The sequence below is a fragment of the Ciconia boyciana genome, chromosome 5 (genome assembly GCF_034638445.1).
Source record: "Ciconia boyciana chromosome 5, ASM3463844v1, whole genome shotgun sequence".
NCBI lineage: Eukaryota > Metazoa > Chordata > Aves > Ciconiiformes > Ciconiidae > Ciconia > Ciconia boyciana.
In genome coordinates this window covers 57871978-57932925 of record NC_132938.1, presented here as the reverse complement: position 1 = coordinate 57932925, position 60948 = coordinate 57871978, and the positions used below count along the sequence as shown (strand labels likewise).

Here is a 60948-nt window from a genome sequence, read left to right as displayed (position 1 = left end):
CACCACACCAGTTCTGATGTTGCATAGTGTCAGATTCGTATTAATCCTAAGACCTGTGGCAAGCTCCCTGCTTGGGTTTCAGGTTGGCTAGCCTGCCAACAGTGTCTGAAGGCACAAGGGCCAGGGTCTGGAACTTGGGAGACCAGGTATTAGGATCCATGTAACCCGGAATGGAGATCCTAATATATCACTCTGCCTCCCATAGCATTCACGGGACAAAGGGTTTATTTGATTTGGGCAGGGGGCAGAGGTATTCAGAAACCCTCTTCCTTTCTCCTCAACTCACATACTTCCTTTTTTCCCCTCTACTAGTTCCTTTGTGGATTTGCAAGTATCTGAAATAGTGATACAAGGTATGTTAGCTGTTAAAATAGCTGTAAAAATATTTGTAATAGCATAAATTTTCAAATAGAAAAGGTTGCTCAGAGATCTGAATATATAGCCCTTTAGCCCTCTGTGAAAAGGAGGGTTCCTATTTTGCTTTCATAAAGAATAACGAAAAAAATTGGGTTTTTAACCTTGCGTAGGAAAAGTTTCCTTGTTATACTGAGCGATGTATTCCACACAGCTTTTATGGGAACTGTCATATTTGTGTTTACATATCCGTATTTCATTGTTATTTAGCGTCTCAGTTCCAGGAGCAAATGAAGCAAATGCCACGGGATTAGTGCAAGAGAGAAGCTATGCCAGGGCAGAGTTGCATCCAGACATCAGCCGTGTCCAAGGTGACTTGTATCCTGGCAGCATCTTGGGTCCTCTGCCTAGGTGCTACTACTACTGTGAACTTGAAGGGGAGTGGGGGGAGAGGAAGAGAAATTGGTCTGTATGTGGGTATTGTTCAAGCTGAATATGCTAAATTCCCACTTCCAGGGCCTTGGGTGGGGTCAGCTTTGTCTCTCTTCATTTTGCAGAACATAAGCCCCCTCCACCCCCCAGCCCCAGCACAGTCTTGCACTTAGCCCAGCTGCTGTTACAAAGGAGGTTTGTAGGCACTGTGGCTGCCTCTCGGGAGCTTCCTGTGGAAGCATTCGTGGCTTTTTCCTGACTAGACCTAGCTCTTACACCCACAAGCCTCCCTTCAGCTATTTCTGCATATCCTGCCAGATTCTGTTACACTCCTTCAAACCTGTCCCAGCCGTGTGGGGGTTACAGTTAATGCTTTACCACCACGACTAAGAGAGGTAGTTGAGAAAACATCAGGTCTTCCAGCTCTCCCCTCATACCCCTGAGCTGTTCTTCACAGCCTGTGCTCCCTCTCTTTGCCCCAGCTGCTCCAGGTTTTGTTCCGCTCTCAAGAACTGGCTCAGGCTGAGCCCTGGAAAAGGATCTCGAGTCTTACTGTCTGTGACCAGCACTCAGCAATCCTCTCTCCATTCCTTCTGTCATGAGGGGAGCATCTCTAAACATGAAAACATCTCAGACATTCATAGGTAGGTGAAAGCTACAGCTTTTCTTATCCATCCTGTATTTTAAGTATGTGTAAAGCTGATACATGCAGCTATTTCCCATACCTCTTTTCTCTTCTCCACAATTAAGATTTAGGCTAAGGTTCCTTAAATATCCAAAGGAATAGTTTCATTTCCTCAGGATTGCCTTAGCTACCTGGAGAGTTTGCATACTTCTTCAACTATTATTTCCTGTGGAAGAAAAAAAGAAAGGCTTTGTCTTTCTAGTGCCGGTGGCTTCGAGGGTGATTTAAAAATAATGGCTGGAGTGCTCCTATGTAAAGTGTTCACTCTAGTAGTAAAACCTGCTCCCACAGGAAAGTTCAAGGTGCTAGCTGCCACTGTCTTGCCTCTGAATATATACATAGTTTTGCTTGCAAGAGTTCAGGAGCTTACATCTGAACTGTTCAGATTACTTTAGGTACCACATATGGGGTGAACAAAGGCAGAAAAAATTGATCTTTGTTTTTAAATTCTGGTAGCTAGTGCCATTTAAAATATCTCTGAGACCTGATTCCAGTGTATCCTGATGCACTGGATACATATACCTGATGTATAACTCTGGCATGGGTTGACTGTAGGTTATCTCCTATTCATTTAGAATAAAACAACTTACGCTATACCTTTTATGCATGCCTGTCTTTTCTCTCTAATAAGGCCAAGTCTAGCTGGACTTGCTGATATCACTGTATTAGCAAAATCTGCAATAGAGCTGCAATTTGTATCGGCAAAAGACTTTCTTCCACTGTAACTTTCCCGGCTTCCTAAATGAATTACAAAGTCTCCTTCTGTTGGTATAAAAATGTCAGTTAGGATTGTGATTCTTTGAAGTATTATATCAGGAAGGATTTATAGCATAGACCTGGTCTTTTAAATCAAGTGTTTAGCTTGAATATGTAAGATATGCACTGCTGAAAAACAGAGTAGATTGAAGGGAACAGTTGCTTTCTGCTTTGAAGTTACAGTTAGGATGGAATTAACAACTGTATTTTCAGGAAAGGAGTCTGTTCTACAGGATTGTTTGACTGAATTTGCACGTCAGGTTGAGGAATCTAGTGTAGGGCAGAAAGAAGGAAGGCCCTTCTGAATTTTGAGAAACATACCTCATCTTTAGAAAAAATAACTGGAAAATAGTCCTGTGACTTTTCTATCCCCAAACCAAATTGCTCTGTGATTTACTATAAATATAGCTACCTGACTTTCCTTATCCATTTTTTAAACTGGTATGGTAATATTTTACTTCCACTTAAGTACGATGTTTTTTCACAGATGCCCAAATTCTGATACCCCTAGTAATGTGAAACAATAGGTTACTTTGGTTCTATGAGTGCTCCTTCTGGCTGGACTAGGGGATGCTAGTGATATCTGGGTCTAAGAGGAAGATCTGACACAAAGTTCTGTAATCTATTTCAGTAACACAAGCTTTTATCTATTATAACTCATGACAGACCTCTGGCTGGACACAGCAGTAAATAATGGTCACAACCTCAGGAGCAGCTAGAAAAGAACAGAACTAAGCTGACATTTGGAAACTTGAAGTGTATTTTGAAACTTGCTCAATATTTTCATAGTGTTTGACGAGTTCTAATGTATTGATTGATAAGCTAGGATGCATACTAGAAATGCAGCATTTTATCTGAGGCAACTGTCTATTTCTCTGCTAACTTTGCAGTGATGCTTTTTATAGTTCACAACAGAAAGCAGATCTTGGATAGAATATAAAGTTCTTTGCTTCTGGAAAAAGTCTTGTTTAAAAAAAAAAAAAGAAACAGTTTTACAAAAATAGATTTTTATTATTATAATTATTTAAAAGAAGATTTTTTTTTTCACCATTTCTGAACAAACAATATTGTAAGAGGAATTATCAGTAATAGATCTACAGGTACAAGGATTGTTATGGCTGTGTTTCCTATTGCAGGTGTTAGGTCCGCTTCACGTATCTGCATTTTTACAAGCTATCGTAAAATGACAGCAAAAGTATACTTCAGTGTTTGAAGGAGATAATTACTCAGTGAAGCTTCCTAAGATGAAAAGTCAGAAGGAATAATTCTTCAATCTGTGTTTGCATTGAAAAGGTGAATCCTTACTTAAGGTTCACAAGCACCGTCCAAGCAGAGGGAAGATGGTGAAGCACACAGGTGCCAGAGGTCAGAGCCAGAGACTCTGTGCTGTTCATTGGCTTGGACATTTTCTGGGTTCCAGGTTATCAATGCCAACACTTAAAAATATTCTCTGAATGGAGAAACACTTCAGTTTGAGTGGACCCAATCTTGGAAGTACTTGTACACGCCTATTATCACAACGGTTCAAGTAAGTAAAACACACATTTGAATAAATGCAAGATCGGTCCATTAAACTGCAGCCTGTCCCTGCTTCAATCAAAATAAATTAGTTTTGTCATTAATCAGAATAAGAAAACTCTTAGAATACTGTAACCTTCTCTACGTTAAAGAAACAGCTGCAAAAACATTGCATATTCTTAGGAATTTCTGGAGCCCTGACATACCTCAGTTTCTAGTATTTAAAGCCCTAGCTTAAAAAAAAAGTGTCTGCACAAGTCCAATATGAATTGTTGTAAATCTCCTGAATGTAGGAAGGCTTTAGATTCAAAGAGCATCTCTTAATTTTTTGCAATTGTAGTTTGCATTCATCTGTTTTAAACAAAAATTAAAGTTTGCAGTATATCTGTAATATCAAATGATAACGGCTAAAACTTTGAATTTCTGAAATGAAGTAAACCAATCCACCTGGATACCTAATAAAGTACTTTTTCTGGATCCCAAGTTACAAGGCTCTAATAGTCATAAATTATCCCATGATATAAAAATTATTAGGGGTCCTAACCATACACTGGGATACATTTCATATGGCTTACTAGGAGTTCCAAAGTCCCACAGAAGTTCAATGAAATTCAGGTGACCAGCTCCAGTATATTTCATCCTTCATTCCTTGTTACTTCAGGATACCTAGTGAATATTTTGGAGAGCAGCATTTGAGTACGCTTTGAGACACCTTCACAGAGCCTGATTTTTCATGGGTAACGTACCTAACACTCAAAATCAGAGCTCTCCCTATGACTCAAGCTGAGTTCTCAGAGCTAAGACTTCAGAAATCTTTTTTTCCTGACTCATGCCCTTAATTAATTTCACTGTCTGAAATATAAAACTTCATCATTGTGCTTACATGACTGCATTAAGCCTATTAAGTACAATTCAGTCATTTCAAAAACTGTTTCAACTACTGCAAAGTATAGATCATCTCCAAATAAAATATTTTAAATTTTAAGACATACTGAAAAGCTTCTTGTGTGCATCTTCCCCTTAATCTTAAAATATAAAAGCCAAAGCAGTGCAAGCTTAGTAGGTGAGAGTCTTTCAGTCCATTCTTCCAAGCTGATACTCCCTCTCCAAAGCTTTATTTTTGTCATTTAACTAAAGGCAAAGTTTTCCATCAAAACAGCTACATCCGTTAATAAAATGAATGAGAACCTTTTTTGCTTGCTATGGAAACAGCAAGATTTAAGTGCATGAGGTGATATACAGTTAGGCAAAATAATGCATTATCTATTATTACTGCTCATTGGATTGCAGTAGCTCACAGTTTCACATACCAGTTTCTGGATGTCTTTCTCAGAGAACTCAAAAAGTTTCTCCATCGTATGATTTAATCCAGCCCAAATTTCAGGTTCTTATCTCTGTGATCCACTGCATTCATCTTCCAAGCAAGACTGAGAACTTTCTTTACCTTTTTAGGAAAATCATATGAAAATTTGGGACACTAAAGAAAATGAAACTAGGTTCATTAGTGTAGCAAAAACTATTGTTTGCATTGACTGCCCTAACTTTTCTCATCCTTTCTTTGCTGACAGGTTATTTCCTATTACATCTCGGTAAGGGTTTTGAATCATTTCATCTTCATACCCCACACTTCAACTACAGGAAGTAGAAACTTACACAAAAGCTTTAGAACAATTTCTGTGTACCCTTAATCAGGAACACCTACCCTCCTCCTTTTAATTTTACTGGTGTTGTCTTTTTAATGGTCAGTCAGTAATAAGTAATTATGCATCAATTAAGAAAATACCTGACAGGAGTTTACCTTCAATTACACTATCTGCTGCAGGCATAGGCACTTTTTTTGTTTTCTTTTTGCAATGCTTAGCACAAGAAGGTCCTCGCTTATCACTAGAGGACTTAGGCATTACTGTATTGAAATAAATTGCGATGAACACTCAGTTATTGATGGTAATAGCAACGAGATGTTGTTATATCACTATTCAGTCTAGCTCAAGTGTAGGGTACCAGCCTGACCTAAGGATCACTGTAGTCAGTGAACCTAAAAAAGTACTGCTTGACATTCAGATCCTTCCTTGGGATTTTTTTTGTATGCTCATTGAGGATGCAATGTGAACTATATTAACTTGTTAAAATAGCCTGCACTTTTTTGAAGATATGTTAGCAAAATACAGGGCTTTTGACTCTGAATTCTGCAAACAGTGAATCAGCCTATCGATATATTCTTCACTGTTCAATCTAATATCAGACATTTCGAGAATGATTCTTCTTTTTTTTTTTTTTCTGGAAGATAAATTTTGATGCATCTTAAGTCCTAGCTTATTCACTAGACATTACAATCACTGTATCTGTCCTAAGGAAACAGATAGGCCATAAATATTCATTGAAAGGCATTGCTTGACTTTTTTTTTTTTTTTTTGTAATCTTAATAAATTTCCCAAGTCTAATAACACAGGTTTCATTTCACTACATAGATCTTGCACTATAAAGCAGTTAGTGTGGAGACATATGTGGAATTTCAAACCTGGGGTGCTTTCATATTGCTACAAACTGTTTCCTGCTATAAGAAGTAGTTGTGTAATTCTTTTGAAAATTATAACTTCTTTATTTCACAGTACCTGTTTCTTGTGCCCCCTCTTTCCCTCCCCCCATTTCCATATTTAACTAAACATACCTTCTTCCCTGGAACCAGCCACTGGTACCACCACATTTGGTATGTTTTAAGTTGCAATGTTTCCTACAAAAATGAAACCCTTTTTCTTTTCCCACTCCACTGAGAAAAAGGTTCATTACAGAAGTGGCTGAGGATAAAAAACAGGCAACCAAAAAGCTCAAGTCTTAAGACGTGCTTATATTCATTGAGATAGTGGTTCAGGAACAATTCAGCCTGAACTGCAGCATCCCTGAAGACTGAATTTGTCCTTTTTCAAGGCTAATTCTCTTCATCTTGAATATTATTTGCTAAATATCATGGAAGAAAAACATAATTTCAGCTGTGCTTTGTAGTTGTAGGTTGACTTTTGATGTAGGACGCTTTGACAAAAGAGAAAATTATGGGATAATAGAAAAGCAAGCTCTTCAGGATGTTAATCAGAATCAGTCTTCCTGTTAAATGTTTCCTCCCTCAGGTCCTGACAAGGTGATGGCTTTTGGACGATGGAGGTTCTCAATATCATCTGTGTGCTGTACCAGATACCATGACTTCTGTCAATCACTTGTGAGTTTGCCTTGCTTGCTGCAAACTGTAGTAGATGATTATTCTGTCTACTTCAGAGAAATTGGCTCAATGGGCCTTTCTGTTCCTAAGCATATGTCATCTTCCCGAGATAATTAGATGGTACGTATCCTTTCTGACCTTTTGCTTCTGCTAGCCACCATTCTTTATTGCCACTCAGGTCAGAAAACCGAAGTATCCTAACCTTCTGGTACTCCTGAAGACTGAGTTCCTGATCATTTCTTGCTTGAAATGCATAAACAGCATAGAAGGTCTGAAAAAGGAAAGCCACAGAAACCAAAATCTGAATTCAGAAATGTAGCCACATTTTACCCTGTCATTGTTGTATTAGTATGAATTCTGTATACAGAAAATGTATAATAACATACATGAACCAGTACGCAACTACGTGGTCTGCAATTGCTAGACAGACTACAATGAACAGGGGGGCCAAAATGAAAAGTAAAATTGAAGGATCTGGGAAATTCTGCATGGGGAGGAACAAACCAAGCTCCAAGACCTCATCACCTTACTACACTAGTAAGGTTTTCAGCTCGTACCAAGTGCCTGTTTCTGTCACACCAGGCAGCCTTGGATTGTACAGAGAATTCTCCAGCAAGGTTTTCTCAGAGAGAATCACCTTTCCTAAAGCTCCTGTACTCAAACGTGGCACACGAGTCACATCTGTGCCTTGCTGATCAGCATTGCCACAGCTTTCTTGTCAATGGTAAGTGGAAAAATCCCCCAAACTGAGCTATTTTGCAGGTTCCTGCTCCACAGGAGAACCTTGAGGTGTTGTACATGGGGTGGGGTAATGCAACAGTGTGTTTTCTATGGGACAGGACTGTGATTCATGGTTTAACTGATTATCTTTTCCTACCTCGTAGCTATTTAAGAAAGGCAAAGAACAGAGGATAACGAATTCCCATGTCATACTGACAGATTAGTGCCAGTCTTTTCTGGTGTAAAAGGAAACTATTTAAATTATAAGCAGTACAATTCTAGATTTGAAATAGGAACAAGAAGACAGGCACAGTGTGTATCATACTTACATGCTGATCATCCATATCCTGAAAAGCATCAGTCCCTGTGCCATTAATTGTGGGATTTTCGCAGAAGTGAAGAGATGAGCTGCTGTCACTCTTTTTGTGCCCCAGGCTTCTCGTGCTGCTGTCAGTAGAGGGCCGTGAAGAGACAAAGAGGCTGATATTATCAAAATCGTCATCACCGAAGCTGTTTTCTGCTATGTCCTTCTGCGCTTTGGCTGGATTGTAAGGCCTCAGGAAGGAGGAATACACAAACCCTTTAAGGACTAGACACCAGAATAAAAAGAGAAAAAATAAACAAACAGCAAAATACTGCTAAAACGATTTCAAAGCCAACCATTTTATGCAGCCGTCAGTATGACAGAGGCAAACAGATAGGGCCAGAATGAAAAGAAATCAATATCCCAAAGGGAAGCTGTTATTGGGATGTTTGTGCAGAGAACTAACTTACTTCCTGTGTCAACAAGCCATCTGCTCGTACTTCCAAAGGGGTCCTTTTGCTCCACAACAGCCACCAGTTCTCCTTCATGTAAATCAATATCAAATTCCTGCGTGGCATTGCACTTGCGCTTAGCTTGGTATAGCAATTCTGTGCTGTACGTAGACAACAGCTTGGACCTGTGGCCTTCTGTTTGACGTGGGGATTCAGGCTGAAAAGCAAAAAAATTACTCACTGGGAATAATGCTGAGGCCATTTCTAGAGCAACACAGATGCATAAAAACCAGTGTATGCTGCATGTGGCAACTGACCCTACATTTTTACACACAGATCAAGGAGTTAGTTACACAGCTATACGTAACCAAATCTCCTTTGCGTATGCAGCAAGGACCTGTCCAACTGCTATATTAATAGGTGTGCAGTAAAGGGCAGATTTTAAAGAAATGTAGGAATTTCACTAATTAAAGACCTCTTCGTCTGTTCTCAAAGAGCTGGTGTTCTGTATGTGAACTGTCACTTGCTTAATTGTTTTTCCATAGCAATGATCTTTGAATTCCTATGTAGTATCACAAAAAAAGCATAATCCAAAAATTGGCTGAGGTGTGCTAAGGTCACATAACAACTTGCATGATAAGGCATTAGGCAAAAAAATCAGTGGTAGCCAAACGGTCTGCTTTTTGTGTGAAATTACCTCACTAAATAAGGGCAAGGTGCTGTTAACTGCTGGAAGCATATTCACTCAGAGTTTGGTTGGAGGGCAGGGAGGGAGGTGCTGCACATCAATGTGATCTTAACATACCACAGAAGCAAGAGCACATGTGCCTTACTGATGCTAAAAGGAGTCCTACAGCTTCCTCAGCTTCTCCTGTAAATCTGCGCTTGAGTTTTTATTTTACTGTAAACTAGACTCCTAAAAGCTCTGGAAATGTCTGATAAGATTGGGAACCAGGGGGACAAATATTTCCTGGTGGATTTTCTGAATCTTCTGCTGTGGGGGTGTGTGTGTGTGCATATGTGTGTAAACACCAGTACACATAACCACAACTGAGGATGAGGAAAACAAACGTTCTGAATTAGAAGACTAAAACACACTGTACGAGTATTTAACAAAAGAAGTAATCAAAGTTTACATATACAACCTTAGACTTAACAAGTGCTTAAAGACCTAAGGGTAATCAGAGAGAATTTCAAGTGGATTTTCAAGGTAATAACATGAAAACAGAGTGAAAAATCTTCAGAAGTTACTGGTCAATGGAACAGCTTCATTCTAACAACCTGATTCAGTCCCAGTGAAGAGACCAAGCCCAAACCTCTAGGTGGCATAAAAATGGATTTGTTTCAAAAGCGATCAAAAGAGGATGCTTCATACACAATTCGGATATATGGTACTCACCGGAGAAGGGACAGGTTTCTTTTTTTCCAAGCTCAATTTTCTCTCAATAAAGGTTACACTGCTGTTTTCTTTTACAAAATTCAGCTTGTGAACCTGCTCCATCAACTGATTCTGCACTTCACAGATGCTTGAGGAAGACAGCTGCAAACACAAAGGTGGGTTATATCTCATGAACAAAATGGTAAGGAGATTTGAGAGAGCAGATTTGGTTTAATGGGCTGAACGCTAGGAGTCAAGAGATCTGACAAGTTACTCCTATTTTCTGCAGAGCCCATAGTGTGCTAGGTACGAGATGAAAGAAAAGAAAGGTCCTTCCTTAAAGTTTCTAATGATTGCCATTAGATTTAAAAGACGCACTAATTTAAGTTAAATCATTAAAAAATATTCTAAACAGTGATGAAAATGAACAGCCTTGCACTTATGCTACTGAGCCACCTGCTTTCAGATGCAAATGTGCATCTCAGCAGCTATCAGAGTGGCCAATGTGCTGTAAGGCTTGGAGTAGTTTACCCTACAGCTGTGTGTTTGTGCAACTGGGTGCTGCCACCAGGTTAAAAATCGTTGGGTAAGCTGAAGCTCTGTCTGTGGCACTGGATAAGTGCTTTTGGTCTATGCCTAACCCCAAATGTATTTGCTGATGTAAACAGAAAAAAGAAAAGAAGGTAATTTTGTAGGCAGAGCCTCACAGAAAACAATGCTCGATACAACAGCTTTCAAAACATGAAATGGTCAAATTACAGGGACGCAATTTCTTCATGCGGGAAAAGCCTTCATTTTCCCATTAAACAGCGCAGCACTGTGTTTTGATCCTGACCTTGCTTTCTTAATTTTTCATCTGCCCATGACTATAAAGTGCTCAAGCTTTGATAGAAGAGAATACTCCAGAATTGCCTCACTACAATGTGTTTCCTATCTAGAGTCTTGCTCCGGTTCAGGTGAATGGATTCGGATGTGTGGAAAGCATTGTTGCAGCTGTGTTTCTCAGTGGGTTCAAGTCCTCTAGGCAAAAGTACAACAAAACTGAAACACTGTAGGATTTTCACACAAATTAAGAATAATTTCTCAACTTCGATCTTCAGGTAATGATCATAGTGCCCAGAAAGAGTAGAGTGGGCTGGAGGAACTGATGCCTTTCTGTGTAGCTCAGACAGGCATCTTTGGCACTTTAGGCTAGATACGTGAAATGATTTGAACTTTCTAAAAATGCCAATGTAGACAAAGCTATTCTTCACTGCCTAGAGATGTCTGCAGGAGCTTCTGCAGCATATTTGGGTTTAAAAGCAACTTGCTTTTCACGGAAATTATTTCATCAGATCTCCTAAGCTGCTTGTCTTCTGCAGTCATCTGTGACTCTGCAGGTCTAGCAGCAACAGGAGCATTCATGTACTTTCTTAGAATTTCTCTTCCTGTGTTTTCTGGGCTACTCAGGGTAGATGCTAAGAAACAAAGATTAAAATGATAGCAGCTGCCTCCTTCTTGCCTTACTGTAATGTTCTTGCCATTGCTATCACTGTAGCAGCTGGAACAGCTGCATTAGGATCATTCTCAATGAAAAGTCCAGGCCTGACAAAACTTGAGCTCAGAACTTAACCTCTGCTGAGCTTGCAAGGAAAAAAAAAACCACCAAACCTGACTGTGCTTAGCAGAACAAACAAAATCAGTGTAGTTTGTCGGTATGTGTCATACATAACTCTAGCCAAATCACACAGAAAGAAGAAAGACAAATAAAGGCAGAGCTACACCTGTTTCTAATGTACTTACTGGAATAGGCACCACCACAGCAGAACTTGATTGAAGTGCTGCAGACATAGTATTTCTGAGGAGGGTGATGAAGCAATGAAGGCAGTTCAACACAATCTTTTTGGCTGCTCTGTTGAATACCTGCAGTTCTTCCACTAACTGTGCATTTAGAGCCTCATAGTCTTTCTTTGCCAGGTCCAGCTCTTCTCCTGTTGACCTCTGAAGGTAGCTGTTGTAGTCCAACAACTTGTCATAGCGCTTCTGGATGAGCTTCTGTGGGCCTGAAAACAAGGCTTGTAGTGCTGAGAGAGGAGTCAAAACAAGCTTGTCTAGCTGAGCCATCTGGAAAGGTATAAAACAGACCTACTTACTACCTTATTCATACAGTTCTTCAGACCCAGTAACAGGTTAAGCCTGATGGCAGCCTATCAAGCAATCTGGTAATTACTCTTCACAAAGCATTGCTGTCAGAGGCAGCTTCAAGCAGGGTCTAGCGTGAGTTAGAATCTCCTTCATAACATCGCAAAGGAGAGGTAACAGTTTTGCAGCTTAAAGTGTCTGGTAACGGTAATGGTCCCTTGGAGCATGCAGCCTGCAGTACTGCCCCTAGTGTGTTACCACTGAGGAAAAACTGGGCAAGGATCGGTGAAGTGGTCTAATAAAACTGGGATTTCCATAACTGGAAGGCCCATGCCAATATACAGTCTAGAGGCAGTGAGGTCTTGTTAAATGGCAGTCTTGCAGTCTTGAATGCTATCAAAGCTTCCCTCCCCCCCACCCCCCTCCTGGAAACAGCTGTAACTCAATTCCTGTTTAAGCAAACACAAACAATCACTTGATTTGATTAAATTATGTTATGCTTGTTGGTTTTATCTCTAGTAATCAAGAAAATTAGACACCTGGTTAAAAAACAAAGTCTTTCTCAGACTTTTCCATTAGTGTCTAATTGTCTCAAGGGATTAATATTGCATGAAATAAAATTTATTTTTGCGAGTCACTTGTTCAAATACAGCACAGGCTTGTAGTGAGTGAAATTCATCATCATATTAAAGCTTTTGGACGTTCTATGTGAATTAAGTTGTTGGGTTGAATGTGAGAATAAAACAGCAGCTGTCCCTCTACCCTCTGTAACACACCACAGTTGAGGACAGATCCATTTCAGCACCAGAATTGCCCTCCCAAGGCCAAGATGATGTACACTGGCTAGATAGTTCCTACTTTATTTCCACCTGAAAAACTGGGCTGTGTTTAGCAAACCAATTTTTGATGCGTTTAGAAAACAATTTTTCCAAACCACTGGACCTGATTTCTGGAAGAGAAGAAGATATTGTGGATTTCTGTCCTAAAATTTTCCCTAAAATATAATGAGAGAAGAAGGTATTCATTATTGACAAGTGCACAAAGGAAAAAAAAATTAACCTGAGCCCATTGCTGAGATCTCCATTGATAATACCCTTTCAGGAAAACATCTGAAGAACACTATGGGTTGTTCAGTGAGAACATTTACTCATCATGCAATGTCAGGACAAAAGTTTTGGGGAAAAAAAAACCTTATAGGATAGAGAATCCTTGGAATCTTGTAAATCCAAGACACAGAAATAAATAGATAATAAGTAGAAATTAACATGGTTAATAACAATGTCCACAGTTAAAACAAATAAGATTAAGTTTGTGGGGTTTTTTTTAAATTACATAGACCTTCAGAATAGCTGCATCATGAGCCAATAGGACTTACAAAATTTTTTCCGAAAAAAAAGTTTTCTGTTTCATCTATTGCGGAATGGCTTTTGCTTTTCTTTGATGTTTCTGAATATGGGGGTATCTTCCATACTGGACACACTCATCACTGCAAGGATAGAGGGGTACTCTTCTGCACTTTATGCACTCATTCATTGTAAAGTCATTGAAAATATCTTTCTGATTATTAATTTTTGAGATTCTTTTCCAATGTGAGAACTTCAAAGGAAAGGAAATACAACATCTTATGTCCCTGTCATTATCTGGGAGGATGTGGTCTGTCAAAGATCCTTCTGTTTCTTGGCAGACTCTGTTTTCAGTGTTTTGGAAAGGATTGAATGGCTATATTTTAGTCAGCACAAACCTAGGAAAGTATAAGAAAACCTCCACCTCTGAATTTTTCCAGCTTGAGCAGCTGTTTGAAGAAGCAGCCTGCCCCATTTCGAAGAGACATTTTATTCTGTCTTAGTAGAGCCAGGCATTAGAGTTCATTTGGACCCTGAAACCAAGAGACTAGTTGAAAAACTATTACCTTTTTTTTTTTTAATTGCTTTTTAATTCCTGTGGGCTATATTCAGATTTTTCATGGTTTCCCTATATGAAGGATAGTAACTAACTTGAAAAGGTAATAAAGCTGAGATTTTCACAGCTCTATGATTCCAGGAGCTAATAGTTCATGAGCACCACAAAGATCACAAAAGTCACTCTAAAACTGCAAGTGTTGGTAGCAAAAGTAGCAAAGCAAAGATCTGCTGCTCTTGTCCGAAGCTCAGGTGAAATGTGCAAATTTAGCACACAGATTTTAGTTTAAACCCAGGAATTTAGCTTTAGAAGTTTTCTTTAGCTCTTCTAGGGAAAACACAGTGCACTTACTTACACTGAATTTTATCTTATTTCTTAGAGAAACACAACCAAAAAAACCATTCATTTTTCCAAATGGATTCCTAAGGGTTTTTTGCTCTTTTCTGTCCTGGTCTTCTTCACACATACAGATAGCTATGTAACACTGGATATTGCATAAACTTACAAGGTGTTCACAGAGATTTGCAGTGTTGTTCCATTTTTTCGAACAGTCGTTGACTTCGTCGTCTTTGTCTTGCAAGATTTCCTGAAGCCCGATTATATTCTGTGCAGCCAGATGTATAGAATGCTAAATGAGAAGATGGTAGGAAGATGAAACTGTATTACAATCTGTTTTAATATACTGCATTCACTCATGCAGATACTGCAATAATACTGATGGAATCAGAAATATTTTCCATCTCTGACACCTGTGGAGTTTCTGTGCAGTTTCCAGCCATTGCATGGTTGTTTACTGTGATAATATTTTCCTGTGTTTTGTCTATTTTCAATGTAAGCTATTTAAGAATCAAGTTGTTAATGTTCAACTGAAAAAATTATGCCCCGACCTAATGAATGTCCCACTGGAAGTTAGCTACTCCTCAGCAAGAAGCCAGCTCAAGACCCATGCACCCTCAAAGGCCTCTTTTGGAGGACTAAGTAGGACTACAGTGGTGTATTTCACTTACTCTGAATTTTAACTTAATGAAGTGTGCATCCACTTGGATAGGGAACTGTCAACACCATTCCAGGCAACAGCCTTTGTCAGCTGAGCTCACTGGCCTTCCCCTGCTTGCTGAACCAAACGAGGTGCATTTGCAATAAGCTCTGGCCAGCTGGCTATTGGTCTTACCTACCTCGCAAACAACCTTCGTGTCCGGTTTGGGCACATTTACACTTTGAAGGGCTTCATGCCATCTACAAAGTTGGTAAGTTGTCCATGAGAGGGAAAAGTTGGTAAGTGACAAGCCAACCCACATCTTTGGAGAGGAGCATTAAAGCAAAGACATTTACAGCACTTGAGCACTCTGTACCTCTAATGCTAGCCCTCAACACAACCTAACAACAGGATAAAGGAAGGAGTCCTCGCATCCAAAATACGTATTTTAGGCCATTTTAATTCATGTGGCTGCCACTCAGTTCTTCCATTTGTAATGAGAAGCAGTTGGTGCTCCACTGCAGCAGATGTGCATGACACATATGACGGCTTCCCACAGTGATTGAAAGCCATAATTGTGCCACCAGAGACAGCACCTTCTTTTCTGCACTGCCCCCATGGGTCTCCATAGAGCCTGCTTGTGTAAGGGGAAAAATACAGAAGTGTGGGCTTCAAAACTTCTTTGCCATGGGCGCAGTAATGCAGCAGCAGCACAGCTCATTTATTTAATATTGCAATGTAGACAGGCCTGCTTATAAATAATTTGGTGTTGCCTAACCAGTGGCAGAAATGTGTGTTAAACTGGTTATGGACATGGTTTGTGGCCACAGATTTCAAAAAGGCCTGTACCCACCTGTAGATGTTGTGAGGAGAGTGAAATGTTCTTCACGCACGATTTCACAGTCTTCTCTAAACTTCGAAACAACTTTTCTTCCTTATTAAAAGTTTGATCTTTCACCTAAAATAGATGTTTGCACTGTTATTTTGGCAGCCCAAAAGAGCCTGGCTAATGAAAGAAACATCCAGAGCGCTGATGGAAAAATCCCAAACTTTCCCTGAACAACTCTCTTTGAAAACAGAACAGATCAGCCCTAATTCTCCCAAGCTCCGGTTTTAATCCAAGAAAAGTCAAAGGCACAGGGCAACATGACAGAGAACTTAATTTTTAATCCTTGTGGAAGCAGGGAGTTGCCTTATTACTAGCACACCTACTTGTGCCAATAAAACTCTTCATCTTCTGTATATTTTTGCTCCATTTGAGGAAACAATAGTGAAAATTATTAAGAGACTTTTATGTCATGGCATTCCTTCCCTGGGTGCTTATTTATGGGTGATGGGGAGATTTCTCCCAGGCAGGCTGTAGATGGAGCTGTTACCTCTAGAGCAACGCCAGCTCTTCAGCTGGAAACCTCAGCAGCTGGAAATAAGCTTGTGCTACTTTTTAATGCTAGCTGAAAAAAACCCTGAAAATGCGTTTATTTCTGCCTGCATTTTACTTGAGGAATCTGAGAAATCTCAAATCTCATTTTCAGTGGTCTTGCTGTAAGGGTCACAGCGTGTTTCAGAGATGTGAATTGGGAACTTTCTTAGTCTAATTAAGCAGGAGAGAGGGCTGAATCTTTAGCAGATGTATCCTGATTCTAAAATGATTCTCAAATGTTTTAAGCTTAATTAAAAAACAAAACCAAAAAACCATAAAACTTCTAAAGGAAAAAAAAGAAAAATCACATCTCCTCTTAATCAAATTTATTTCCCTGGTTTTCTCTGATTTTATAGCCTTGCTGGTGTCCCATTCTGAATACAAAAATTTCTGCTGTACAAATAAATGAACAGAAAACATAAATGTGGGTAGTTTGCGTCAGAGAAAGGGGGAAACCACTGATAAAAAACAAAACAGGAAAAAACGGCACGTATCTTGTAAAGTCACATCTAGAAAGACAAGTGACCTTGTATAATCAGCCATCTCATGCAGTGAGGTGCACTGGATATAATTTTCAAGGTCAGTTGTAATTGATTTTCTTTGAGATTTAGATTTAAGCTTTCCTGAAAATGTTTATCCTGCTAGGTTTTGAATTACAACCTCAAAATTATGAAGGACTGTTTTATTTTCGGCCACCCAACACCCATCGGACTTATCACAGGGTTCTTTGCCTCTAGTAGTTTTGACGGTTCCACGTCCTTACACATGTAGAGGCAAACCCCATGGCCTTTCCTAATCAGAAGCATTGCTCATCTTCCTTGGTGTGTTCAGAACCTGAATGTTACAATAGGGAGCAAGATGGACTGAACACGTTCTCAGCACCGACAATAAATATTGCCGGTCCATCCGCGAAGTGCTGATCTCAGGCTGAGTTTCACAAAACTACCAGTCACTTCCTCTCTGCTGAAGATCAGAAGTTTGAGAAACTCTTAGATAAAAAAGGAAAAGGTGGAGAACACATTATGTTATTTTCTATTTCAATCACAAAGATCTTTCCTGTCTTCTGTGACAGTCAGAAAATGACTTTATAAATGATGCAGAAAAAAAGCAACACCACAAACTCCATCTCCAACATGTTTTTAAAAATGCCCAGTGCAAAAGCAGAACTGAAGCTGTCAATGCAAATCTGCAGTTGGATGAGTAAGTACCTGAGGTTCTCCCCCCGTCAGTATTTTCAGATGGCTGGTGACCCTCTTGGATTTCTTGCTAATGGAGTGGATATTCAGTCGGGAAAACTTTTCTTTAAGGGTTTCATCATCATCATTCCTCTTATACTTCAGCACTGCAGACAGAGAATTTCATGACACTAATAATCTGTATTCGCAGGGCTTTTCACAGGGATGGGCACACAAATATGAAACCATTTGAGAGCAGACACTTTGATGTCACTTGCTGTAATCTTGTGTGAAAATGCTTGAGATTATGAAAACCCTATTATCAACGCTAGCCTTGGGAAGAGTGAAGTTAGGGCTTCAATGTGGCGAGCCTATAAGACATAATGCTATCACTGCATCTTAATTATTATCAGAGTTTGCAACTGCATTACGGACAATGAACATGGATATAACATGAATTCTTTCATCATTTTCATATTTCTGAAGTTACCAGTCAGATAACATAGCTGGCTGAGGACAAGTGACATTAAGGCATCTGTTACCTTCTTGAAACCCAGCGTATTACACAACTTGGATAGCACCAGCCAAAACTCGTAGTGATATGACTGGAGTTCAAACCTCTCGTAATTGCCAGCCCAAACCTACAAAGACAGACAAACGTCTGTGCCTTTTTCTTACCTAAATCTTTCCTTCTTTTAAGTTCATTGATGTTCACATTAATGTTTTTCATAGCAAAAAGGGCATCTTGTAGCACCTTGTGGTCAGGGTGACAAGCAGGAGTTGAATTCAAGAGTTCACGGAGTAACAAGGGATATTTCATCACCCGTTGCACTGGTTTGATCATCAGGGATCCCATGTCCATTAGATTTGGCTTTCCTCTACAATTTATACAAAAAAAAGGTCACATAAGGAGAAACTCCTTGAAGACAAAAACTTCTTATTATTTCTGTCTAGTCATTGAAGCTGCTGCTATCCTTCAGCTGAGCTTTCAGCTACAGAAAATATCAAAACCAGAGCAGTGCTTTGCACTGAGTCATAGAAGTGCAATTACCACTTAAGTCAAAAAATAAGATACATCTGTCAGGGAAACAGGGGCCGTTGTAAACGAAACCCTCCTCTCACTCCCTCAATGAGAAACACACACCGGGTCTGAGTTTTCTGTATTTTCAGCAACCTACCAGACTATTGCTTAGACATTACCTCTGAAACTGTCCCACTCAGTCTGAGGGTACAACTTACACACCACAACACCCAGGAAGGGAGATGTAGGTGGAAAAGCAAATAACAGGAAGTTTGAGAAACACATGCGAGTGGGGCTATTACATCCTGCTCTGGCTCCTCAGGCTTCAAATTGCAACAGTTCCCTGCTGTGAGTAACTGGGATGCCTGTTCACGGCTGCATCCCTTCTCACAACATCTGTCAAGTTGCCACAGTGACCCTTAAGTTTTACTTTCTTTTACCTGTGGTTTTTCTTTGCTGGCTGCCGGTAGGTTGTTTCTAACGATGCCTGAGCTCCCAAAGGGTACCAGATCTGGCCTGGGGGAACACTGAACATACAGGGTGTTCACCCAGGCTTGATCCAACCTGCTGGAAGTTGCCATATGCAAAAGAAAGCAGGCAGCTGCCTAGGGTGGCAGAAGGATGAAGGTAGGAAAGTCACAGCTTCCAGCGTGGGCACAGGGACGCTCTGCGGCTCCAGGCTCGATCCCTGCTGGCTCGGCAGGGGCAGCAGAGCAGCTTCCCCGGGCACCCGAGCAGCTCGGGCCGTCAAGGCCACCCGAGCTCTCTGGCCGCCGTGCGAGGGAGTTACCAGCCAGCTGAATTCATGCTCCAGCCCCACTCTGGACAAAAGCCTTTGCTTGAAGGGGAGAGGCCGTGCCATTTGCAGGCCATCACAACAGCCTGGGAGAAAACAGGGGAAGGGCAGGAGCAAGCCACACGTGCCTTCATTACCTTCCACATGGCTGGTAGAAACATGGGGTCTCCCCAGAGTAGGTAACACCAGGTGGCCAAGCCCTAGGGCCAGGGCCAGCCGCTACTGAGGCTCCAGCAGCAGGACAGACACGTCCCTCGTCTCTCCTCGTTACAGCACGCTCCTGAGCAAACCAGGCAACACTCTGGCACCAGTGCTGGTACAAACTACCTGTGGCTCACAGACCTCCCCTTTGAAACTGAGCGTAAGCTGTTGGTAACAGTGGGAAGGGCAGTAAAGCAGAGAAAGCTTTCCATTTGCATGCCCGAAAAGGCTGCTTTGGAGGGGAAAAGGTGGTTTGATGTTAACTATGCAAGAGTTAATGCTAGGCAAAGAAGGATTTCTGCATATGGAAAGACGGAATAACACAATGTAGAAGGAACATACAAAAAACGGGGAACAGCCACTTGGTTTTGCAGGCTGACATCTATTGTTCTGTGCAGCAGGAAGAGTAAAAGAGGAAAAAAAAAGCTTTCATTCCCACTTTTATATGTAGAAAAAGTACAAGAGCCAATCCTTACTGCTGACTAATTAACTAACAATTTGAGTGCCTTTGAGAAGAGACATCTGCATATTTAAACCATCTCTCTCGCACAGGCATTATCTGTAAAAAAGTTCTGCATGAAAAAAAATTACCAGTAGATGCCTTTTAAGGCTTCTTGATGTCCCCAAACCTTCTCATCATTTCAATCCCCCTCATTTCCCTGTATCCTACATTAAATATAGAGAGCTATTTTCCCTTCTTTCAGCTTCTGGCAGCAATAATGAAAAAAAAAATCTTAAATTGTTATTGTTTTCTCTGAAAAGCCCCATGAATGCAAATCTATAAAAGCTGCCTCATGAATGGAAAAATCTTCAAGTGTCTTCTCTTTATATAGTTGCACTTTGGACAGCTGCCCAAGTGATAAACAGCCCTCTGTTCGCATATCTGCATGACACAGTCTTGCAATATGGTTCGAGAGATAGTAGGTTTGTTATAAGATAATGACTCCCTGGGGCACTAAATGCCACAAAGTTCAACTCATCTAATTCTCCCCAGCAAGATTAGCTGATGATAGCCACTCTTCCTGGACGAGTCCTGTTTGCAATGCGCCCCGTTAGGACGCACCCGGCCGCCGGGCAGGACATGGCCTCGCCACACGATCGAAACAGGCGAGTAACGGCTTGTGACATCTATTGTGCAGAAAATTAAGTTGATAATTCATTTGTGATGCTACTTTAGCCTTCCCCCCCATGTTATTGTGAATTTAGCAAGTATTCTAGGTCGTATGTAGCTGCACTAATCTCATCGCAAATTATTACCGTAGCTCTGCAGTAAATGCAGCTGGCTTAACTGCAGTGAACTTCACAGCATACCCCTCCTCCTTCCTCCCAACAAAACAAAGTCACAAATGCAGAAAGATTCCCGCCTGTTTAAAAAACACATGGTGGTGAGCTATGCAAAGACAGGTGATTCAGGATTTAGTTTCATTTGCTCTCATTACCCAGCAACGAAGTCCAGTGGCAAACACAATAGCCAGTATGGTACAGCAGGGCTGACAAAACAGCCGGTGTCATATTCAGCTTGGCAGTTTTGAAATGGTGTGCGTTCATCACAGGCTGCAGCCCGACTTAAAGTCTCAGGCTTCATGGCTTACTGTGCGTGAGTTCATTTTAGTACAAGACATGCAGGGCAAATAATTCACTGTGCCGTAAGACTCTCATGCAAACCCAGGGAATTCACTGAGGCTGCACAGTTGTTAAGCCAAGCAGAATTTAACCTATCAAGCTGCTAGCAAAGGGCAGCACTGTCTGGTATTTGTGTAATTGTTTTCTTGATCATGCTTGAATGAAAAGCAATCTGGGAGCAGCAACATCACAGACCATTTGGGGTGAGTTACGCTGTATTTTCCAGTTCAACATTAACCAGATTTTTGGGTGCGGTCCTGCCCAAGGGCTGCTGAGACTCTGCAACCTCCAAGCTGAGTTGTAGGTGATGGCATTTCTGAGTGCCCTGCTGGTCAGCAAGGAAGGCACATGCCACCACACCATGCGAGGTAGCCAAGCTCAGGGAGGGTCCCGCAGCTAAACCTGGCTCATTGCACTCTGCACAGCTTTATACAAGCCAGTTTAAACTCAGAAAGTGAGTTGTATCCTACACTCCACTGGAAACTGAAGGAGAAAACTAGGCATTCATTTCTGATAGGGTTACGCAAGGCAGAGCAGCCAGTCTTGCGCAATTTTGGTATGTGTTGCTGTCTCATATGATCTTATTGAGACTCTCTGGATATTTTGTTCCTCTTGGAGCCCCGCTCCTTGGGAGACTGGACTGTACAAGAATGTCCCTTATGAAAACAAAATGCAGAAAAACTATTTCCTATCATAGAGTAAAGCTTGAAAACCCCAACTGTAGAATTTCAACATGCAAATCCTTCAAAGTGTATGGTGGCCAAGAAAGCCAATGGCATCCTGGCTTGTATCAGGAATAGCGTGGCCAGCAGGACTAGGGAAGTGATCGTGCCCCTGTACTCGGCACTGGTGAGGCCGCACCTCGAATGCTGTGTTCACTTTTGGGCCCCTCACTACAAGAGAGACATTGAGGGGCTGGAGCGTGTCCAGAGAAGGGCAACGAAGCTGGTGAAGGGTCTGGAGCACAAGTCTGATGAGGAGCGGCTGAGGGAACTGGGCTTGTTTAGCCTGGAGAAAAGGAGGCTGAGGGGAGATCTTATCACTCTCTACAACTACCTGAAAGGAGGCTGTAACGAGGTGGTGGTCGGTCTCTTCTCCCAGGTAACAAGTGATAGGACGAGAGGAAATGGCCTCAAGTTGTGCCAGGGGAGGTTTAGACTGGATATTAGGAAATTTTACTTCACTGAAAGGGTTATCAAGCATTGGAAGAGGCTGCCCAGGGAGGTGGTTGAGTCGCCATCCCTGGAAGCATTTAAAAGACATTTGGATGAGGTGCTTAGGGACATGGTGTAGTGGTGGTCTCGGTAGTGTTAGGTTTACGGTTGGACTCGATGATCTTAAAGGTCTTTTCCAACCTATATGATTCTGTGATTCTGTGATTCCGTATTTTACACTGATCTTATGATGTGCGATTGACTGACTGACTAACAAATTCTCTGACTTTACAGGTGTTCCTCTCCTACCAATATAGCGCACACTTGCTCCTCTTTTCTCTCTTAACATTTCTGTCTGGGGTTGTAATAATTTTCTTCAGTTCAGCTAAACCCCTCCTCTGACCTCTCCCTGCAGGTAACTTCAGGACGTGCTGCATTTCAATGATCCCATCCTGCTGGATGTCCAGAAACTGCAGCTGTGATAAACTCTGCTTTACAGCTTTTCAAAGATGTCACATTTGGCACAGAAGTCCCTTAAGCACAAGTTATCAGTGGCTGGGTGAGTATTCTGGCAAAGTGTTGCAATGAGCTTGTTCTTTTCTGATGTTCTTCCAGACACTGTCAGAGGGAAGATCCTAAGGTGGACTTCTCATACAGGGCTACTGAAGGGGTCGTCACCTTAGAAATCGCTTTACCTGTGAACCTAACGTGTATTGTAGAAGGTCTACAGAAGCCTATGCAAAATGTTTTCAGAGTGTCTGGATTTCAAAGACTGACACTATGTTGTTGACAACCACCCTTGCGGACCTCAGAGTTCTCTAAACACATTTGTAAGACAGCGAGCTGATAATAAAGGGCTCCGAATGAATTAGCAACCAAATTAAGTAGCTTCATAAACCACAAGTTTTGAAAGATACTGCAAAGCTAGTACAGTGGTAATTAGAAAACTAGACAGGCTTAGGGAAATTAAAACTGAGAGTCTTTATCATGTATGTCCTGGAAAAATCTATGGGTTATAACTACGGGTTATACTTGTGTTCTTAAAATTTCCACATGTACAGTTTTAAGCATACTAAAGATAAATTAAAGGTATTTAAAATATTATTTTACGTAAGAAAGGCATAGTACTTACTCTTCCTCATATATCTTTCTGCAAAAGAGAAGAAAACAAAACATGTATTAGATTCCTCCCAAAAGGAATTATACAGATCAGGGGCCACATTCTCAGATACACTTCAGTGACACAGAGCAGCCGTAACTGGCCAGTTAACTTAGGTTTATGGCTGCTATGTGTCAGCAGAACTGCACAAAACAGCCAGAGGGTACCGGTGAATCTGGCCCTATATCTTTTTGAAAGGACAGCCCCAAATGAGAAGGGATTGTCAGAAACCTGGCTTTGGCTATAAGACCCAGCCTTGTCCTAACGCTGTTAGAGAAGGAAGTTTGGGTCACTGTGCTGACAACGGTAGGTAACATCAAGTCCTTAATACAAAAAGTAAAATTAACCATGCCATTCTTACACTTTACATACATTCCCGTCTACTCTCTTTAAATAGAAATGTATTTCTGAATGAGAAAGAATACATTCCAGGCCTTTAGGATATAGAATCAATGAAGCTGTTAAGTTTTTTGGAGGCTACACATCAACTGAAACCTCTTCAGAGTAGGATGGTGTTGATCCAGAGTAGGAAGCAGCAGGGACATACAGTTGTAGTTTGGAAACATGCAAACATGTGCAGAGAATATTTTCCTTATGGTACAAGTTCACTCAAATGCAAGGGAACCAAAATGTCACTCCATCTCTGCGTTAGGCTTTCCTGACATCACTTCACCAGCCACTGCTTTTTGACTGCCTGCACTCCTATCTCCTTGCCCACCGGTGCCTAACTGAGCATCTGGAAGCTGGTGCTTTCATTGCTTTGGCACTGTCAGCACTTTGCGTGCTTATGACGTCCCTCTGCCCCTGTAACAGTTGACCAAGCTACTTCAGGCTGAAAGCAGAGCAGGTAGTTGCCAGCATCCTTTCATTTTTACCAGCTGCATTTCTTTGGCTAAGCTAGCAAACAACATCCCCAGTTTGCATAATCGCTGCTGAAACACGCGTCTCTACAGAATTTGGATTTGCACATGTCTCCAAGGCAGACACCTACATTTTGGGATGGAATTTCTCCTCTTCAGTCAACAGGAGGAATAGGAATCTCAGCATGGCTAATTAAATCTGATTTGTCTGTACAGATGTGCAGAGTGCCACTCTCAAATTGCTCCTGTATAGAAGTTATTTTTCACATGGCAGATATTACTCAGCTGAGGAACAGAAGCCCCTAGTAACATTAGCCCATTTTAATTTAAAGAAAATGGAACAATATTCTTTCCAAGGAAAAAATAATTATTTAAGAAGTAAACGTTTTTCAAGAATAGTCATCACCAGCCCCTGCATTTATTATGTCTCACAATGGAAAACAGCTTATAACTTACTTGGCAAAATGCTGCATAATTTTCTTCCTAGGGCAAGTATTCTCTAATCAGTAGTAACAGGCTTAGGTGACCACAGCTCTGCATTTGGGTGTGTACTTTCAGGTCTTAATATTTGAACTGGATGCAATCTTTAGGCACTGGGAAAAAACACAGCGTAGTATACACGCACCAGTGCTTTTTTCATTGGTTCCTGTTTAAAGGTTAATCAGGAAAGACCAAGACAAAACAAGGCTTCATTGTGAGGAAGGCTTTGTCACTTCCTGCTAGCAAAGCCTACAATGGCTCAGCACAAAATATTCTTTCTCTTCACAAATCCCAGCTGTGATGTTGGAACAGGAGCTCCTCTTGCTGGCTCTGGAATCCAAGTGGCAGCATCCACCCTAGCGTGCACGTGGACGCTATCTTTTATCTTTATTTCCTTCCATGTCCCCTTGCTTAAGCAGCAGGGATGAGTGAATGACAGTAGCGGCTTCTCTTGATTAGCCGGAAAAGAATATTGTAGGCATCAGCAACTAAAACACCCCCTTAGTGGAGATACCTGGCCATCCATTAGCCTGAAAGCCTGAGTTTATATGAAGATCTATTTTTTTCAACTTCCAGGGTAGCTAAAGCCTAAGTACCCTGCACATATACTTTGTTATGTATTTAATAACTGGACATGTTGCACAAAATAAGCCTTATTTTCAACATAACCTGTCTTCAAAGTGAACATTTCTCTTTCAATGTTAATATTTTCCTCCCTACCGCTCTTTCCAGATTTCACTTGGACATACTTCCCTAAGTCTCCTTAGTCTTAACACATCTCTGCAGACTGATCACTAACTGAGGTGTGGTTGAAATATCTGTTGCTGATGTACACTCCATTATTTGTGATAGCTTTACATGTCTCCTACAGGCATGCAGCATGGGCCTTTCCTGGAGCTGGAGCTAGACCTCTGATCTGAAAGACCGTGGTGCACTCCCTCCTGACAGCTCCGTGCAACGCTTTTGGGAAACTGGGGGGGCAAGGGGATTTATGTGTGGGAAGAGAAGCACTCTCCATGGAGTGGATAAGCTGGTTCCTGCAACTGGCTGCAGGAGGAAGCTGCGCTGGAAGAAAGATGGATCTGTTATTCTGGGCATCCCCAGTTCTTGACACATTTCCCTGAGGGGCTGGCACTGGAGGCAATGGCACAAAGCACGTTCCACTGGTGGGACCCAGCAGCTTGCTCCAATGCTGATGGCTCTCAAATACCCTCATCGTGAGGGATCCAGCACCACACAGCCACTCCAGATCCCTGGGGCCTTGCAGCAGGGGCCCAGAAACACCAGTGCGTGCGAATAGCGCCGTTCCAGGCTATTTTAATTCAAGCAATAGAATTGCTGAAGGCGGGGGCAGCATGATTCCTAGGAGCTGGGCAAGGTGTTTCCAATAGCCCATGATATGATGCAGCATTTTTTTTGCCAGTATGGGGCACTGAAGCGAAGGGAAGAGCAACCTTTCTTGCGCTATTTTTGGCCATCTTAGAGAGAAAGAAATCTAATCATGGCCCCTGGCTTGTCATCTTTTCATGAAAGCAGCATAAGCCAGAGCTCCCAGCAAGCCTCATAAAACTCCGGATTTACAGGGGCCCTTTCATCTACATCCATTTAAAATGTTCCCTGCCAGGCAACTGACTATGGACGGAAATCATCATTTGAAAAGATCTTACTTTAAGGACTGTACACAGTGTCTTAAATGCTGCTTCAGTTCTTCATCCTTTTCATAGGATTCCAGCATGGTGTGTGCATCATCGTGGCGATAGCAGTAGATTTTATATGTGTCTTCTAGTGGGCCTTTAATCTGCAAGAACACTTCCCCTGTTAAGGAGAAAAACAAAGCGTGTCAAGCCAGACAACAGCATCTCAGAAGGAGTTTTATTATTCCACCACATTAGCCGTGAGCTAAAAAGGCTGGCTTCCACTTTACTTCCCTTAGAAACGATCTTGCATGTTTATGTGCATTATTTATTACATGTATTTCTCAGCTGCTCATCTTTGTCATAGCCAGGCACCATTATATCAGTGTTAATGCACAAAAATTCCCTCAGGAAAAGGCATGAAATCTCTACAGCCTGCACCCCTTCATACACAACTCCCTAATTCACTGCCCCAGCTTAATGCCCCTCCAGTGGAAACCACACAGGAGAGCTTAACTGTTAAGCGGAGACCACTTTTGTCTCATGGGCTGGCAGGAGGGATGAATGTAAGCCTGTTAATTTTCCTTTTGACTTTTTTTCAACCGAATATGAACTTAAATGGGTTATAACAGGAATAATGACTCCATCTCCCATTAGCCGTTTCACTTTTATCTGTTTTGCAAAATCCTGAAATGGCAATTGTTACGACCTAGAATAGAGATTTTTCTTCACATGACAGAGGAACGACCTCCACACCTCCCCTAATTAAATAAAACCACCGTGGATTACAGCCATTTTTATATAGTATTTAGGTTTATATACAACTGAAAGGGGAAAACATTTCCATTTCCAGTCCTCTACACCACCATTTTCCCCCAAAGAACAGTTGGGAATTTTAGAGGCACTAAAGTAGTCCTGCACCCATTTCCCATTTAATTCTGGTGCCTAATTCTCTCAGCCTAAAACTCCTGTGTCGGTTTCTGCGTATGTAAGAAATATCTGAGCGGAGAAGGCATGTTTCATCTCTTCTGCTGCGATATTCATTCGGTTCTTACACCCTTACGTAGCAGTGCCCTGATCAGCATCCTTGGAAATGCATATAATACACAACAGCAATAGTGAAAACTCCTGTCTTGGGCATTTACTGAAAATTGCATCTATGTGGCAACCAGTCCGATGTTTTATAAACATTTCTGTTGAGTTATAGCCATGATTATTAAAGTTAAAAGCCGAACACCACATTAATTGGGAGCTCTCTATTCATTCAGAGTGAGCGCCAAGCTGTCAGGCATCCTGCATGTTTCATCCTGACCGGAGTGGGCTGTTTCATAATACATTGCATTGAACTGCTCCGTCTTAAAGTGAAAAATGATTCAGTTACCACAGTAACACAGCTCCGGATTTTTTCCCCTAGCAGCGAAGGTTAACTGGGCTGTCTAATGCATGTTGGCTTCAAGGTGCGAATAAGGGAACAACAATGACAGAGCTAAGACCACATGAATTTATTTTAGTTACTGTAAGGCCACAGTCAGAAAAGCACCAGCATCCTATAGTTAAATGCTCTCTAGCTGTCTGTCTTCTCTGTCTTGTGCTTAATGCTAATGCTAATGGCTACCAACGCACATTGCATCCTGACTTTCCTATGAACTCTCTATACAGGCCTTTATTAGCCAACGGTGTAAGGGGAAACCTTGATAAGCTGTCTCTTGATCCTGCTCCCTTGGCACCTGATTCTCAGAGATGCTGAGCTCTCACAGTTTTCACTCACTTTAAGCGGAGCTCCAAGTGCTTATCACAGCTCGTACTATGCTAAGCCCTCAAGTGAGGTTATGTTTTCAGTAACAAAAATGCAGGCTATAGACTTACAGCTTATTTCAGCATAGACTAGAGGCTGGAAATTATCATTCTCTTCTTCAGAATGAAAGAGATGAGCAAGATCTCTTCACTGATGTATTGTGCCACAATGACAGATACTTTCATTGATGCTCAATGATGAGAAAAATTATGTGCTGATTTCATGGATAGGGCCTTTTAAAAGCAGACAGATTTCTTAAGCCTAAAGCCCTTCTTGGTTCTGAACCGTATGGACCGAATCAGATGAGCTTTGGGCATATCACTGTGGGAGCTTCCTTTATGGGCCAAAACCACATTGTATTTGGGGACAGGTTTAAAAATACTGAGTCTTTTGCGCACTCTGACAGATCCAAATCTGCCTGATGCCTCCTCTTAAGTGTGGCGGTCATCAGTCTCAAAGAGAGAATCCTAGGAGGAAGGCTCGAGTGACAGAAACAGTTTCTCCCTGTGGCTTTCAGTGGTGCTTCCTGTGTGGACAGCAGTGGGAGAGGGAGGAAGAAGGGATCTAGTAGCTAAAGCCAGGGTAAGGTTACTAAGTCTTCATATTCCTCCGTACACAGCATCCAGAACAGAGAACATAAAAAATACAGGAGAGAACTAGAAAGGGTATTCAACCTCAGCGGCGTTTAGCATCAGAAGACCAAGCACCACAAAAGGTCCATCTACATTAGCATTTTAGCTCAGATTAGGAGAGGGCTTTTGAAGCCAATCTCTCAGTAGTCCTCATCTCCCATGCCTTGGCTGTGTGGTGGAGCAGTCACAGACACACAAACTGGATCCCTTTGAGGGTGGTAATTACCAGAAGATGCATTCCGAGGGCACGTCTTATGCAGTCCAACCATAAAGGGCATCTCTCAATCTACAGGAACAGGCTACAGCCAATCTGAAGTAAGACCTCTTGACATGTGTGGTATGGATACCAGGTCCTTAGCACCAACTGTTTCACTCTGCAAGTCTGCTCCTATTGGACATTACTACTCGTCAATGTGGACATAGCATAAGGTGCGGAGAACATAGATTACAATAAGACATGAATACGAGCAATCGCATTGTTTTGGTTTCAAACCAGTGAATAGCAGTTCTCCTCAACCTCACCATGACTGGGTTGCCTTTCAAACTAAGATATTTCAATACAAGATGTTTAAATACCATAAACATGATAGAATACGATCAGTGTGTTAAACAGATTCTCAGCCTGCTTTTTCTATAGACTGGCTTTAACAACTTTTACACTGATTATGAAGATCCTGAAGACAAAATTATCACCTTGCTGTACTTTTAGAGGATGACAAACTTACTAACTTATTGCTTATAGTGATGCAATTATTCTCCCTGCTTTTGTCTCAGCCTTTGGAAGAACAGCTCACGCCTGATGTGCCATCTTTTTCCCTGCCATAATTTAGTCAACTTTGTGATCCACAATCCCATACATTTTTATGGTTCTTTGTCTGATTCTGGAGAAATACACCCTAATAGATTGATGAAATTGTTTGTCTTTACTTCTGGATGTGGCAGGGAACTAAAAGGATGATTCTCTTGGCTGTGAGAAAGGCACTTCCTGCTAGAATAGAACATTGCTTATTAAGGGTATGACTCATCATGATGCACTTTTATTGAAATACCGCCAAACTACACAGTCGCATCAAACTACGTTAAGCTGTTGCCTTGGCAAGCCAGATTGAGACGTGTTAGGCTTAATACTTTTCCCAAGCCTCATATGTTTTAATGTCATGTTTCTTAGCCAAACAACAACCGATGATTTTTTACCCCATTGTTTGGGAGAAGAGGGGTCCTTTCTATACCATGTTACCTGTGGTATGTAGTCAGTTTAGGGAAGAAAGAACCTCTCTGACCTCCGAATCATGGCTACAAGTTTTTTAAACTAAACTGGCTGACTTTGCACAGAAGTAAATTAAGAATTCTCACCTGATCCCTTAAGGTGGATCACCTACTGCATGTGCACTGAAGAAGCAGTCAGGGGAGAGCTGATGAGTGGTAACTTCTTAAATCTCTCCAGCTGTGCCAGAATGTCAAGTGAATAGATCACGGTCTTAACATTCATGGCCTGAACTGCAGAACGCGTGACTGTTGTGATATATCCAGGAGCAATCCATTTGCTGAAAATACCCATGATCCCTACAGACATTCCTGCACAGATTCCCACAAATTTCATCTCAGTTAAAGCTTTCTTGCCTTTACTGACTTTGTCCCTGTTAAGCCTCAACCACCTCTTACGTGAATCGTATTGCCAGTAGATACACGTTTACAATATTCGGGGCGGGGGGGTAACATGTTTATTATTCCAATAATTTTTAATGCTTTTCTTGAATGGTACAATTATGAGTATGCAATATAAGAGTTGGTGTAAGGATGAGCAGAGTTAGGTAAGCAATATCAAACTAGATGAAAAGGATATTATCAGTATGTGGCATAACTCGGTGCTGCAGTTTTTACTCATGCTAAACTCACTCTCTCCTTCCTTCCTTCCCCTCTACATCCAGATGGATGGAAAAAGAGCATCATGATCATACAAGTACAGTGGAGCAACTGGACAGGTTTCACATGTCATTTTTCCTGTGTCGTTATGGTCAGCTTGTAGCACATTAGCCTCTGGGAGTGGTACTAGTTAAGTCTGATGAGGGTAGAGGACAGGAGAGTGTTATGTTTATTTTTTCACGTAGCTTTGTAGAACTCAAGAGGACAGTAAACATACCGATTATTTGCATGGGTGGTTCCACATCTGTCGTGGCTTCTTCCAACAATGACAGCAGTTTGGCTGATACTTGATGGACCAATTCAATGTTGCCAAACAAGCCATCCACGTCAAAGCAAGCAATCTAATGGAATACAAATATTAAGCAGCTACTGACGAAGGATAAAGAAGGACATTGTGTATTACAGACCTTCTCATGCTATGCCCTGAGTGTTCAACACTCCAGGAAGCACCACTTCTGCAAAAGCTCATATAAACATCCTCCTTGTGACTTCAAGGACACATATACAGTTTTCAGATTAGTATAATATGGTCGACGCAGTTAACAAAGGGCATGCTATCAAGTCCTTTCAACCTTATTTTGAACTATTCCTAATCTGAAAGTGTTTACCTAGGAAGGAAATAAATATTATCATCTGAATAAAGAAAAGATCCTTAGCTGGCTTTAAAATGTTTGTTTACTTTCCCACTGAGAAAAAGAATAGTTGACAGTGGGTTTGACTCCCTGATTACCACTTGCTAACAGAGGCTGCTACATAAACTGAGACCTTGGCACTTTGGTGCCAGCTACCAGGTTCAAAGACTGGTGGTGGTACCATTCTAAGTTAGTTGTCCTATAAATCCAAAAATACAATCAAGATCATATAATTTCCACTAAACCAAACACATTTACAATTCTGGGTATTAATATAACCTAAAGAGCTTCCTACAGAGCCTGGGCACACAACATTGACTTCAGTGAACTGCACCAATTTACAGCAACAGAAAATTTGATTCCGTGCCCCTACTCCTTTTATAGCAAGTAAAAAATTTCCAGGACACATACTTTTCATGCAGTAGTTATTTATTTCCTTGCACAGCAGGGCAATAGTTAATATTCGGGGACAACTGGAGATAGCCAGTGGTAATGTGCTAATACTGAGAACAAAGGCGAGACTGATTTCGACATCCATATTGATATCCTCTGAATGTATCTCTCCATTAGAAATAGAATTGCTGACTTACATAGCAGCTTACCAGATGCCAGGAGGATCAAATTGCATGCTACTGTAACAGAATCAGAAATATCCTTTCAGTACTAATGCAGTTAATTTCTTTATAAGTATTATAGGGGCTAAAACATGTTTTATCCTTTTGGAAATATGAAACAGATTCATTGCTAGGTCAATTTTCTAAATGCTATCCTTTTCTAAACACATTACAAACTTTCAATACGGTAGTTTATTCGAGAACTAGCCTTAAAACCATACAACATTCTTGAAAGCCTCTCAAAAATGCAGAGGTTATTAAATTAAGACAGTTATAATCTCTAGATTACTTTTCCTGTATACATCTAGCACAGGACTTCTGACCTCTGCTCCAGCACAATGCCTACATAGTATTTGGAACTACACTGTGCATGGACACTTACACACGTTAATACAGTGACAAAGGACAGAATCAAAACACATGTTTTCAGTTGACTGGAAAAGAGCAAAGGAATACAGCATGCTTGTCAAAAATCTCAGCGAGCTCAACCAGGGAATACTCTTGCTCGGTGCTGGCCAGGCTGGGGAGGGAGTCAAGTGGAGACTACTTCTAAGCGGATGAACGAGTGAGGAGAAACAAGAAGTCAAGAACTCCTTAAAGTTATGCCAGCAGATGCCAGCTCTTCTGAAAATGGGTTGGAACAAACTCTGACAGAGTTTTAAGAAAGCAAACAGGTCCTGCAGGAGCTTAAACAGCACAGGCTTCAGCTGGCCACAGCATTTCCCAAAGAGGCAGTGCCAACATCATCTAAAGACACTTTGGCCCCTGCACCTGTATTTTGTCACCAATTTCATAAGAAACCCTACATGCAGAATACTTTGTTTAAGGTCTGTTAAAAATTATTTTTATTCTGTATTAGCAGTAATTCTTTTATTCCCAGCTTTTGGCTGCACAATTTTTCTACAAATTGAAATACTGTTGAGGAAAAGGTGCTCTTTGAAGTCTCAGCTGAAAAAGAAAATGGGTATCATTGGCCTAATAAAATCTTTTGCCTGAAAGATAGTTTATGAGCCTTCCTTCTTAAATGTACCTTTCCTGTGTAGAATGCAAATTTCTGAAGTGCTCACTGGGCTGTCAGGCATGGTATTTCTCCACCGCAGCTGTCTGAAAGGCTGGGTAAAGTTATCTTTATGACTGAATTTAACCTTGATGGGGAGGTTTATGCCATTCCAGGTTGTTATTATGGAAAATACTTGGTTTTATTGGGTTTTACTGCTTTTGGAGGCGCCACTAAAGGTCTGCCAGGGCTTGTACCAGGGGTTATAATTACAGAGCAGTATGGAGAAGTGGAAGCTGCTATTGCAGCCCACGAGCAGGGATCTAGCATCCAAGCTGCCCTCTGGGCAAGTACCTTGATGCAGGCTTTATGCAAGCGCAGCACAAGTGTCAGGAGCGTATCTGACTTCCCGCTCTCCTCGCTATAGCCCTGGCACGTCCCTTTCTGGAAAGCTAGCTCCGGATGCACTCCTGGCACCACGTCACTCTCGCGCTGACACTTGTGCTTGCATTAAGATTATCTGCAAGCAGAACGTGGGTGAGTTGAGACCTTGACATCAGCGCCCCGTCCTCCGCCCCCGGCACTCACCTGCTTGTTTCTCAGGGGCTGAATCACTTCCTTGATGCAGAGATCCAGGTTGCTGATATAGTCTTTCTCTGTCTGCATGAGTTCTGCTATGATTTTCACCCTCTTGGCCATCATGCATCTGCTAACTTGTCCTTCGTCCTCCTGCGGCGAAGTGGCACGGGATGAGGACCCCGCCTGTGGGGCCATTTTTTCTGTTTAAAAGAGGGAGATTTGTGAGGAGCATTGTAATCCCACGCACTGGCCCCGCTTGCCCTGCACGACTGTGGGGGAATGTAACTGGTGCCTGTTACAAACTCCCAAATTGCCATGGGGAGCAGGAAAAGAAGCATTAGAAATGGCAATCCCAGATCAGGCCGAGTGTTGTCCCATTTCCCTCCTCTAAAAGCGGACACGGGTTTGGCAAAGGAAACCGTCTATTTGGCAGTGAGGGGATAACCCATCACCAGCTTCCCCAGTTTTGATGTTACATATGTAGGCAGCAATTTTCCATGGAGCACAGGAGAGTCTGATCCTTGTCACACTGAAATTCAAGGATAGCTGATGCCCTTCTACTCCTTTGAAAACACAGTCTCGGTCTGATATCCGTTATGATTTGGAGGATGGGAGAAAATGTGTTCCTGTGGAAGAAAAAGGCTGTGTTTACCATAAATAAGCTTCACTGGAATAACCTTTGCTCTGTACGATGTAATGTTGAGTGCATTCATGGGAGGCTGAGGGCTGTAGATACTGGAAGACAAACTTTCAAATGAAGACAATGTTACTAACAATGATGATGAAACCTGTAATTCTGTTTAAAAAGATTTCTTTGAAAGAGACAAAGGAATTACAGGAAAATATGGCAAAACCTTTAATGATCAATAACAAACATTTCTTGGAACTGAGATCATTGGGATCAGGACATTCTTAACCATTTTTCCATACTTAAGACCTAGAATACCCCATTTGTTCCAAATACATGGAAATGCAAGTGAGTCTTCTACAGATAGGTAATTTATGTATGCTACAGGACCTGCACACAACCTACTTATCTGTAATGATGGTCTTCCCTTTTGCTGGTTCATAAGCCAGCCTGCAGACATCCATGTCAGCTATATAAAGGGCACCAAATTTTATCTGTGTACACTGACAATCTGTATTTTTCATTAGGAAAAACACACACACACACACACACAAAAAGGGAAAGATTTCAGAGGCTATTCTGGTGTTTTTCTGCTAGCCACAAGATGGTGCAGAGCACCAACAAAGATGGACATATCATTACCGTACTCATCTCCGCATTACCCAGGTCGTGCTTTGACAGCACAGGCTTTTATTGCCCAGCAGCAAAGGACGGGAATCTCTGCTGAGGATCAGACTGCTTCGTGTCAACTTCTTGTAGGGAGCATACTGTATAATGAAGCAACAGCAAGCAGTATCTGATGCTTTGCTTGCTGATAGCCAATACTGAATATATTGCAGTTGTTTGAATTGATTGTCAAGGGAGAGGTCATGAGCACGCAAGTGAGTGTCCAGAACAGCGTGCAGCTCACCAGTACAACACCGGCCAAGGCTGTAGATGATAACGTGGAGCTGGACTTGTGGGAAAACCAAGCAGCTTTCAGGAGAGAGGGCTTCAAGCTGTGTTCCGCTGAGAGGTGTAAAATGTTATAAACCCAATGTATCGTCATCCCCAACCCCTTCTACAATTATGCTGACCACTGATATTCAGAAAGGACAGTTTTGTTATTAATCCTTCTCCCATCGGGCTTTCTAGTGAGACTGATGTGACCACAGTTATTGTTTTAAATAGCTGCTTTTGGGACTGCACCTCTGCCTCTGTACTGATAGTTTTGAACCGAGGACAAGGAACCCAAGCAAACTGGGGAGGAGGGGCTGTTGTTTCAGACTTTTTTGTATTTAGATGTACTATTTACCTTTGAGTTTTTAGCCTTGAAGTCTGTGTATAACACAAGCATGAACATTTTGTTCTCAAGTTGGTATACAGACAATAAAATAGAAACATGATGACGATGTCTCCCCTCCACAAGGCTGGGGCTACTGAAAGAATTTTAAGCTGAGTTTTGCCCTAGTGAGACCATGCTGGTGCAAGTGGACAGACTGCACAGGAGCTCACACTGCTGCAGAGCTCATCCACCACATGTGCTGTGTGCTGGAAGAAACAGACTCTGTCCTTCCTTTAGTGAGGAGGAGAGCAAAACTGGTACCAGTATCACTCTACAGCTCCCTCTGAGCAATTTTCTGCTAGGATTGCAGAACGAGACCAGCTTGCCTGCTGCTTATGTGCTAAAATGGCAGGTACTTTTTCCTCTAGAAACTTACAGTATGTAACCGCGCTTATAAATTCACAAGGAACCACATGAACCAGGATCCACATGGATCCACAAGGATCCATTTCCGTTCCAGTTCTACAACGAATCAGCATTTTTCTTGAGGTCAGGCGTGACAATGCTTGCATGTGTGTGACACTATGTGAGAGTTCAGGGCGACTCCTGAGAAAGCACAGAGAGGACCAGACGTCCTGGAAGGTCTCAGAAGTGTCGTTTGGTCTCAGATGCAGCACTGTTACCATATCAGATGGAATTTGAAGGTAAACACAAGATGCTGTGCAAAAGAACTTTCCAATTAGAACTTTCTAATACTGGTGGCAGGGGAGGGCAATATATGAGCAAAATAAAGCCACTGTATCCCTCTTCAGGCTTGAAGTCACAATCCCTCGAGAGGCTGTTCTTTCAGTTTATGTCATTAGATCGCCCTGATCAAATTTGATTCTTGAATTATGTCAGGGCTCATCTATTATCCTTATTGCATGATAGATAATAATTCCAGGAAAGAAAAACTATTTCAACAGGAAGAAATAACCATGAGAAATATCAGGTAGATGCAGTTTCCTTATAGAAAACATGTTTTTTAATAAATGTATCCTTTTGTTAAAATTTTCCATTTTCACTCAATACATTCACTTTTTCATTTCAGGCATGCCTGTCTCTATAGAATGCAACAGCAAGATCCTGAAGTGATGATTACAGCCAAAGCCTGTGATTTCATGTTCAGCTGATTGCTTTTGACCAGTTTGAGAACATTAGTAGCTTGCTGAAATCCTTGTGGAGTAAGCGAAAGTTTAATGAATGCACAAACAGCAAGTGCATATCTGGAATATAAGCAGACTCGTTTCTACCTGGTAACATGTACCAGCCCCGGAACAGTTCGAGAGAGAGGATTAGCAGGAAGAGACATTGCTGAGGATTAACTGTTACAGTAAGAATTTGGCTCGTTTGTCCTCAGAGATGCCAGGTTTAGAAAAAAGAAAAAAAATATGTCTGTTGAATGGTTTTAGACAGCTACGTCTTAAGACCAGTTTACAAAAACATAATTGGTACTTTTAGTAGGCATAAAAATGTAAAGCAGAAGGTAGCGTTTGCAATTGTTGCTTTGCGATGTCAGTTATCTGCAGGAGCCGCCTTTCTGGAGGACTTTGCTTTGGAGAGGAAGGCAATGACTTTGGTTTTCCAGCTGTGTATTGAAGTACACGGCTCTAGTTGCACGAAACAAGAGGTTCACACATGGACAAAGCAGCCACATGTCTTACAAAAACAGTTCCTTGCAAGTGTGAAGTCTAAAAATATCCCCCAGATGGAGACATCCAGCAACGTAGTGAGAGCATGGAGGAACAGAGCCTGCAATGTGCAAGCACAGCAGCTCTCTTCTAGGCCCAGGGGAGGAATGGGGGATCCACAGTAAGCGACCGGAGGAGCAGCCAGAGCAGGTCTGCAAGATCTACGTGTGTTAATTTCCCTGGCTTTCCCACCTAGAGTGAGCAGCTCCGAGAGGTCTCCTCTATCCATCCTTCCTCCCAGGTAAGATGCTCAGGTTGGATATTACATTTGCCCTTGGGGACGGGACCCAGGTTTCTCCCCATCTAATGCTTTCCATCTGGAAGTGAAGGTACTGGCACAGAATATAGCAACAAGCACAGCGACATCGGTGCATGGAGGCAGTAACAGGCCTTTTCGTTACTTAGGCAGCATTTGGAGGACACCAAAGGAACGCCAGTTCTGCGCTCTCGCTGTGCAGATACAGGGATTTTGCCTGGCACAAGGGAGCAGTGAAGGCATAAGTTATCAAGGTATAACAAACAAATTACAGCATCACTGTGTTTTCAAATGTGAAACCTGGGTCTCACACCACCCTAGATAAAATTATTCCTCTGTGAAAGCGAGTCCTCAGATAGCCTGTACCCTCAGATAACCTAGTGATTACACATGGGAATGTACGCCGGCTTTTATCAACTGGGTTTGGGAATGAAACGCGGGCAGCCAAGTTCAGAGACTGCTGCTGTGGCAGCTTTCGTCTCCTGCCTCGTACCTTCCCTCGCACTGCGGCCCCGGCTCTGCCCCTTACACCCCTGCTTCTGCTGCGGGCGTCGGGAAGGCTGCAGGGCACAGGGACACTGGGATACTTGGAAGTCAGGGAGCCTGAAACGGGGCAAGCAGTGGGAAAGGATGGAGCGTCCCACTGCGTGCAGGAGAAGCGCATCACACGAGCTTACACACAAGGAGTTTTACTCCAGATCCCCTCCCCTTGTGAGGGAACACTTCATAGGGGTGTTGTTATAGTTTTGCACTGGAGTAATTACAGTGCAACGATATGGTGCAAACACGGTGTGAATTAGATCCGCTGAACTCCAAGGTGGGCATTGAAATACAAAAGGATTGGGAGAGGGTTGTGGAAAACGCCTTTTTTTCTTTTACTCACAGACACATAACAGCAGCATTGTTCAGGAGCCGGGCTGTTGCACACGGGCTGCGAGTTACACATGCCAAAAGCCCCTTTTCTGAACACAGGGGGAGAACACCGCAGGACCAGAATGACCTTGCACCAGTCTGCCTGGGCAACAGGTTCCCTCATAAAATCTGCATCAGAAACTTCCTTGCAATTAGGTCATTCAGTCTTTGATCATTTTGCTGTTCCATAAGGTACAGAAAATATTTACATTCAACACGCAAGTTCTTTCTTCAATTCCTTGACAGCAGACCGCTTTAATTATATGTGAGCTGACAGGACTACAGAGAGATCCCATGTGACCGCAGTGGAAGGCAAGAAAGCTTATCATCAGGTGACAGAAGAATGCCCTTATTGTTAGTGCCAATACTTACAAATAAACCTTTCCAGTGTGTCGTATACCGGTATAAATATACCACTCCTGTGGCATTGAGCTAATATGTTAATAAAGTAAGAACCGAGGAAGGGCTGCATCTGAACTGTTTCCCCTGGGACACATGCGCCTCAAGATTTGGCATGGATTAGCTGTACAAACTGGGAGCTGTGTGACCCACAACGCAAAGTACCCCAATAAATAAAATGTTTGCTACTATGCTCAGAGAAGGATCCGTAAACCTCCTTGGGTCCTAGTCTTCACTCCCTTACCCTGGTTGCTGTTACAAGTTATGCTGCAGAAGCTCCCAAGAGTCCTAAGCCACACGGCAGGACTTGATTGTGCTAAGTGCTGTGCAAACACAGCAGCACAAAATGGATTCTGCTCTGAAAAGATGAGCTCGCTTCCCAGCCTGGCTGCCACTGCAATAAGTCCAAGGAATAACTCCAGCTTTACTGCAGTGCAAGTTAACAGAATTAGATCCTCCTAGCTTAAATTTGCATGGGAGGAAATAAAAGTATTTGTTAGATTGTGATTTCTCATCACAGGGCACAGGGGGTATTTTCATCAAGCCACCTCCTGCACTTCAGGAAATAATCTGGACTTTTACTCCTTACTGTACTTCAGCAAACCCGCCCCTCCAAAGATCAATACGTTTTGCAGTGAAATAGGATATTGTCTGCACTGTAGTCCATAGAAAGTTAATCAGTAAGTATAGCGCAAAGCAAATAAGGAACTGGGGAGAGGCGCGGAGGATCTGTACTCATGGCGGGAGGTGCCAAGAAGCTGTGTGCATGGGCAGCCAGCGCAGGAAGAAGCGGTGTGCTGTGCAGGCAGGGAGGAGGATGGGGTGGAGGAAGGTGCCCTGCTTGTGATGGAGCGAAGGGGGATGAGTTGCCTCTGACTGGCCTTTTGTATACCAAGGGGTAGCAGCTTTCCAGGAATTCGTTTAGTTTCACAGGTTTCGGCATCATTTCTGGTGTTGGTTATTTCTCATAACTACCTCAGACACAGGCAAAACGCGAAATTCAGGGTTCAGATACGAGCTCTGAGGCAATACATTGTGGTAGCTGCGTGATTTGAATCAGTGTATCTATTACGGGTGGGTCACTGATGTGTTTTAAATTGAAGCATGTGCAAATCATTTAACAGTGCAGTTGACCCATTCACAGCTAAAGGTATAAGGGAGTTAATATGCAATAGATTCGTAAGACAAGGAGTATTTTCAAAGCATGTATTGTCTCGCTGAACGCTGCAAATGTGATCTCTGATTCCTTCTGGAAACCCACCATTTTCTATAGCTCAGTTTTCACGCCAAGCACAAATTTGGTGTATGACTATTAACAAAAACCAACAATCTGTCCAAAACCTAACAGACAGTGAACTATGTTTTAATTTCCTTTTCATGGTCTGCCCTTTTTGGTTGATAGCATCTATCCCCATGATACATTGTGTCTTAATCTGCCCCGATCTTGCAAACATTTATGTGCCAATAACTACATCAAGCAAACTCTTCTTACCAAAATACATGGGTACTCACAGAATGATAACTTTAGGTTAATTCAAACACTGATCCCAGCATTAATGCAATACATAGATATTAATATAGTTACTTTTACAGCTGCTATTAATGGATTTTCACTGTAGAAAAGAGACCAACTCCTGCCAGCTAAACAGCTACGGATAACACATTTGAAAACAGAGCTGCTAAATACCATGTTGTGCCCTTGCTTAAGGATAGTAGCAAGTTCTTCATTCCTCTTGAAAGGACGTATGTGCAGGATTTTCCAGTGAACGTAGAGCAGAGCACTGCATAGAAATATCACAGGAGCTGTGTCTTAGCTCTTATAATGACCCTTGATATTATTTCCGCATCCACCACAAATGATAGTGAATATATCTTCCTTAACCCCATACTTCCCTCTTTAGAAAAGTGATGCTTCTGTCCAGTTGATGGAGAACTATGGAAGAAAAATATCTATATGGCTTGATCAAGGTATTTCTGGACTCATCCAAGAATGCAACTACAACCCGAGTTCTGGGTGACTACATGGTTGTATCATGAACCTGACATTTGACAGCAATCGCCTTATTTTCCCCTATCTAAAATGGGGCTGCAGGCATTTGGTTATCTCACAGGATGAGTTGAAATAGATGCACTAGTGCTTGCCAAGCTCTTTGAGAGCATAATGGTTACTTTGCATCTTGTTTCCTTTTTATAAAGAGTAAAGCCAGGAGGTGTTGCATGGCCATTCACACCAGATAAGGTATAGAATAGGTGTGTCTAGTATAATAATTAACAATGAAAATGCTTTCTTGTGTTTTTAATGAATCCTTCATTTTAAAGTGAAAAACACTTGCAGAGGTTTGCACCTTTGACAATGCTACTGTGCTCATGCTTGTAGCCTTACAGAGCAAACCACCTTGATTACCCTGGAGATCTGGGTGGTAGGCTCCCTTTCTTACTCTTTATAGAAAACATTTTGGATTCTGTATAAAACAGCAAAACTTAAGAGAAATCCAAGGGCAGAAACTGAATTCTCAGGAGTTTTTATGCCTGACTGCTTGCTTACTTGTTTCTGGTTTTTTGTTTGATTGTTTATGGGCTTTTATTTGGGGACCTATATTTCTAGCACACTGAGCTGCACTTTGAGCATATACTTCAAGAGCCGCTGGAAATGGCGGGTGGGGGACACACGACAACAGCCTGTTTTCTACTCAGAGAACCGTGTGAAGCATGCAGAGAACTGGAAGGGCCCTCAAGAGATGTCTCGCCTGTGCCTCACCTCACGCAAATGTGTTGCAGCACTGACGTAGGCGTTGCGGTGTAAGGACAGCTTGGTCCCCGCACTCTGCCTAGATCGCCTGCCACTAGCAGAGATGGGGGTCCTGCAGCCTCTGACTTGGCTTCCCAGCCCCGCTCACGGGGGATTCCCTTCTGCAGGGTTTGCTCCTGTCTTACACATTCTTGTCCGTGCTAATACCAACCACAGTTCTGCAGACTGTCTGTTAGAAAACATATTAACAGGGGCCTATAGAAGGGAGGGGCAACTAAACACAGAGCTTTTCTTCCAATTCATATGGGAAGCAAGTACAAATTATTACCATTTTATCTTTTTGCAAAGCATTTACCATTCTAGGGTGATCAGAGAGTCCCGACCTGGTGATACACAACAGACTGTTTACGTCACAAACACTGGGTGAACATCAAATTTGGGTTTTCTTACCAAGAATGGAGAACTCAAAAGCTTTGTGCCAACAAAACCCCTTCCCTCACCTTGGAGTAAGAGGCTTCACATCCAAGCACTAGTCAGAAAAATGAAGAACATAATGGCATACAATCATAGCACATCATCAGTGCTGGCAGGTAACACATTAGGTCTAGGATCCGTGACCATTATCAGGTCCAGGCACATCTTGCTCACCAAAGTTTGATCCAGATCAGGCCTTGGCACACAACCATTTCTTTCTCTTGAGACTGTAAATACTGTTCATAGGAATTTCTACCGACTTTGTATTTTCACTCTGAGGACAGGCAACTTCTAACCCAATATAAAGCTTGCAGGTACCTTGTTAACCCATCACCGTTTTTCTTGAACAAACGCAAGCAAGCAGACTGAGCCAATACCAGACCGGTGCTTTGCAATAGGCGGCCACAGCAGTCTCAGACAGTGGCAGGAGCCATAAAGCTGGATTTACCGTCTCCTTGCACTGCTGCCATAAACATAACCCCATGCTCTGCCACGACTACCTAGGCTTCTCCGCATCCTTTGCTCCTTATTTTAAACAGGAGACGTTCATGGCATGAATACAGCTGACACGGGACAGAAAGATCTCATACTTCTTGCTGGGTACGGCTCTGATAACCTCACCCTCACCTGGGCAACCCCCTTCACGGGTAAAAAACTGCTGTTTTGGTGGGACGTGTGCCAGGAGCTCGCCTGCCCAGCCATAGCGATCCGCGCCTGTACCCTGAAACACCCCCACCAGATCCCTGCAGCACGTGCCTGACTTAGCTGACAATTTTTCATCTTCTCATTGATTAGCTATCACAAGGAGGGAACAGCATAATCGATGAACCGCTGTCTTGTTTTCAGCCTATGCAGCCCCCATAAAAATCCTATTATTTTCAGGTTTATTATTTTATTTTCTGCTTTTATTGTCTCTCTGAAGGAATGCTACTTCCCAATTAAGTGCATCAAAACCGTAATACAGCAACCCAACGTATTTTCCTGTTTTATTTCCCCATAAAGGATTATTGGCACAAGAGTGACTGTCACTAGGCAGTTATATCACTATCAGTAATACATGCTTATATTATAATAATACTCAAACCCCACATTTGTTGTTCAAGACCCTGGAAACCCACAGAAATTCCTAAGTTTGTGTTCCAGAGCACTCCCAGAAATAGCCATACACATTCTTCATGCTTTTCCTCCATTTGTGGCATCGCATTTAATTTTTGATCGACAGGCCCCATACTGACGTAATTTGCCAATTTCTGGTCCAGATGCAATTTGGTTATTTGAAAGGAAACCCTCTCCATCATGGTATAATTCGAATCAGCACATCCATCAAAACACGTGTTTGGACGTACTTCAGTTCAGGCTTGTACAATCTGAGCAACAGGTACACGCCTTATAGATCCTGCTGTTTTTGACTGAAATAAAATACTGCCCTCGATGCTTCTAATTAGTTAGCATATACCCCACTTGATAGGGCAACCAAAGACAGATAGGATGGAGCCATCGTATTTTCACATTACTGCTCGCGTTGCAAATGCGCTCTGGTGACGAGCAGGAAAGATCCCGGTTGCATAGGCATTTTGTGGGAACGCACCAAAGCCTTCAATTGCATTTTGCGCCCTGTCTACACGAACGTTATTCAGAAAAATTAGGAGAAACGCTTCACACCCTGGCAGCGGGGGGCAGGGGTGAGAGGGGGCAATTGCTCACGCCAGCTGTGAGCGTGCGGGGGCAGAGGCCGCCATTCCCTTCTCTATCTGGAGGCTACAGCCTGGAGGGCGTCGAGACACCACCCCAGCCCAGAGCACCCCTGCCAGCGGAGCACCAAGAGAGCCTTCCCGGTACCTTGTAATTTCTGGCTGTACTCTGTCCTGTCGGACTGACTCCTCCTCAAGGTGCCGTGGTCCCCGCCGGCGGCGGTGCCCTCCACCACGGGCTCCGTCCTCCTCCTCTCCCCCACGTACAGCTTGCTCCTCAGCAGGGCCAAATTCCTCCTCCTGCCCCCCACGCCTTCCTTCCCCGGAGCGTCCGTGCTCGCCATGGCCAGCCTTGCTAGGTGGCAGTGGCGGTGGCGGGGGGGCAATAGCTTGATTTGTAGGGAGGGGAACTCGCTGCCCAGGTGAAGGCTGGTTGCTTCGGGCTTGCTTTCGGAGCAGGGCTCCGCCGGGCCCGGCTCGGCCCTGCCACCTGTGCGGGAGCGGCTCCGCCCCCGGGACGCGGCCGCCCCAGGCGGTGTTTGCGTTCACCTGCCCTGTGTGCCAGCACGCCTGGCGGGGCCGCTCGCAGAGCCAGCCCCAAAGCCGCGGCCGCCCAAGAGCCCACCTTCCCCGCTTCAGGGGACGCTCCGAGCCCCGCCGCGGGGCCGGGGGTGCCGGCACCCCGAGGCGGAGTCGCGTCCTGCCGTGCCCTAGCAGCGGGTGCCCGAGTGCGGCGGGGCACGGCCACCCCCTTCGGCGGCCGCCTTCCCTTCCCAGCCGCCGGGGCAGCGGGGGAGCAGAGAGCAAGGCAAACGGCGAGGGGAGGCCAGCACCCCCTTGGCCCTCGCTCCTTCTCCTGCCCCGGGCTAGCGCCCAACCTGCAGCCTGGTCAGGACCCCGACTCCTAATGTATCCAATTGCATCTGCCAGGCTCCCGACCCCACCGAGAGGTGTAGCCTTTAGGCTGGAAACTCCTGATCTACAGGTTTGAAGGGAGACCCATCTGCCAGGACAAGGAAGAAAAGAGCGGGGAGGGAGATGAAAACCCCTCCAGGAGGCGGGAAGCAGCGTGGAGCTGATGCTTGCCTCAGACCAGGCTGTGTCCTGCTTTACGCTACGCACAGAGAGGTGGCACAAAAGCCTGCCAAGGGCCCGCAGAGGCTCTCGTAACAAATCACTGTGTTCCGACGGCACAGCAGAACACCTGCTCCTACGTAATACCTCTGGATCAGCCCTTGGAAGAGATCTTATTATCCTGTCTGTTAGCAATGGCCTCTGGCACGCAGGCACTGTCTAGTGATCCTCCGTAGCGCCGGTCTAATCAAGCTCATGTTAAAACAGCAGGAGCTGCTGGCATCTAAGCTTGGACCGGACTTATCCTGGGAAGAGCCCCAACAGCCATCAGTAGCAATCACTGCCGCTGCTGTGATCCCCGGCCCTCGCTGCCCTAGGAAACGCCTGGTGGGAGCCCCGTGGTGCAGCCTAATCGGTGTCAGTCTCATGCACGCTCATTGCCTCAGCATCTGCCAGGGGACACAACTCACGTCCCTCTGACAAACGCTGGCGGAGCACATTGCTTTAGCATTGCCACGCCGTGTCCCCGAAGGACCGGGTAGTAAAAAACAAGCGGGGACGCAACGTAGTAGTGTAACCTCGTTTCCAACTTCTATTTTTCTTTAAGAAGCTGGTCCTGTGATGCAACCTCCTGATCAAAGCCCCTCATTTCTACCCAGCAGTGAAAGGAAAAGGTTATGAAACTGTTAAGCAATTTACTACATCAAATTGCAGCACCATGCCAGTGCTGCACAAAGTGTCCAGCCCAAACACACAGCCTGGCAGAGGAATAAAGCGGTGAGGGGGATACTGGGAAGACTTTGTGCTCACGCAGAGAAGTCACATATTACGTAGACAATTCATGTGTTACGTCTCGCCTCCCCTTTGATATTCCCTAAGAAACTCTTTGTTTTGCAAGTCAGACCACAAAAGTTCCTTGAAAGGCAGAGCGGTGCTGACAGCGGGGAGAGGCATAGGCGGGGACACCCTTGTGACAAGCATCAGAGCCCCAGCAAGAAGTAAACAGATTAAGGTGGGAGTTGGGGGGAAATCAACCACCCCATTTCCTTACACTGGGACTTCTGGAGGGTTTTTTTTCCGAAGCAATGGCTTGGCATTCAGCGAGGGTGGTAAAACTGGTTTAAACAGTCACCACCCTGGCTGCCCCCTCCCCCGGATAATTTTGTTCCCACTACCGCTGCAGGGTGTAAACACCCGCTTTTGAGAGAGATGGAGGAACTGATCTGGCTGAAAACTCCCTCCCCCCTTTCCCCTGGGCTATTTTCCATCTGGATCTGTGCTCCTGTTTAGTTCATCAGCCAGCTACGCAAGTAGCTGTGGCAGCGTGCGGCGGGGGTGATGCAGGGGCACATGTGAGCGGCTGGGGGTAGGGCTGGCGGTTGCTTAAGCCAGCGTTGCCCAGAGAAGGCATTTCCCCCAGCCAGGATTTTATGGTGTCATGCTTTTCAGAAGCCACAGGTCCCACCATTTATATGAGATTTCATTATATTTATTTAAATGAAGATGATTCGGGGGAGAACTGGGGAATATATTTTGGCTGGGTGGAGGTGGAAAAACAAACTATAAAATTCTTGGCTTTGTAGGCTCTCTGCCACATATGCAGAGTTACAGCCAAGATAGGATATAGGTACGGTTTGTTCAGGTGTTTATTACGACAGCAATCTACCCACATGCAAAAGTTGTCTTCCTCCTCAACTCAGTCGAGGCGTATGAAAAGGTATGTGTTTGTTCAGCAAGGAAACAGTTGCGGGCAAAGCCGGCCGTGGTTTGCTGCTGCCTTTGTGCTTGCAACGGTTTATCTGGCTTCAGCCAGCAGCACTATTTCTGAGGCAGCCAGGAGCCCAGGGCTAGCTTACACCGCAGTTTGGAAATGTAGATGAGTACTTTCTGCAACCTCAAAATATCTCCTCTGGGCCACTCAGCATGGAAAAGGTTGAAAATAGCATGTCTTCTGTAATACTCCAAGTGAGGGGGACACATTCAGGACCAGTGGCTTCCCCACCCCCTCTGGAGGGAGCGAGGTTTGAGACACATCCTGGTTTATCCATCGTCACGTTAAATCCAATGATTGTTTTACACTAGTGGGCTGTGCCAGTGCAGTCAGTAGGAGGAACATGTAAAAACAATCTGATGTGTATTTGAGCAAGAAACCCCTGTAAACTCTTATTATTGTTTACTGTACTTCACCTGGACTATAACAAAATGCCACAGAAAGCACGGTCAGAACTGCATGTGAAGTACTCGACTTCAGCTGCCAGTCGCAATAATATGAGCAACCTTCTCTCAATTTCCAAATTAGTCCTGCTCCCTTCTGGCCCCAGTAACAACTGATGGTCAAGCAGTATCAAAGCCACTAATCCGTAAGACAAGAGTGAATATTTGGCATCTACACAGACAAAACGCTCTTTTTACAATTAACACGAAAATCTCTTTAACCGCTGTATGTTGTGCTCATTTAATTCTCCTAAGCAAACTGGAATCCAGTTGATGCAAGCACTCACATAGGAGTTATTTGCACGGAAACCACCCTGCTTAAGAGACAGAACAGGTGCTGGTGTCAACACAGAAAATATTGGCATTGTGTTCCCAAGCAACTGTATTAGACGCATATAAGAGCTTATTGTTGTACGGTCAATACTAACCTTTATCTCGGTCCTGAGCTATAAATGAACTGGGAGCGCCATCAAGACTGGTGGCCATTAAGTAAGCAAACAGTTATTTCTTTTCTTGTAATACCTCACAGCTGTTACAGAAGATTTCTTTATAACTTAGTATCCCAGCGCACGTATGAAAAATGCTGGTGTGAGTTGACTACCATGCCTGTTCCCTCTGATTGGAGGTACAGACCACTGCTGGAGTCCTGCAGCAATGATACCGGACTGCCATTTTCAAGTTTGTTCGCTGCAATGGCCAGCACAGCCATCAAGCAAAAAGAGAGTCTGTCTCAATACGCAGCTGCAGAGTGACTTCACCAGCAAGCACAAATTTTGCCCACGTAAAGCGATTACACTTGACAGGCAGTGGAGAAGCAGAAAGGTACCATGGTACTGCTGCAGAAAGCTCTCCTACCCTCCTCACAGGTAGAGCGTGACCGCAAAGAGCGTAGATGTCTCTATAGCTCCCCACCTCCGCAGAAGGAAGCCTAGGTGCCTGTAAAAGCAAGCCCGTATCTCTTGTCACTCTGCCTGTATGCACGAGTCATAGCAAAGATGTCTTCTGAGGGACAAAAAGTTGAGGCTTTGATAAAAGCACTCACAGAGGCCCACTGAGGACTTTGAGCACGGGAAGTTGCTAGTACGTACACCCTACCTGTTTGCAGCTATACTGGTAAGATAAGAACAGAGTGACGCGTGAGGATAAAAGCAATAAAAAGGGAAGGCTTAAGGATATGTAAAACTGGAGTCTACACACTGGTTTTTCACAATGAATGAATCAAAATTACTTTGAAACATACATAGAAAAAGAACTTCAAACACCTTTCAATAGTACAAAAAGAGAAAAAAGCCTGTCTCGTAGGTGAAAAGTTATTTAGTGTGGCAGTGTCACCTTCACTCCTACTGTTGATCTTGCCAGACTGGTGATTCCTGTAGAGAAACAGGTCTTTAGAAGTAAGTGCACAGCAATAATTTCTTTTAGCCCTGTCTACAGTATTTCTTGTCTAAATATTTGTAGGATAAATTAATAAAGCATATGCCTGCCGGGGCTCAGGCTAGGCTGTGGATATTTTTAAGAAGGGATGGCTCGACCTATCAGGCTATGCAATCCATCTCCTCCGGCTGCTGCGATGCTTTCTTACTCTAAACAAAGACTCTGCCCTAGTTTACACGTACAAAAGCCTGACACGTTTTATGCCTACAGAGAGGGACCCGGCTCTCGAATGAAACACCTGCTGGAGAGGAGAGAGGATGCTGAGAGAAGGGTCATCAGGGCTTGAATTGTCCTCGCAGTGCCAGTGGATCCGTCACTGTCCAGCCGGGGCTTTGTGTCAGTCTGTGAAACAGGCTCGGAGCCAGGCCAGCTCCCAAAGGCGTACACCTAAGGGCAGTGCTGCTTTGAAAGGGCTAGGAGGTGTGGAGAGGAGGGGAACTCGCTAAGGAACCGAGCAGCCCTTTGATTTCTTCGGGGTTACAGCCGCGCAGTTATTTTCTAAGGAAAATAACCTGACTCTGTTGATCAAGTAGATGGCACTGTGATATCAAAGCTAATGAGGAAAGACAAGCAAGCGAGCGAGGCACAGATAAAAGGACAGGAAGATGAATCTTCATTATTGTTATCTTTCGATGTAAAATAGGAGGGTGTCGAAATTACCAAAGATGAAATATTTTCTGTGGGATTCTTTGAGAACCTTATGTCTGGCAATTCACAAATCAAGAGGGGAATGGAGCCTAAAAAAAGCCTATCATGAGCAATAGGCGAGATTTTCCTTCTAGGTCCCTATTTTGAATTATTATAGATTGGCAGCTTTGCAGTAAAACTTCATGTTTCCAAACAGTATTTTTATAGCTGAACTGGAACGTTTTTCTCTGTCTCTTTTTGTGTATGTGCACGTATGTGAAAGAACGAATGAAAGAATGAACAGGAAAGAAGACTATTTGGTGATTTCTGTTTTGCGATGGGGAAGTTGCTTTGGAGTAACAAAGATAAGAGTCTTAAAAAAAAAATTAAGTTTCAGTTCATACTCACAAACAAGTTTTGGTGGGAGTTACGGTAGACTGAAAATCCTTGGTTCATGGGGCTTAAAATGAACTCAGTACAGATGCCCAGGAGGGAAGAAATGGGCATATCTTACAAAGCTTGACTTGGCCACAGTGTCCTGGCCTCTTGATAGGCAAATCACTTTCTAGGCAGAGGTCCAGAGAAGTTAACCTGGCAAGCGAATCCTAACATACATTACGGGAAGCCTAAAGAAAAGCATGGTTAAAAACGAAACTAACAGCTCAGAGAAACAATTTATTCACAAAAAACCAGGGTGTAAACTTGACGGTAGTGAATATTATGACCAAACCCAAATTCTGCATAAATACAGAGCATCAGTCTTAGGACTTAGAGCATCAGTCTTAGCAATAGGGTTACTGAAGTGAGTTCACTGCTACAAAAAAGGGTTCACAATCTGACCCAAGGTACTTAGTTTCTTTGGGATAGGAGCCTCTGTCTTTATTCACATTGAGACGGAAAGTAACACAACCTGATAAACCCAATTCTAGTTACTGAAATACACAATTTTTTCCTTTTAGTTAGATGATGTAGTCTTTTGCTGCCATCAGGCATTCATCAGCGCATAAAATGCAAATACACGTGTGAGTAGGCTGTGCGTAGACATCCTCTCCCAAATCCAGCTGTGCCAATGAAAGAGGTTACTGACTCCAGCCACTCGTCATCCTCCTCCTGCTGCCGACTGTCAGCACAAAGATCTGCAGAAGGAGTTGTTCATGCTCCTTAACTTGCTTTCGTTGAAAAGCAGCCTGACTAACTTAGCCCACGTCCCTCAACTGCCTCAGCTAGCCATGCTTGGCTTGATCTGAACTAGGGAGCACTGATACGAGCTGATCCGTCAGCACGTTGGTGAGGTGGTGACGGCTGAACGAGTGAGCACTGGCAAGCAAGTGCAGGCAGTGAGCTCTTCCACCGAGGCAGCTGGACGGGGGGACGGCTGTCCGTGATTGCTGGCCCTCTGCACACAGGTAGCAGCAAAACAGAAGGCTGGCAGGAATTGATTCCTTCAGATTAATGGTCTTATAAGCCATGGAGAGAGAAGTTATATTACAGCAAAAGTTAACGATAATGATGTGATCACCAGTCAAGAGCAAACACACTGAAATAGCACATAGTGGTACTAATTGAATTCTTCAAAGCCTTATTAGCTGAAAAGATGAAAATTATTTTCATTCAGGGGGAAGGGAAACTGGTTTTTTTTAAATTATAATGTAGATAATGTTTTCTGCATTTAATTTGCACAGCATTTTCATGGGCAAAACATTCATTTTATATATATGTGTGTGTGTGTAATAAATGTAAATGTACACTGCAAAGTACAAACTTTTAAAGTAAGGATGTCCTTCAGGCTTAGGTGATTATACTGCTGCTGAGTTTTTGCTATACTCCAGTGGCATTCTACTGGAATGAGATTCACCCCTGTGCGGAGGGCAAGCATAAAACCTAAGTACCATGTAAGTCCTACTTAAGTCTTAAGGACCTGGTTCTAATTCCATTGAAATAAATAGCAATATTTTCATGGTCTTTCAGTGGCAGCTGTTTCAAGGTCAATAAATGGGATCAGTCCTATACATGCCTTTTGCTGGCCCAATTGGAATGATACTTGAAGGAGCTGAGTGTAAAATGCTTGGGAATAAAAAGAGGGGAAATAATACCTTGGTAGTAAAAGCCTTGATAACTCTGGAGAATTTGCTTAAGGTCGATACTGGAACCAAAACATTCATTTGTTTCAAAGATTCAAGAATGTTAGGTAAATTTATTCTAACCAGGAAGCTGGTCTTACCCAAATCTGACTTGAGGAGTACTGTGCATACTTCTGCCATATTCTGTGTAACATAATGCATAATACTGAGAAATACAGTCAAACCTACTTAGAGCTTTATTATTATTATTATTTCTGCAGTACTAAGATAATTTTGGATACCTTAGAGTACTAAAACATCATGTTCTCTGCTCTGGCAGCATTAACAGGGTTTCTGTGTGTTTTTCTGCTGCATCATCTACTCTTGCTAGGTAACACGATGGCATCTATTTATGCAGCTAAGAAGTGCCTGCACAGAAACTCGTTTATATTTCGTAAATTCCAAGTGTTTCACAGCTGATTTCCCATTACAGATGAGAAAGCTTTAGAGAAGACCACGTTCACAACACAAGGCAATGGAGAACCCTGCGCTCAGACTTTGTGCATCTATCTTACAGGGACTCCTGGCCACAGCAGTGTATTTCACTTCCTAGCTTGTATAGGGAAATAAACATATATTGGACTCCTTCTAAAATAACCTTGCACCCAACTGCCAACTTTGCAAGTGTAAAAATCCTGTGTGCGTGCTCAGTAAGTGATTTCCACAGGCTCTGACCTTCCATAAATGAAATCCACATTCCTCAGAACTAAGTAGAGGTGGAAGGCTAGGCCTATGGTACATGTTTGTTTTTAACCTTGCCTGTTTCAGCAGCAGGCCAACTCAAAGAAAGCACAGAATAGATTTTCTTATAATAGAAAAAAATTCTCTACTTTTTTTTTATTATTCCACAGGAAAAACAGATTAGTTGTCCCCTTGACAAACTTAAAAAATGAAGAACTTCAGAGACCGTACATGAAGAATTTCACCCCACACGTCCATTTGAGGAGGTTACCCCTGAAAAACCTTTCGTTTGGTGAACTCAGCGGAGAACGACACCAACTCCTCTGCTGAAACACCAACTACTATTTTGCAGCTTCTGCAGAGGTGGGTAATAGGCCTGCAAAATAGCCTCTCTGTTCTCCTGGAGATAAGTCTGTTTTGACAAATATAGCAAGCCATGGCACAAATCAGAGGAGACCATAGCATTTTTTTCCCCCAGTGCCTTTATTGTCATGGAAAATCCACACACTAGAATACAGCTCCCTCCAAGATCCAGAGTAGCAACTAAGTCATTTCAGAGGAGTACGTGGGGGAACAGTGACTGAGGCCATCAGGAAAATCTCCCACTCTGGTGTAAAATAATGCTGAGTCCTTACTGCACACACTGGACAGACAATCCTGATGCTTTGAAGCCCTATCTACCAAACAGTAGAGGAGGCAAATAAAGGGAAGAAGTTCTATACTATTTAAATCTGATGGAAGAGATTGACTTAGCCTTTCTGCTGCAAATAAATCATTCCCAATAACATTGAAAATACTGTATAAAATAATCAGGGTAACATGGAGTTATCCTGCAGAAATCTTTCAGGGTAATTCAAATCAGAGTTAAAATTCAAAGCTAATATTGACCACCTTTAGAGGTGAATACACAAGATGACTGGCTTGGGATTTAAGAGTGACAACAGCAACATAAATTGTTCTGCCTCAGTTTCTCCATCAATAAAATGAAAATAGTGGCACCTGCCCCTTTTCAGGAATTTTTGAAAGATCCACCAATAGGAAGTACTACTCCAAGAACTACCACCCGTATCGATGGATGAAATTAATTTGAAATCCTCCTCAAGGACCAATGAAAAGAGAATTCAAAGGAATCAGATCATATGTAGGGGTAATAAGCTTTAAAAACAGCACAACCTGAGTACAGATGAGAATCTAATTTAAGTATCAACAGGGTTCAATATCAAAAAACATCTACCATTGGGAACCCATGCAAATAGCCCACCTCTAAGCATTGCAGGCATAGACTGGCTTGGGTGACATAAAACTGTGCATGCCAAGAGGAAATGAAGGCTTCCCTCCCAAGGGAGCAGCACAGTTGGGTCTTCATACCGACATGGGCCTCACGTAAGAACAACCCTGCCACCATCACCCCTAATTTTGCACCCACACCTTTGGCAGTGCTGGTGGCCTGAAAGCACCTCAGCGTGAGTACAGCTGGGGTACCACCTGCCCAGGCATGCCTGGCTCCTGCTGGGGAACACCTGCCACCTCAGGTGGGATTTTTTTGATTGTTTCCGCCTCGGCGGAGCCCTCCCTTGAGGCTGGGCCTGTGCAGGCACCCTACGGCCTCCTCTTTCCTCTGAGGTGCTGACCCTGGCCTCAGCAGGGGGAAGCAGCCACCTCCCGGGGCCCGCAGGGAAAACGGGGCAGCGCCTGGGCCCGGCAGCAGCCACTCCCTCAGGAAAAACTTCTTCCACACACCCGCCTTTTCAACGGGGCCGTGCGGGGCGACGCCGCCATTTTGGGCCTCTGGGCCTCTGGGGGCTAACACTTGTGCCCTCCCTCAGGTGGCAGCCGCGGCGGGGGGCGAGGCGGCGGCTCTCCTTCCCTCCTCGCCGGTGAGGAAGGAGAGGACACGGAGCAGTCCCCGGCGGCCAGCAGCACCCCTCGCCGCCGCCCGAGGTTTCCCGGCGGGGGCAGGCGGGGCAGGGGGCCGGCGCGGCGCAGGCCCGGCGGCCGCAGGAAGGGGAGGGAAGGGGCCGCCGCCATCATGCGCGCGCCGCCGGGGCTGGTGCGGCTGCTGGCGGCGCGGGGGTGGGGGCGGTCGCCGCGCCGCTGCCTCGGCGGCATGGACCGCTACGGCACGGAGCAGCGGGGGCGGCCCAACTCTCCCGATTACCGCCTCTACTTTAGTAAGTAGCAGCCCCCGGGCTCGATAAACCTCTACTACCCCGCCTCGGGGGGGGGGGGCACGGTGGGGAGAGGCGGCGGCTCCTCCCCGCTCCCGCTGAGGCCCCTCGGGCTGGCTGAGGTGTTGCCCCTGAGCCTCTCCCCCCACTCCAGGGGGGCAGCTTTGTGTGGAGAGTGAGGGGACGTCCTGGCAAATCCGCTTTTGGAGGGGATGCTGGGCCTGCTCAGTCCTGGGGGCTGGTGTGCGCGGCGCAGCCGTGCCCTTCGCCAGCCAGGCGAAGGCTCTAGAGGAGGGTGAAGAGGTGCTGGGGGCTCCGGGGGTGAAGCACTGCCGTGGTGCAGTGTTGTGGCAGCCTGGGCGCAAAGGCCGCGGGGTGCTCTGGGACCCCAGGGGCAGCCTTGGCCGTGGGAGCCTTGCCTCACCTCAGCGGTGTGACAGCCCAGTGGGAGCGTGCCCTGGCCCCTGTGACCAGGCCAGCCCTCTCTCCAGAAACGTCACGGTGAGGGGGGGCTGGCATCCAAAACATGGGGCTGCAGCCCTGAGGGGCCTGTGGGGCCAGGAGCAGCAAGTGGTGCCGGGAGGGCATGGGCAGCGCTCCAGGAGGCTTCTCAAAACCCAGTGAGATCTGGGGGTGTGCAGTCTCAGTATTACGCGTTTTAGTAACAACGTTGCGTATTTATGTGCCGCTTCTGTAGCGGTGGTTTTGTACATTTTTGGTCCATTGACTTACAAGCAGTTAATTCTGACGTCTGCGGGTGTGAGAGAAGCGGAGGCGTCGTGTACCATGTCGGCAGTACCTTGCCAGGGCTCCCTTGTGCTCAGTCCCCAGGGGGCTGCTCGCGCAGGAGCTCATCTAGAGAAAGTCACTTTAGTTAGTGGGAATAAGCAGCCTACCACTAAACTTTGTTGTATTTGGAAGGAGTATCTGGGAGTCTTCCAGGAGTTGCAAAAACAACCCCCGTGTACTCCTCTTTGCTGAGGTGGTCACAGTCCAAAGCTAAATGAAGTCCCTTGTCTGCTTTTCTCTTTACTGTGAATAGGGGAGAAACTCCTTGAGATTCATGTTAGCACCTTATATTGTTGCCGATGTTTCTGTTTTGATGCAGTACTTGGGCTTTTAGTACGTTGAAAAGTTTCCGAGTAGTTTCAAAAGCTTAAGCACCCACTCCAGTGAATTTTGTTCCTTTCTACAGTGGGAGCAAGGCTGAAGTGCAGATTGCGCCCCTGTTAAGTTAATGTCAATTTCTGCTGTTTTCGTGGCATGGTGTTTCATTTCTAGGGCCTGAGCAATTATCCAATCCCTCGCTTATTCTCTTGGCCAGACTTTGGCCTACTATGTTGGGAGATTTTCTTTTTGTGGTCATGAAACTCAGTTTATTAGAAATACAGTGAATTCACAAGGGCAGCATTGCTAGAAACCCAGATGAATTCACTGATCACTCATGGAAATGAGGTTCCCTTGGTATTTTTTTCTCCATTAACGGTTGTGTATTGCTGGGGAGGAGAAGAAAAGAGAATGAAAGGATCTTCTCATCTTTACATAGTTTGTATTGCCAGGTAGTCAGAAGAGAAGTGTGGTATTGAATACTAAAGCAGTAATTTTGATTCTAATGATTGTCCTGTGAAACAAACAAATTCCTTGTCCTGTGTGTAAGTTATTTTTTAGTCCTTGGAATTAAACTTCAGAAAAAGTTTAACTGATGCATAATTGTGGCATATCATACATTTCTGTAATGCGTAATAGTTAGCAATACCAACATCTTATGGCGTATCTTTAGATTTGTAATGCTACTTTTTTGTTTTGTTTTTCAGAGAATGCAGATGGTAAATATATTTCCCCATTTCATGACATTCCACTGTTTGCTGGATCTAAAGAGGTATGTATTTATGCCTTGAAAGATAATTAATTTCAAAATGATAACAATTTTGTTGGTATTCTTTAGGTAAAAATGCAGTTTTTACAAGCTTTTTTTTTTAAGCAATTAACAGACAAATGTATAGCACCAGAAATCAGGCTGGGTTAAAACGGTCCTTTCTTATGTGATACAGGCACGATAACTCTGCCAAATTTTCTCTGCTGAGTTCAGTAACTTGCAGTGAAACATAATAATTGCTGTATAGATGAGCCTAGGTGTCTCTTTAAGTCTCCAAGTGATTGAGGATGGGGGGAACCCTCACTGTATCTTGTTCTCCTCTATGTTTAAGGTTTATCTTTATGTGCGCTTGAATTCATTTTCTACTATTACTCTTTTTAAAGTGGCATTTTTCTACATCTGCAATTAAAAGTGTGCATTTCCTTGCAGTAGGAGATGTACAGCACACACTTATGTAACTTAGGGTGTATTTCTTTAATTCCCAAAAGGAGCATTATAATTGGAAGCCAACAATAATGCCCAAGAGAGAAGTGGTAATCGCACCTTTGGAGAATTACAAGGCGTGAGGTGCAGCTGAGCACTTTCACGTCTTGTTAGCCACACTCCCTGGAGTTTCATTATAGCGATAATGAAACGCCTGTTTTATGTGTCACCACTGGGAACTGCCAGTCTTTGGTTTAGACTTAGGTTTGCTTATTATGGTATGCTTGTTACACAAAACAGGTTGGGAGGGTTTCGGACATTTTCTTGATTTGTTGCTGGGTCTCTATGGATGATATGAATGGTGAGAAAGATCAGCAGTTGTAACATGTTCAGACTGAGACTTCTGAACTAATGAACCAATCTCTCAAATTATTTAAAACGAGAGATTAAAAATATGCATGAAACCTTTTTGATCAGCAGACCCTAAGCTTGCTAGTCAATGGAAGAGGTAAGTCTCTTTCAGAGAGTCATTACTAAGATGCTCTGTTCAGTGGGTGCAATTGCTGGAAAAGTAATGGGCATTTTCATCACACATCCCCTGGGGGCATTGCTGTCCCTACATCTAGAGTTTAAGGTTTGGAGGGGTGGATTATAGTCTGTGATTTTTCTGTAGATTAAATTATAGTACAGCGATGTCTGACCAATGTGGAGAGGCTTTCATTTTGGGGTGTGAGCAAGTAAAGGGCATTCCACAGGATGTAGGGGCCTGAGGGGGGAGTGAGAAAAGGAGTAATTGTGAAGCTCTCTGTTAATTTTGCCTTCTTTGCAAGAGTATGACGAAAGGGGTTGTACATTATATTTTTTTTCCCTCCCCTGGTCTAAGCTTTGTGGACTTTATTTTATGATGGATAACTCCAGCCTTATTTTCCATACTGGCTTTGGGTGGTTGGTTGTTTTTTTTATCTTTTTCAACTGAACGGAAGGATGACTCTATGTTTTTAATCAGTTGAGGACAGGCCTAAATTGCTGCTTAAATTTTTTAGTAGCTGGGAGAAAGTGGATGTGTCCTTGTACATTTTTACCTTCCTCTGTTAACATCTGGAAGGTTATAATTTCACAGTGAAACGGGACTGAGTACTTGTAAAAGTTAGAGTTTAGGCCTTTATGCTCACAAAGGGATGTTTCAGTTGCATTGAAAACTACTGTTGTCTGTATTTATGTGAATACAGTATTGCTCTCTAATGTTCTTTATACACTTCTTTCCTTCGTTCTTTCCCCATAGGATAAAGAGATTCCTGCAAAGAGGTCAAAGACTACTGGGAGTGAGGTACTGCTAAGCCTTTTTTTTTTTTAAACTATTCCCTCTATTTCCTTTCCAACATTGCTTCACTGTTCTGCAAAGTGAACTTGCTCTCACTGAATATAGCTGACATATCTTCAAATGCAAGTCTTTTAGGAGGAGAAAGCTTAAAAGTAGTTAATATTCTCCTCTTTGAACGGGCCAGAAATGTCAGCATTCTTTTATTCATCAAGATGTTCTCAAAGGCAAACACACTTATACCACTCTTTGAAAGGTTTGTTATGACTATTGCAGTATAGATATGTTATCTTTTTTGCTATTGCATTCAGAAACATTTGCAAAAAACCCTCCGTTAATGAAATATTCATTATGCTCTGACTGTGGGTAATCTTTGGTATATATACAAAACTTCAGAAATCCTAAGTATGTTAGGGCAGAAATTAGACTTAGTATCTGCTTTTTAGAACTGAGGATATGTTGTTTTCTATACTCATCTGGGAAGCCCAAGGAGAGAAAAATCACATCTGCTAATGGTTCAGCATTAACCAGCACTGAAGTTAAGCCTAATAGAAGCCCAAAAAGCCATGGAAGGTCTGCTGAGGCTTTTTCTGTGAAACAAGATTTGTTTATGTAAGTGTCTTTTCAAAAATGTAGCATTTTTTTGCAGTGCTTTCCCCGGCATAGGAGTACCTAAAAATTAGTGAAAGAAAAAATGAAACAAACTATGCTTTAAGACCATGATGTGTCTGTGTGTGTCCCAATCTTTATCTTCTCAATATCTATTTGGTGAGTCCTATTGCAAAACTGTAACTATCCATCCAATGTGAAAGAACTGTCCTGTCTGGGTTCTCATAGTTTTGCAACTAGTATGTGGTACACTGATTCGTCTGCTGTACACCAGCCCCTACACAATCCTGTACTATGTATTTTCTCTCCCTTTGCCCTGTGATTCGTTCAAGCTACAGTGCCTAGGTAATGCTTTTTAGATTTCCTGTTGCTTGATGCCCATTTAAGTACTGTTAGTAGATGTAGAATCATGCCTGGAAGATGAATTATTGAGGAGAAGGAGTATGCACCAGTAGTAGCCTTTCTCAAAAATCATGGTCTTGCCACCTGAATTCTTAATTACTGCTCTTGCTGGAAGTCAAGTATTCTGTTTCTTACCTGCTTGTGAATACTGTGACAATACCTGCTGGTTGTGAAGATGCAAAGCCTGTTTTATGCAGTGTCTAAAACTGTTCAAAACTGCATTTGTCTGTGTAGTGGGAAGCATGATAGCTTGCTGAAAACCATGTCTCTAGTACCCTTTTTCTCATTTCTGGATCAGCCTATGGAGCTGGGGGGAATAATGCCAGTGAGGCTGAGCAGCTCTTGCTTCCTGGGCCAGTGTAGACTCCAGAGCTGCTTTACGTAACTTCTGCTATGAGAGAGCTCTGGACTGTGGTTTAATAGAACTATGGAAAATGAGCAAAGGCAAGTGTACATTCCAGTCATTGTGGGCTTCTGATGCGAGTAAGCAAAGAAACATGCAGGCTATAGGCTTTCCAAACATGCAAGGTCTTTTCTTAGATGGTGAAACATGAAAATGCAGATAATTTAGAAAACCCTTTTTCATCATCATCTTTGGGAGCTGGGGAGAAGAGAGAAAACGGAGGGATCTTTGTGTTCAGGAAAGCAGTTTCTTCTTATGCTGGGCCCTTCAGCAGTCCTCACCTTGGCCTGGTGAGAAATGCATCCCTGTGTGCCTGTATTTAGGGAGAACATAGCTTAATCTGGGATGAAGGGATGAAGGGAAAATGAGGAATTTAATGCTATATACTGATTTCTAAAGGCCTTTGAAGCACCGTACTCTTTACTCTTTTCTAGGGATGCAAAGGCTACTATTGATACCTGCTGTTCAGTTGGTCCTTGCACTGAATTTGGCCAGAATTCAAAGATGATAGTTCCTCTCGCTCTGGAAACACAGTGGCATCTTTAAAACTTGTGCTTTTAGGGTGGCAGTTATTTGTTACTCTCCACAAGGGCAAGCCCTCTTAAGAGTGTGTGTTAAATTATGCTGAATTTGGTGTTCATCAGATGTCAGTTTAGCTATGGAAAATAATGATAATTCTGCATGAGTCTCTTCAGTCTGTCTAATCTACTTTAAATTGTTCTTGGTGTTCCTGATGCCGGAAAAGGTGGTCTCAAAATTGAGGAGTTTCAGCTTTCAGCATTCATGAGATAGGGGAGTGCACATCGTACAAGTCTCTGTTAGCTGTTTTGCAGTCTAGGCTTGTAGTTCTAAGGGAAACGCCGTGGTGTTCCTGTATGAACTGTTCTCAGTAGTGCAGCCATTACTTGCAACATTTTACACCTTCCCAAATCTTAATTAAATTTAGCTTTGCAGTCACTGTTGACAACTGATCTTTTTGCTTTCACAGATGTTTTTTGGCTATTTGAAGACTAGAGAGAAGTTATTTTGAGGGAGAAACCATGCTGGAAGAAATCATATTCAGCTTCAGTCTCAAAATGATTACCAGCTTGCAGTCTGAACCTTTGCTTTGTCTTAAGCATTGCAAGCACTTGGAATCCACTCCTGCCCAAGTAAATCTCTGTGAAAGATATCAAAAGTTCCACATCTCTGTCTGGAAGAGTGGATGTTCCCACTGTGGTTACAGTCAAAACTGTCAGAGGGTGATTGTTGAATATGGTCTTCCAGGAAGAAGGTTTGAAGAGGTCATTGTTTTCTTTTCAAGACAAATGTGGCATGTTGCTTCCCTGCTGTAGTGAAAGGGTTTCTAATCTACTTGTCATTGTATGTTTTTTGGTAAAGTATTCGCATGTCATCTCATTCAGAGGACCCAGGTGTTCTTGAATACAAAGTTTTACTTTAAATGTTGGCCTTGGTAAGGAATCTATCCAAGCATGTAGAGATTATAGTCCTCTAACTTGCAGACACCCACAAGAGCATTTGGAAAAAAAAAATACAAAGAAAGAAACAAGACAGCTTTTGTTTTGTTGCATCCTGTGGGTTGCACAGTGCTGGAATGTCCTTGTGGACTTCAGTTGAATTCCTTCTGTCAGGCAAAAACTTCTGATAAATTAACTAGTCAGGTGAGATATAAGGGGTTCACAGTGGTCATGCAGTCTGAATCGGTGATCTGATAGAGGGCCTCATGCTTGGAACAGTGTTCTAAACTGGTATCAGAGTTGTTTTATGATAAAGTTGGTATGTTTCATAAGAAAGAAAAAGCTGTCATTGTTTCCTGTGCCAAACAGGTGCAAACTTTGTACTGACTTTGTATTCTGTCTTAACTACAGCCTCTGTAACCTTCTTTGGTCATGTTAGACATTTTTTCGGTATATGTAACCTGGGCAGTAGTGTGTCCGTTATGGGTGTTCAGGGATTTGTGTGTTCCAAATTTTAGATTATCAGTGAAGCTCTCAT

At 43.2% G+C, this 60948-nt stretch overlaps 2 protein-coding genes and 1 long non-coding RNA gene across 5 annotated transcripts in view; 2 read left to right on the top strand and 1 right to left on the bottom strand.

Annotated features, from left to right (window-relative positions):
- The first annotated feature begins 625 nt into the window (after nucleotides 1-625).
- On the top strand, nucleotides 626-7548 carry LOC140651869 (uncharacterized). The gene is made up of 4 exons (XR_012042559.1): nucleotides 626-725; nucleotides 1269-1430; nucleotides 3364-3755; nucleotides 6868-7548. It is a non-coding gene; the product is annotated as an uncharacterized lncRNA (long non-coding RNA).
- On the bottom strand, nucleotides 7042-43948 carry ARHGEF38 (Rho guanine nucleotide exchange factor 38). The gene is made up of 14 exons (XM_072861929.1): nucleotides 43753-43948; nucleotides 33511-33701; nucleotides 30897-31020; nucleotides 26363-26510; nucleotides 23329-23346; nucleotides 18080-18279; nucleotides 17435-17568; nucleotides 15660-15764; nucleotides 14336-14458; nucleotides 11593-11913; nucleotides 9832-9972; nucleotides 8451-8649; nucleotides 8006-8265; nucleotides 7042-7227 (listed from the first exon to the last, which is right to left on the bottom strand). Exons 1-14 carry the CDS (start codon nucleotides 43946-43948, stop codon nucleotides 7042-7044), a joined length of 2346 nt encoding a protein of 781 aa, XP_072718030.1.
- A 9620-nt stretch (nucleotides 43949-53568) lies between these two features.
- PPA2 (inorganic pyrophosphatase 2) overlaps nucleotides 53569-60948 on the top strand; it is a 38805-nt gene continuing 31425 nt past the window's right edge. For 2 of the 3 annotated variants that reach the window (XM_072861388.1, XM_072861387.1), the window contains exons 1-3: nucleotides 53569-53925; nucleotides 55737-55801; nucleotides 57504-57548. In XM_072861388.1, coding sequence (XP_072717489.1) covers nucleotides 53784-53925; nucleotides 55737-55801; nucleotides 57504-57548 — 252 coding nt within the window. In that variant the 5' untranslated portion in view covers nucleotides 53569-53783. The remainder of the gene's footprint in view (nucleotides 53926-55736; nucleotides 55802-57503; nucleotides 57549-60948) is intronic. The other variant, XM_072861389.1, reaches the window with a different exon arrangement.

What these genes read in the sequence shown, in the direction of transcription:
- ARHGEF38 (XM_072861929.1), bottom strand. Translation starts at nt 43,948, where the DNA reads ATGGCGAGCACGGACGCTCCGGGGAAGGAAGGCGTGGGGGGCAGGAGG. An exon ending in GTACAGCCAGAAATTACAAG is followed by an intron (nt 33,702 to 43,752) that starts GTACCGGGAAGG and finishes TCTTTTAAACAG; the next exon opens with AAAAAATGGCCCCACAGGCG. An exon ending in AGAAACCTGTCCCTTCTCCG is followed by an intron (nt 8,650 to 9,831) that starts GTGAGTACCATA and finishes TTTGCTTTTCAG; the next exon opens with CCTGAATCCCCACGTCAAAC.